The sequence below is a fragment of the Chlorocebus sabaeus genome, chromosome 3 (assembly GCF_047675955.1).
Source record: "Chlorocebus sabaeus isolate Y175 chromosome 3, mChlSab1.0.hap1, whole genome shotgun sequence".
Lineage (NCBI taxonomy): Eukaryota > Metazoa > Chordata > Mammalia > Primates > Cercopithecidae > Chlorocebus > Chlorocebus sabaeus.
Genome location: NC_132906.1, coordinates 73,151,337 through 73,223,425, shown reverse-complemented (window position 1 = coordinate 73,223,425; position 72,089 = coordinate 73,151,337). Strand labels below are relative to the sequence as shown.

At 36.4% G+C, this 72,089-nt stretch overlaps 1 long non-coding RNA gene across 1 annotated transcript; it reads left to right on the top strand.

Annotated features, from left to right (window-relative positions):
• The first annotated feature begins 25,596 nt into the window (after nucleotides 1-25,596).
• On the top strand, nucleotides 25,597-29,755 carry LOC140711467 (uncharacterized). The gene is made up of 3 exons (XR_012092681.1): nucleotides 25,597-25,613; nucleotides 27,411-27,506; nucleotides 29,472-29,755. It is a non-coding gene; the product is annotated as an uncharacterized lncRNA (long non-coding RNA).
• Nucleotides 29,756-72,089: the final 42,334 nt, after the last annotated feature.

The window sequence follows — 72,089 nt, the reverse complement described above, 5'->3', positions numbered from 1 at the left end:
TCAGCTGAATTTGTATTCTCTGCTTCCAAATTGTGTGTGTGTGTGTGTGTGTGTGTGTGTGTGTGTTTAATAGAACATGTTAATGCTACCAACAGTAGCATAAAACCCCTCTTCCCTTCTATATCTTGGTTCATCTTTCCTGAAGGCAATCATCTGAAACTCTACCACTGAAGACTTCAATTTCGACCGTCCTATTTTCAATGATATCATAATTTTCCAAATTTTTTGTTGAAAAGAAAATTCCTCAAGGAAAGGTAATATTTTAAAAGTTACCAGTCATCTTTAACTATGTCAGAATAATTTTGGATCCATTCCTGAGATATGATATTGTTCAAAGAAGGAAAACCATGCTGAGGGGAGGGTGGGAAAGATGTTTGGGGCTCAAAAGACCAACATTTTATTAGAATTGTAACCAGCTACAGCCAGTTATCTTAAGATGTTTACAGGAGAGGGTATGGCATGAATGTTTATTCAGAGAAAAGATTTCCTCCTCCTCTTCCCCTGAGCAAGAGGATATCCAGACTGTGCTTTAGATTTAAGGAAGATAGGGTGATCTTTCTTAACCAGAAGCTATATTGGCAGTTCTAAGACAGAAACATCACATTATTAACAACTATTATTATTTTCTAGCCACATACATCCTCAAGCCAGTCAGCAATGAATCTCCTGTTTCCATGAGAAGACCTCCCCTGTTCCATGTAGATGGAAGTGTAGTTAGAAGTTTCTAAGAAAGTTCTGCTTAGGTCAGAGACAAAACACCTGACAGCAATAGTCATGTCATTTCTGATTGCTGGTGGTACTTGGGTATTTACTTTTGTTTCTCCTCTCTCTGGATGACCTCATTCGCTGTCTTTCCTTTAAATGCTATATTGTGCAGATGATTTCCAAATAAATCCCTTAGCCAAGGCATCTCTGATCTCCAAATTCGTATATAAGACAGACATGTCCACTTAGACATCTTAGGTATCTCTACATGAACATAGCTAAAATTGGACTATTGATTCATACTCCCACTCAAACTTGGTTTTCCCTCCCTTTTGTTACGTTCCCCATATTAGTCAGTGCATTAACTTTGTCTAGTTTCTCAAGCCATGAACCTAAAATTCAGCTGTTTCATTACTTTTCTCATTTCCATCTCCACCATCCAATTCCTCAGCAAATGCTGTATCATCAAAGAGCTCTATGTTCACTGTTCTCACCACCATTGCCCAAATTGAAGCTGTCATCATCTCACATTAGAGATGCTGTATGGCCTGCTAATTGGCCTTCCCTCTTCCATTCTTGTTTCCCTAACACTTAATCTTCATATGATCACCAGGAAGTGTTTTATACGTATATATTCCATCTTTATGTTGAATTAAATACTGACATCTGGTGCACTTGGAAGAGTTGTGAAATTCTTCCATTGCACTTGTAATGAAATCCTTATCTTGGTGTCCAAGGCCCTACAATGCCTTACCACACCTTTTTCTTCAACTTTACTTCTGCCAACCCCCCTCTCAGTCCTCCAGCCTCACTGGCTTTTATTTCCAGTTCCTTGGACATTCCAAGCTTTCTCTCGCCTCAGGAATTTGGCACATGTCCACTCTGCTTGGAATTTATTTTTTTCCACTTTTGGAAATAATAGATCTCAAAATAAGTATCTATTCATGGAAATCCTAGCTGCCTACTCCACTCCTTGTCAACCTCTTGTCCATCCATTACCATCTTCCGAAGCACAATGTTCGTTTCCTTCACTGTGCTTTCCATAAGGAAACACTTGCAGGAGGTTAGGTGTTTGTCTTACTCATTGTCACTCCATATTTGTTATGCTTCCTGTCACTTGACCAATATTTGGGCATTGAGTGAAATAAACTCCTACTTTGTCTGGATCCTCCAATTGCTGCAACCATCCTGAAGCCTGTGTGCCTCTTTTTATTTTTTAGGGCTTCTGTTGTTTCTCACTTATTTTCCCTACTGCATTCTGGATACTATCTTCCTTTCTGCATTCTGGTACTATCTTCCTTTTTGGTTTCTGTGCATTATCTTGATCTTCTGTTCCCTTGCTTGGATTCCATGGGTGTTCATGTGTTCAATTCATTTAAACTTATTTGTGAGTTCTTTAAAAGAAAGGCAATTTGTTGAATACTGCAGGGCACAGAACCATGAAAAAAAAAAATGCCTACTCTTGTGTGATTGCCTCATTTTTGGTATAAGCATGGGGCAGAAAACAGGGAGGAAAGGCAAGTAAACAAACAACTTATATACTAAGATCTAAAAAACTTTCCAAGAATTTTAGCTCATTGGTTTAAGTGGCAGTCACTTTGATAAACCACAAAAGATCCAGAGAAACTGGTTATATAATATCAACTGCAAAGATAATGGAAAAGTCAAGTGGTTGTGGTATGTTATTAATTATGTCACCACCAGCCAGATTCACCATCTCAGAAGGCTGATGTCACCCTGAAGACACACCCTTGACAATCATTCATAGCAGCAGCAGCAATATAATTTTTCATTGAGTTATTTCATTCACTCTCTTAAATTTTGTTAAGGTTTTAGAAACAGTAAGTGAAGTAATTGCTCTTGAAAGAATAGAATAGCATATATAGGAAAAGTTCTACTAAACTTTTCTTTAACACAGTTAATAGCATGCTTTTTCCTTTTTGCTCTTTATAAGGAGAACAGTTTAGTATTATCAAAATTCACCATCGCCTCACACTGGTCTCTCTCTGATTATTCAAATAGAAATGTTATTAGGCAATCAGCCAGAGTGTCTACCAAACCTTGGCTCCAAAATCAGTGGGCCAGTAGTAATTAAAGACTAGTGGAAGCTTAATTGCATAGCCAACTTACTCCAGCAAAAAACAAAAGCGCACAAACAAAAACAAAGCAGAACAAAACCCAAAGAATAAAATTCTAAGCGTTTGAATTCTGCAATATCAAATTAACTTTAATAGTTAAAAGATGAATGTTTTATTTAAGTCTATCCAGGCAGACACAAAACTCTTCCGATCACTAACAAAAAATGTCTAATACCTTGTGTATGGACAATTTAATATTGCTAGGGTGAAAAATGTTTATGTAGCCAGCCGTCAAACACACATTAAATACTGGAAAAGTTTCCAAAGTTGCACAAAACTGCTGTTTGAGATCAATTCTCAAAGCAGTTTATCAGTTCAAATGTGTTATTTCCATGTTTAATTCATGTTTGGTAGAATGAGCATCTAGTTGCCGATGTGAATGTAACTCACATGAGATGGTGTTGACTAGACAGGTGGGAAAGGGAAATTTTGTAATTTACCAAAACAAAATATTATGAACTGAAAAGAAAACTCACTGAATAACCCCAGTGCCATCAACGAATGTACATGTTTTAGGAAGTTAAGAATAAGTGACCAAAATTCATTTTTATTCTTAGACTCTTTAAAAACGAAATAACATTGGGAACCATAAATACAGTCACTTCTCTATTTTGATAAGTTTTTTTTTTTTCTCTGTGATCTATACTGTACAAAGGGGGTTAGTTATGATTTTTCTTTTAGACAAAGTTTCACTCTTGTCTCCCAGACTAGAGTGCAATGGTGCAATCTCTGCTCACCGCAACCTCTGCCTCCTGGGTTCAAGCAGTTCTCCCACCTCAGCCTCCCAAGTAGCTGGGATTACAGGCGCCAGCCACCACGCCTGGCTAATTTTTTTTTTTTTTTGTAATTTTTTTTTTTTAATAGAGATGGGGTTTCACCATGGTAGCCAGGCTGGTCTCAAACTCCTGACCTCAGGTAATTCTCCCACCTCAGCTTCCCAAAGTGTTGGGATTACAGGCATGAGCCACCGTGCCCAGCCATCATTTTGTTTGTAACAAACAAAAAACTGAAAATAATTATAAAACAATCTCTTTTTTTTTTTTCCCTGAATGTCAGCATGAGTCTGACATTGAAACAAACACAATCCAGTCCTTATCCAGAAGGGGCACTCATTGAATTATTGAATTTACAGAATTACCTGAAATACAATTTATTACTCTGCACTGAACAAAATAACATTTTGATTAAGCTAAACTCCCAGAATAAAATGTTGTTTGGCACTGGCAAACCTCAAGGAGAATATACTACTTTCAAAATGTGATCCTAATGTGATATAATGTAATTGTATTATTGTTACCTTACAATTATTATGAGATATGTTATGCATTTAATGAAGAAAATTGAGCAACTTCATAAAGAATAAAGCCAGTTTGTGAAATTTTGAAGACATAAAATTATGGTAAATGGTTTGAGTTGTAGTATTTTATTATGTAAAATATGTGTCAATATCATTATTACTTCACTTTCCAGGGTACTTTATGAGCTTGTTGTAATACAATTTAGTTTAGTGGAGTGCACAGTGAAACAAGTATTCTCTGTTCCTATACAACTAATCTTTGCAACAGCTGTGCTTTTTACCATCTTCAGCTGTTCCAGTTACAACAATCATCCTTTTAACAGCTCGACACCTGTCTCTTATTATATTTGAGCGCAATTATTAATTTCTTTAAATTTCCCATCCCTTTTCGTGCCTTTGCGTTGCTTTATATTCTGATGCACATTTACATGCTCTATTATATTAATTCTCTCATTTGATCCCCAAAACCTAAAAATTATTAGGAAGTTAATTGTGCAGGGATCAGAGGTTTTTCTCACAGTATAACTCTGTTAAATGACACAGTTTGTTCCAGCTTCTTGCTGACACTGCAAAGGATTGTCTAGAACGAAGAGTTCAATTACTTTCACAGTGCTAATCATATATCATTATGTAGAGGCATGAATCCTTAATTCCCAAGCCAGTGCTCCAAGCAGCATGACAGCAATAAAAGACACATTCCAAATTCCTCTGTCCACTGCAGCATGCAGGTAATAACTGAAGAATACAATAATTGTGTCTACTTGGCTATGTTCTTCATTAATTGGAATATTTAATACCCATAATGAATCACATTCCATTAATTTTTATTCACCCACAAAAAAGAATTGATTTCAGATGCATTTTTCAAGGCCGAATATGTATTTACATTTTTTTGAGAACTTCCCCCTACAATTTACTTCTCATCATTTGTCTTTCTAATTTTTCAAGGTACAAATAAAAGTCACAAAAACACTGAACCGAGTTTCCCAGGTGAAAAACACCTCAGCGTTAGTAAAGTCTGACTACTCCTTTCCCCGACACAACCGCAGACACATAGGTTAATATGTAACCAAGACTGTTCTCTTGTTCAGTTTTCCCAAGGTCAACGAAGTAATGAAATAGGAGAAAATAATATTTTGTTTGTTTTATAGGTAGGAAAATGGCTTATAAAATCTCAGAGCAGGGTGTCATCTCATTAATATAAATGTAAAAGTAACTCACCAATCAGTAGTTATGGACACGGGAAATGTGTCATCATCAAAGCTTGTGTTTAATAACAAAGGTGCTGGTACACTTCTGGCATAAAACACTTTCTGTCAACATTTTCTTTCTTGTCCTCCCGTTCTTCTTCTCCTCCTTTTTCTGCTGTATTTGCCTGGGCATGAAGTTTGTTGGCTCCGTCTGGTGCTGTTGCCAGTTTGTTCTATAATCTGTGCAGCTATAAATTCCCCCCCATACCCCTTCATAGCTTCCAAATCTGGGATAGGGTTATAATCAGATTACCCCTTTGAACAGAAACATGGATAGCATAGTCCATACTCTTAAACATTTTTTTTCTTGCTAAAGTGTCTACTTATTTTATACCTGCTGTTTTGTGGGGTATTCTTACCTATAGGAATCTTAAAGATGTTTTACAGTTACAAACACATCAATTTATTAACAAAAAATAACTTCAAATGGAATTTTCTAGTGAAATCACTTCAATCAAATAGTAACACTGGCAAGTAGTAAGTTTCAAATGGTTTCCCTGTTTTTGTCTCTTTAACTTTCTTCAAAATTGAAAAAGAAAATAAATTTTCCCATTTTCCTTTTTTCTTCCTTCTTTTCTTCTTTTTTTCCTTTTTCTGTTTTTTTGGGAAAAAGGTTAGTCTTGTGTCCTTTTGTATTCCATGTACGAAGTTCCTACACCTGGTCTTCAGTAGGTATTCAGCAAAGTTTTCTCTGTGACTGTTTTCTAAATAACCTATAAATACAGCTTCAATATTATCTCATTTTTATTGAAAAGATATACTATTTTTTAAAAGTTCAATCTATGACATAGTGGTTCTTTCTTTTGTCCAGTCTCTTCCATAGCATAATGCTTACACTAAAAAAGTTCTCTACTTCATATTATTGGAAACTAGTACTTTCTGTGTAAGCCGTGATCTCTATAGATATAGCAGATTCTTTTTATGGTTAACTGGTAATCTTTTGCCTCTGTTTGTTATGTAATCCACCTTGACTACTAGGAGGTACAATTTGCAAAGATGCCACTGTGTTACTTTGAACATATTTTATAACATGAGCATGACAGTTCCTATAGATTTTAAACACCAGAATAAGAAATAGATTATTAGAAGGATCAGAATAATTATAAACAGACAATAAGAATTATCAGACTTGATGTGGTTCAATGCAATGAGACTGGGAACAGCCAGGGATCTGGAGAGTTGGTAACTGTTATGAATCATTTTGAAATAATTGACTTATTTATATTTTGAAAAGGACAAAGTAGTGATGATTATTAATCCTAGTCACACTTTGAAATCATATAGAAATCTTCTAAAAGTTACTAATATCTAGGCTGTAACCAAATCAATTAAATGAAAAGCCCAGAGATAGAGTGTGGGCACCTGTATGTTAAAAAGCATCCCAAGTGATTCTGATGCAAGGAAAGGTTGCTGATACCTGGGCTGGAGTCTTGGGTTAAAAGCACAATGCTGCCAAATCAAACCAATATTTGCTCTTATAAAACTAGTGTCTGGCTACCTTTTGGACATTGGTATTCATTTCAAAAGGTATTTCAAATTAGCTTTCTTAAATATCCCATCCCATTTTAAAATTGTCATTCTGAAATTCACCTTAAAACATCTATAGTCATGCATCGCTTAACAGCAGGGATATATTCTGAGTAATGTACCATAAAGAGATTTCATCATTGTGCAAACATCATAGAGTGTACATAGACCTAGACAGTATGGCCTATGCCTAGGCTACACAGTATGGTCTATCGCTCCTAAGCTACAAACTTGTACAGTATGTTACTGTGCTGAATATTGTAAGCCCAGCTTGTGCAATCAGCTGCCTATGGGCCACATGCAGCCCAGGACAGCATTGAATGTGGCCCAACACAAATCTCTTTCTTTTCTTTTCTGTTTCGTTTCTTTTCTTTTTCCTCCCTCCCTTCCTTCCTTCCTTCCTTCCTTCCTTCCTTCCTTCCTTCCTTCCTTCCTTCCTTCCTTCCTTCCTTCCTTCCTTCCTTCCTTCTTTCTTTCTTTCTTTCTCTCTTTCTTTCTCTCTTTCTCTCTCTTTCTTTCTCTCTCTCTCTTTCTTTTTTCTTTTTCTTTCTTTTTCTTTTCTTTCTTTCTTTCTTTTTCTTTTTTTTCTTTTTTTTTTTTCTTTTTTTTTTTTGCACATCAGCTATCATTAGTGCTAGTGTATTTTATGTGTGTGGCCCAAGATAATTCTTCCAATGTGGCCCAGGGAATTCAAAAGATTGGACACCCCTTCTGTAGGCAATCATAACACAGTGGTAAATCGTTGCATACTTAAACATATCTAAATGTAGAAAAGGTACAGTAAAAAGATAGTATTACAATTCCGTCAAACCAGCATTGTTTATTTGGTCTGTCATTGATCAAAATATCATGGGGTACATGATTGCATTTACATTTTAACATTTTATATTAAGTCACTGAGTTCTATGGTTTTACTGTTGGAAATTATGCTTTCTTTTTTTTTTTCCTCCTTCAAGACTGAGACATCTCTTTAATTTTAATACATTAAGATATTTTAGGCCAGGCATGGTGGCTCATGCCTATAATCCCAGCATTTTGGGAGGCCAAGGCAGGCAGATTGCTTGAGCTCAGGAGTTTGATACCAGCCTGGGCAACATGACGAAACCCCATCTCTACAAAACATAGAAAAATAAGCCGTGCATGGTGGCACGTGCCTGTAGTCCCAGCTACTCAGGAGACTGAGGTGGAAGGATAACCTGAGTTCAGGAAGTGAAGGTTGTAGTGAGGCAAGATTGAGCCACTGCACTCCAGTCTAGATGACAGAGCCAGACCTTCTCTCTCTCTCTCTTTGTCTCTCTCTCTCTGTCTCTCTCTCTCTCTATATATATATATATATATTTTAAATAAACATGATGTTTAAATTTGTAATTTTATAGAATAATTATTAATAGTCATTCATGTATATTGTCAGGTACTATTTTCATTTCATTTAATTTTTTCTTTTAAAATAAAATCAGTTTTTAAATATATATATTTTAAAGTACAATTTTGTATCTTTAAATTTTTTCCAGGTAAATAGAGACTGAAACTAGAAAAGACACTGTTAGTTCATATATCTATATTTAGAAAATAGTCACATTAAATGTATCTATTCTTCTTTTTCTTTCCGAATTTTCAAGAATGCCTATCTTTTTAATTTTCTTCGTGTGACAGTCTGCCATCTCTTTTCTTTTCTAGATTGTGAGTTTTTTTTTTCCAACCATTGTAATTTATGTGTGGTCAGTGTCTGGCACACCAACATGTATTGATTAGCTCTTGCTGCATAACAAATTGCCCCAAAGTTCCATGGCTTAAAACAGCAAACATTTGTAACTGTTCTTGCTTCTCTGAAGGTTGTCTGAAGTTCAGCTGATGTAGGCTGAACTCAGCATGTGACTTTGATGATCACCCTTCATAAGCCTACGGAATGCCTGGAGTGACTCCATTTCAGGCCCTGGGAACAGGGGGTTTATGTTTCATATATCTCACATTCGTCTCCTGGTACCAGAGTGCCACCTGGGGTACGCTTTTTTCATGAGAATGACAGAGGCACATGAGAGCAAGTGGAAACACAGGAGGACACTGAAGTCTTGGCTCAGAAATTGTACACTTCTACCCATGTGCTATGAGGCAAAACAAGTTACAGGGTCAAGCCTGATTGAAGGATGGAGAAGCATACTCTGCCCTCCCTCCATGAAGCCCTGCAACAGTGTGGAAGCAGGAGAAAGTTGGAATTGGGGCGAGTAAGACCGTTTGTTATATAGAACTACCCCTCATTCTTGTGCTCCTAGCTGATATCACTGACCTTTTAAATGACTCTTTTCCACTGAGCTAACACAGGCCTCAGAATTCTTCTCAAGTCAGTGTTTAATGAAGCTATGTGATATTGAATCATTGGATAGACCCTGTTTTCTCTTTCTTATCTAGTATCCACTTTTTTCAAGTCTAATATTTCTTTCTCCTTTAAAGTTCAGACTTGACATAGCTTGGACAATTGGTTTAAAACATTAGTTACCCAATATACTTTTTATTTGATCAATGGTTCCTTTTTGCCTTCTGTTGGGATAAGATTGCAAGGGAAGGATGACACTCCTATCTCTTGTTGAGGTTTTATGCATAGCCATTGACTTACGGTCTTAATGAAATTTGACCAGAAGTAACTCGTATTCTTCTGAAGAATCCTTGTGAGACACTTCAGCACTTTCACCCTTGCTATGTGGTTATAAAAGCAAATATTGAAAAGAAGGTATAATGCTAAGCCATTAGAAGACAGAACCCCTGAAGCATCACCCAGACCCTTTGCCAACTTCCTTGAGCAAGAAATAAAACTTAAGCCACTGAGATTTGGGGATTTTTCTGTTACCCCCTAACTTAACCTGTCATGAATAAACTAGATTTCTCTAAAACTGGAACTGAATGTAAAGAAATATATAAATAAATTCAATTCACTGGGGCTGATTCAATATCCCAGACGAACAAGAACAGTATATTCTCACAGATTTAGGAAAGAAAAACCTAGTAGAAAAAATGTGAGTGATTTATAAAAACTGTCTTAGTTCTTTTTTTTTGACCACTGGTTGTGGTTGAAACTGATGCTCTCTAGAAATATTACCGTGCTGGACAAGAGCTGGTAAAGTAGGAGAAAATAAAAATAAGTGAGAAAAGGAGTGGCTTAAAAATGTCAGGCAAAGGGTATATCCTTAGTAAATTTTCCTTTTATGCTGTCACTCATACCTGAGAGCTGAAGTTTAAATATGGAAGTGTTGATTGAGAAGGTATCTTTGGAAGAGTTGTCTATTCTGCCTTTGCTTTATATCTGACTAACTTTGGACTGAAATTTAAGATACTACCCTTTCAGTTCTCTGCGTTGATTGAATTCCTTGCCTACCTTGCAAAATTGATTTTTTTCCTTCTTTTGCTGTCTTGGAAAGAGCATTTTTATTTTTACAAACAATATATAATCGGGTCTAAGCAACATATGGTTTTTTTTTTTAATTTGGAATGTTTTGTCCAAGTACATTGAATACAATATTGATGCAGTTGAGTTTATAGCTACCATATTACAATTTGTTTTCTTTTAGACCCACTTGTATTATGTAATGTTTTCTTACCTTCTTTGCCTTCAATTGGATGAATGAAATATAATTTTTTTTAATTTTTTCCTGATAACTTGTTGGCCACCTAAGTTTTTATTGTTCTTTTACGCTACTCTAGAATTATGCTTCTCAGTGTGGTGGCCACTAGCCACAGCTGGCTATTTAAATTTAAATAAAATTTAAATTTCAGTTTAATTTAAATTTAAGTAAATTTAAATTTCAGTTTTGTAGTCCCACTAGCTACGTTTGGAATGGTCAGTGGCTATGGTATTGTTAGTACATATACAGGAAATTTCTATAATTACAGAAAATTTTATTATACAGTATTCCTCTGGAGAGTGCAGCCTATATGTGTATTGGGGTCTATCTGAAATTATTATTCTTACCACTTGCCTGATCATGCTAGAATCCAAGAATAGTCTGGCCCTATATACCCTTTCCATACTTTGTGTCATTGCCATGTGTTTTAATTCTATGTATTTTAAATATTTTAAACATTTAATTTTACTTTTTTGATTTAGATTTACAGAAAAATGATGATGCTACACAGAGTTTCCAAATAACCATATTCACTTTTCCATATTATAAACATCTTACTTTATTAAGTATATTTGTCTAAATTAACAAACTAATATTGATACATTATGATTAATGAAAGTCCATACTTTTCTCAGATTTCCTTAGTTTTTTACCTAATTGGTTTTTTTCTGTTCAAGGATTCCATTTATGATACCATATTATATTTAGTTGATAAGTAGATAAACTTTTTAATGTCTCAAGATTTAATATTATTTTGTACTGTTAGTATTTGTTTCTATTTGCCCACTTTTTAAGCACCTATCTTACTCTTCTTACTGCTTTTGTTTTTGTGAGACCATTATTCTTTTTCATAATTTCCTTTTTTATTTATTTCAGTGAAAGTCTTCTTCAATACATTTTTAAAAACTTGCATTTGCCTAAAAATGACTTTATTTAATATTTATATTTAAAGAGAATTTTTACTTGGCATAGATTTTTAGGATGGCAGCTATTTTCTTTCTGCATTATGAAGACACCATTCCTTTGTCTTTTGGTTCCCATGGTTTTGGTAGACAAACCTGCTGTCATCCTTAAGGTTGCTTCTTTGAAAGTAATGTATCATTTTCCTATGGCTGTTTTAAGAATTTTCCCATTCCCTTTGATTTTCAACAGTTTTATCACAATGTGCCTATTTATGACTTTCTATGTAATTATCTTGTTTCATATTGCAGAGCTCCCTGTAGATTCTTATTAATCACTTTCATTAATTTTGTTAAGTTCTCAGCCATTGTTTCCTTAGATTTATTTTCTATTTCAATCTTCTCTTTCTCTTTATATGAACTCCAATTTTACATATTTTAGACCTTTTCACTATGCTGTTCATGCTTCTCATGCTTTCTTTATTTCACAATCATTTTTCTTTCTGTATTTCGCTTATTATATTTTATTTTGACCCGTCTTCCAGTTTATCTTTCCAACAATCTTATTTTTTACTGTGTTCAACCTGCCAGTGTACCCAACCAATAGTTTCTTAATTTTAGATATATTTTTCAGTTCTAAAAGTAAAAAGGTGTTTCAGTTATATGATCAAATTCTTTCTCTTTTTGTCGCTCATCTATTTATTCCTCTCTTCCTCTGTTGCAATTAACATATCATTATTATTTGAAGGTACTTATCTGTTTCTCTGTCTGCTATATGGAGGAAGATAACCTTATCTTGTGTCTCTTGTTTTTTATTTACAGTGTGTAGCATTAAATCAAAATTATTAGGCAACAACTAATTGATTACCCAAGAATTCAATTTCGAAGGTGATCCATTTATTCAAGTAAGCGGACAAAGCTCTTAAAGGGGAAACTGAAGTCTTTAATTTAGTCATGTTAATCCTGTGTGACCACAGATGTCTCTGCTGGTTTCTTTGTAATCCAGTTCTTCTCCAGGGACAAGAGTGGAATCCCTTTCTCTGCCCACTGAAAAAATTGAAAGGACATCTGTGGATCACCAGTACATTTCTCCTTCCAAGACTTTCCACTGAAAATATGATAGTCACTCGGACCGGTTCATCTGAATAGTCTTTTCTCTTTAGCATCACATTACTGTGAAACAGTCCGCTTTACTATTTTTTCCACTGTTTTAGTGGCTCTTTTTTTTTTAAACCAAATAGATTCTTTTAGAGAAGTTTTAGGTTCCCAGTAATATTGAGTGGAAGGTACAGAGATTTCCCGTATGCCACCCTGCTGCCACTCCACCCCACACATGGCTTTCCCCATTTCAACACTCCCTGCCAGCAGGGCATATTACCACTCTGAACCTACACTGACACATCATTATCACCTTAAGTCTATAGTTTACATTACAATTCACTCTTGGTGTTATGTGTTTTATAGCTTTGGACAAATCGATAATGACAAGCATCCGCCATTATAGTATCATACAGAGTATTTTCACTGCCCTCTGGTCTTCACTGACTCCACTCTATAGTTCAAGTTGTACCATATTTCGCTTCCACCTCCCACTAACCCTAGGCATCCACTGATCTTTGCAGTATCTCCACAATTTTGACTTTTCTAGAAAGCCATATAGTTGGAATCCTACAGTATGTAGCCGTTTCAGGTTGTTCTTTTTTCACTTAGGAGTATACATTAAGTTTCCTCCATGTCTTTTCATGGCTTGATAGCTCATTTCTTTTAAGTGCTAAATAATATTCCATTGTCCAGATATAATACAGTTTATCCATTCACTTACTGAAGGAGATCTTGCTTGCTCCCAAGTTTTGATTATCATGAATGAAGTTGCAATAAACATCCATAAACAGGTTTCCGTGTAGACATGTTTTCAACTCCTTTGGGTAAATACCAAGGAGCATGATTCCTGAACTTCATTGTAAGAGTATGTTTAGTTTCATAAGAAACTGCCAAACTGTCTTTCAAAGCAGTTGTACCATTTTATATCCCCCCAGGCAATGAATGCGATGAATGAGGTTTCTGTTGTTCTACAGCTTCTCCTGCATTTGGTGGTATGACTCTTCTGGGTTTTGGCCATCCTAATAGGTGTAGTGGTATCTCATGGTTTTAATTTGCATTTTCCTGATGACATTTGATGGAGCGCGTCTTTTTTTTTTTTTTTTTTTTTAAGATGGAGTCTCGCTGTGTTGCCCAGGCTGGAGTGCAGCGGTGCAATCTCGGCTCACTGCAAGCTCCACCTCCCGGGTTCAGACGATTCTTCTGCCTCAGCCTCCTGAGCAGCTGGGACCACAGGCGCCCACCACCACGTCCAGCTAATTTTTTGTATTTTTTTTTAGTCGATATGGGGTTTCACCATGTTAGCCAGGATGGTCTCAATCTCCTAACCTCGTGATCCGCCCGCCTCAGCCTCCCAAAGTGCTGGGATTACAGGCGTGAGCCACCACGCCCGGCCTGCAGCGCATCTTTTTATAGGTTTATTTCTCCTGTATTTATCTTTGGCTGCTTTACTTTATCAAGGTTTTTGGATTACCTCTTCTGTCTCTTCCCTATCCAGTTTTGGGGATAACATGTATGTTTGAGGCCACTTAACTTTCCAGTCTTGTTTTTCCAGCTCTGTACAACCACTGAACACTCTGCTGATTCTGCTCTCCACCTAGCAGCTTTCTGCCTAGACCAAACCACATTCCTTCCCTCTTCCTGGTGCTCTAGTCGGACAAATGCCCTAGCGGCTGCAGATCACCAGCTCATTTCTCCAAAGTCTCCCCATGTCTAACATACTCGTTTTTAGTTTTTGTTGCTTCCATAGAAATCCGATGTTTTAAATAAGCGATTATTATATTTTATCTATCTTTCCTACTTGCTTTTTGCGGAGGCATTAGTATGGCATGAACTACTCAATCCTCTCTCAGTTTAGTCTTTCTAGATTTCATTTCTGTCTAAACATTGTGTTTTCTTGAGTTTTAGTGTAAATATGGCACACCTTGAATTATTATTTATAAAATTACTTTCAGAAATAAAATTAACACTAAGAAATTCTCCATATTACCCTAAAATGTGTAAATCTTTTAACTTTTTGTTTTTTGTTATTTAGGGTAAAACTCTATAACCTACATAGCTTAGCATCTTAATCTTCCTTCAGCACATTGATGCTATGGTAAGTATTATTTGGAGCACAAATTAACCGTAGTATGTTGAAATAGCCAATGCGTTCATTAAGGCTACAGGTGCAGAAGAACAATTATTTTTGTGCGTTTCTTAATGTCTTTTTGAAAACTTTCTTAGGCATTTTGAACTTGCACGGTTTCTGTCAATGACAACCTGTTCTCAAGCTTTGAAATGTTGTTTTTATTATCCTCAATTTTCTCCCCAGTAACAAAGTTTATTAGTGAAGCTAATAGCCATGAATGGTGGTTCATTAACTGAAACTTCAGATTCACTGGTTTTAATAAGAAAGCCTAGAGTCACTTTTTAAATCACTTTCACATGTACTTAATTTCTTCTAATCATGTTTTTTGTTGCTTTGTTTTCTTTGTTTAAAAATAACATAAGGATTGATTCATTAATACCAACAAAATGGTTGAGTTTGTAACATTAATAAACTAGAAAAGATAAAATCCTAATATCTTTTCAATGATATAATTTAAATGCTCTTCTGATAACAAGGATTTAAAATTTTTTTTAAATATTTGTTTTTGAGATTAAAATGTAAACATGTAAGGAGGAACCAATTATTTAATTTTATGCAGACCGTAATTGTCAATATTTCCTATTTTGATTTACTTTCTTCGTGTTGTTATAGTGTTTTGTTTCAAGACAGTGTCATTTGGTCCTGAAATGTTATTTTATTTCTTGTTGCCATAACAATAATTTAAATAAATATCCCAAACATATGTGAAAACTATTTTCAATGTATTACAAATAATTTAACATGTATGTCCATACACAAATACATATACATATATACATGTTACAAATAAATATATAAATATTATTCCATTATACTCCCTAATAGTAGAAAATACAACTTTTAATTGCCTGCTATCTTGTCGCCTCTTTGTAACAAAGAATGGTCTTCATTATGTGGTCAGTTTTCAAAGCTGAGTGAAAGTTTACTTGATAGTTACAGTGCTTGAAATCTTGTATCATGAATTAGGTTCCACAAAACTCCCATGTATTTATTGGAGTTTAACAAAATTGCAGGATTCTGTACTACTTGGGTACCATCAGGAAGTAACCTCTGGGAGAAGGAATCACAGCCGGGAACAATTAAGAATGATTAGTTTGTGGCTGAGAAAATCAAAATGGAAAGAAACTTCTCTTCAGGGGGAATTAGGAGCTGCATTCCCAAGCATTTCTGAGCTGAGTACAATTCTCAGAGGAACTTAGGGCTGAGGAAATATGTGAATTTCAAATATTTGGAGGTTTTCTCAGCTTGTTTAGTATCTGCATAACCACCGTGTGTTGATGCCATTGGATATTTGCAAGAAAAAGAAGTTCAAGTAAATTCACCAACTTTTCTTCCTACACAGTTCGCAACTTGTCTATACATCCCAGGGTTTCCATAATATTTTCATTTGACCTTATAGATAAAATGTGGATGGTTTCATAAATTTTCCCTATTTAATTCATAGAGATTCAGATAGTTGTGGTTTCTGAGAAATTGGCAAAGCACATAAATATCAGTTCTTTTGAAAAAAGTGCACAGTATTGTGCATAAGATTGGTCTGAATTATCCTTTAGAAACTGTAAGTGTCCAGTTGGAATTTTAAGCAAGAGATACGCAGAAACTTTATATATCATTTCCTGAAACTGCCATCCTGGATAAAGAATCGGTTCCTAAAAAGCCAGATAAGGGTGTGCTTAATAAAGCAAAAGAAGTGAAATAAAATTCCAGTGAATTATGGTGATGCACAGAAACACATAATAGTGCCTTTACATGGCTGCATTTGATCAAATTATAAATATAAACTAAATAGAAAGTTGTTTTCTAGACCTTATCAGAGATTTATTTAAACATTATCAGTTTTATTTGTCAGTGGTGCTGCTAACTTTGTTGTTTTATGTGGATAAACTTGTTAGTATAGCAAGCTTTCTTAAAAGAAATATGATAATGTGGCTGGGTGCAGTGACTCACGCCTGTAATCCCAGCACTTTGGGAGGCTGAGGTGGGTGAATCGCTTGAGGTTGGGAGTTCGAGAGCAGCCTGACCAACATGGAGAAACCCCGTCTCTACTAAAAATACAAAATTAGCTGGGTATGATGGCACATGCCTGTAATCCCAGCTACTCGGGAGGTTGAAGCAGGAGAATCACTTGAACCCAGGAGGCGGAGGTTGTGGTGAGCCGAATTTGTGCCATTGTACTCCAACCTGGGCAACAAGAGCAAAACTCCATCTCAAAAAAAAAAAAAAAAAATATATATATATATATATATATATATGTGTATATATATACACACACACACATATATAAAATAATGTAATATTAGGATGTTGTAAGCAATAATGAGTCTATTTCTTTCTTTTAGTAGGGTTATTTTTATATGTAATAATCTACCTAACATGACAGTCTTGTGTGTCCAGATTTTTCACAATAACAGTTTTTTCTCTTTCTCTTTTCTTTTCTTTTCTTTCATTTTCTTTTCTTTTCTTTCTCTGCCATTACTAGTCATGCTCAAAATATCACATATGAGGAACAAAGTGAAAGTCAGTTTCTGAAATCTATTTCAAATACATCACTTTGAAGGACTGGTGGTTCAAAGAGCCTAAATAATATAGAAGAGGGAATTGTGGTTTGGTGGGATGATAAATGACTGAACCAAAATTGGTTTTGGGTTTTATTTCTAGATACGTACGTACATCTCTGTGTAAACTCACTTAGGTTACTTCATTTATTTCACTGCATCAACCACTTTAGAGACGGATCATGCTAATTCTGGATGCCAGATGATTGTCTCTCCTTGTTATTGCACATTATTAGAAATATATTAATAATAATACACTTCATTTCTAGCCTGGAATAATTATTGATTAAAGTACAGAAAAATTGTGATTTAAAATTTAGCGATCACTGGCCAAGGGAAGAAAGTAGAATGACTGGTTATTGCCAAACTGGCTTTCTATTTCCTAAACCAGTAGCTCTCAATTTTTTTCTTTTATCTAAGTTCCATGAGTTCTTCTATGAAAGAATCTAAGTTTCAACATAATAAACACAAAATCTCACTTTTTTCCCAAGTTGCACATGCATATATTTATGTGGATTTTATAATGTTATTTATAATAAGATTTAGAAATACAAATTACTGCAATACTATTCGGGTGTATATTTTTACTGTTAAAGATCCTATATCTAAATATGCTGTTATCTCTTGAACAAGGCGAATCACACGGTCATCAGTGGATTAATAGAGCTGCTACCTAGACTGACAAGACACACTAAAAATGGCTGGCAAGTTGGAGCTGGGGTGGTATGAAATCCTACAAAGAAGAACCACAGAAAGCATCGTTAGAAAGCAAGCCTAGCATGTGAGTTAAGTGAACGCCTTCATTTCCAAGTTTATCCTATATTACCCATAACATTTTTCTACTTGCAAGTGGACCTGGGAATTAAGTCAGAAAGAAATCTTAGGGATATTCAGGAAAAATTTTTGTCACTAGTGATCTTCAAACTGGGATTGACATGTTAATCCTGGGAGTGTAAGAAAACTTTCTAAGGGGTAAGGGAACCCAGATGTTTTAAGGAATATTTTTCAGATTCTCCACCTTTATATGACCTCTTTTCTAAAATTAGTCTGTGACAGTTTTTGCGAAAATTCTTCCATTTCATCAAAGAAAGGCACCCTACCATACCCCAAATTTTATCATGGTGCTTTAGGCACCCTCAATACTAAAACGAAAAGTTAGAGGAATGACCCCTTTAACTTTTGACAACTGGTCAATGCACAAGAAACCATCAGAGATTTTCATTGTTCTTTCTTCATACGTGTTCTATTAAGCATACAGCATGGCATCAGACAGCAGGTTAGTTTGATTTGTGTGGGATCTTCTGGATTCAGGTATTTGGTAGAATTGCACTGTGGGATTAATGGCCACGTTTATTCAAAAGTTTTGTTTTGTTTTATTTCATTCCTCTTTTGTCCTATTGTACAAAATGCATTACTCTTGAAGGAGATTAAAACACAGCTAAGTAAATATCAGTAAGATGTACTGAGCAATAAAAATATTTTTCTCGCATATGTAATCATAAACTATTCTTTTTCACTGTTCTCAAAATTCACCCTTGGAAAACTTTCAAAAGTACACTCAAAAAGTCAAAGCAAAACAGATTATTCATATTGACTTTTTAACTCTAACTGGAATATTTTCAAGGACTATTAAATTTTTCATGATACATTGGCTAAAAGTCCAAGATAAAACTTTATTATGATTTCTTTCAAGTTCAAAATAAGTCATACTATGAAATATTTATTGCAATTGTAGCCTCATCTTATTTCATTTTATTATATATTTAATATTTTTTGCCACCTATAGACAAAGTCTAAAATTATATGCTAGCTCATGGATGGATTCATTTTAACATTATATTCTTTTCTCTTTCATTGGTATATTAGAAAAGTTTGATCATGATGTATAAAGTTAATTATTTCTTATTTGATAGTTGGTTCTTATTCAGTTATTCTATAAAATTGAATCCAGGATGTCAATCTCTCCATATAAACATTTTTCAAAGAATACCATAACTTATATTTTCCATTTTATTAATACCTTTAATTTTAGCTATATCTCATGTATTAATTTTATATTTTATCTCATTACAAAGTAAAGAGAAGCTGTATGTTTTTCTTCTTATTTTCTAATATTATACATTTGGATAAAATAAATATATTGGATCTCGTTTGGTTTAATTTTGATGAGATAACCTCTAGTAATTAATATTGCAAGATGATTTATTCCTTAGTCAGCTTTGGCTAATTGTTTGGTAATAAGAATGATTTTGCCATTTAGGCTATATTGTGAAAATGTTCCGTAAATGAAGTAACCAAAATATGCAAGTTCAAGGTTTCAAAATATGAAAGCATATTTTACAAAAATTAAGATGAAAAATAATAAAAATATTGCGTTGGAAAATGTGTGTTGAAATAACTATATTTTAATTTTTTCCAACTTTTTCTGACTATACTATGTATGTTGGGGGTACAGGACCACCCTCAGATTTGATGATTTAGTAGGATGACTCATAGGACTCAGCATATAGTTGTACTCAGTGCTTTAATATTTTACAATGAAAGTACAAGCACAAACAGCAAAGGGAAAGCGTGCATGAGGCGAAGTCCTGAGAAAACCAGGCACACGCTTCCAAAGTGGAGACAGGGCACACTTAATTCCCCCAGCGACAAGTGACACTAACACTTGGGAATTGTTGTTTGCCACAAAAACCTTCTTTGAGACTCACTGCCCAGGGTTTTACTGGGGGCTGATCACCTAGGTACCTGCTGCCTGTCATGTACCCAAATCCCAGACTACCAGAAAGAAAGCAGGTGTTCAGCCTAAGCCATATTATTTGCATAAACAGTTTAGAAATCATAAGCCATTATTATCATCTAATGGTGGTGGGAATTCACTCAAAATCTAAGTTCCCAGGTGCCAGTTATGAGCCATTTTGCAGGCAGACCTTTCAAAGGGATAGCTTTTTTGTTTGTTTGAGACAGTCTTGCTTTGTCACCCAGGTTGGAGTGCAGTGGCACGATCTTGGCTCTCTGCAGTCTCTGCCTCCCGGGTCCCAGTTATTCACCTGCCTCAGGCTCCTGGATAGTTGAGATTGCAGGTGCATGCCACCATATCCCACTAATTTTTGTATTTTTAGTAGAGACTGGGTTTCATCATGTTGGCCAGGCTGGTCTCGAACTCCTGACCTCAGGTTATCCACCTGCCTTCACCTCCCAAAGTGTTGGGATCACAAGCGTGAGCCACCGCGCCTGGCCAAGGATAGCTTTTTTTCAAGTTCTCTGTCAACTCCTTTCTGCACACTTGCTTTAAAAAAAGGTGTCCCCAAGTAAAAGAGCTACCATTATAATTAAGAGCCACTTGCTAAGTCTTGGTAAAGCTTTTCTGGGATACTTTTCAGATACTGAGAAAGTAAATTCTGGGCAAAATATCTTTTGCAGATCAGGTGGTTTCAAAATTTGCTTTCAACATGATTAAAAACAAAATATTTGAGTTATTAATTGATATACTATTAAAATCATTCTTGATAATATATCACAATTTTGGTATAACATTCAGAAGAAATTTACAAAGTAAGTGATATTGTTATCAAGATCTCTTCTATTATCCGCTACTTATTACGAGCTCATGTAGTTCTTTTTGGTTGACATTAAAAAATTTGAAAAGGAGTTTAAGTAAACAACACAAATACATTCCAAAATCTATAAATAGGTATTAAACATGAAAGTAAAATTTTATTGCAAATATATCTCTTAGAAAATTAGACTTTTTTATTTTTTATTTTTTTTTACAGTTAATGTATAGACTCATTCTAGTTATTAGTCATATTCATTCAGTGAGACGTGAACTAACTTAAAATAAAGCTCACGATTTTCTTTAGGAGATACATTTGCAATAGTTACTTTCATGTCTTATAGATTTAGCAATATGTTTATGTTATTTACTTAAACTCATTTGAAAAATTGTAGATATAAACCAAACGAACTACATGAAATTTCAAAATATTTTAAAGTGATAGGTGAGCGAAGATGAAGGCAGTAGCTTAAACTACTTATATCTCACTTTACTGAGTTAGAAAAATTTCTGTAACCCGTGGTTATAAAATCAGGAACTGAGATGATGAGTAGAAGGGCAAAATAAAAAGTTTCTGTAATTAAGAGGATATAAGAGAGAAATACAAAATTTAAAATTAGAATCATTAAAAGTTAAAATATTTCTGACCTGTAAAGGATAATGTAGATTTTCAAATCTTCTCTCATTTTTACTTTTCAGATAAAATAACTGCAGCCTAGAAATGTTGATAATGGGAAGAATACAAGCTTAATATCAAGTGGACCAAGATTTGAATCCCAAAGCTACCACTTATAATTTGTTTCCTGGCCAAAGTTTTTACCCACTGTAAGTTTTATTTTTTTACCCTATAAAATGTGGCTAATACTTATTTTTCTACACTGTTTTAAATGAAATTTATGTGTTCCTGTATAATGCCTGGAAAAAAACATAAGTGGCTGAGAAAGATTCCTTTTGGTTATCATAGAACCAGTTGGTAACAGAACTAAGGCAAGGTTTCATCAAGGTTTTCTGATTTCAGTCCCAGGCATAGTCTATCCTTGAATCTCTGATATTTCTAAGTACTATCCCAAGTGAGTTGTTTGATAGCAGCACTCTAAACATGATAATATCATACATATTTCAAAGTACTTTTAATATACTGTTTCATTGAAATAATGCATTGATGGGGTAAGCATGGAATATGGCACTTTTCCTTAATGAAGTTCAGGAAGGTTAAATGACTTGCTCAAGATTGTTTCATTACTAATAATTAGTGATGGAAGGAGATCAAGAATTTAGCTTTTCTGACTTCTAAAGAAGTTTTCTGACCACAGGCTGTTGTCCTCTACAAAATGAGATTGTTAGACTAGATTGTTGACCCCTAACTGGCACTCGAGATTCCCTTTTGCTTCTTTCTCTCTGTCTCCTTCTCAGCCCTTTATCAGGGTTAAGTGCAAGGGTCTGTTTTCCGGCCACAATTCTCAGGGGTCCAGTTTTCATGTGGTGAAGAGAGAGGTAAATGTTTTGGGTGTCCCTTTGACTTTTTCCACTCTCTCTTCAGAGCTGTAGGGAGGCAAGAGCCTCCCAGAGGCGGTTTCTGCGTGGGACCTGGCCCCTGCTCGAGGCGTACCCCCATGTTCTTTCTAGCTTTTCTGTCTTTTCCTGCCATCTCAGTACTATGATTCAGGGAGCTGAGATTTGGACGTGGGCTTAGAGGGGAGGAGCAGAGGAGACAGCTTGACTTATTTAATTAAGGGCCATCGAGCCCAGGATGGAGTTCCCTGGTTGTGCCAACATTTCTTGCCTATAATGACGTTATTATAAGACACCCACACCTACCTGGCTTGGTCTCTGTTTAAATCTTTTCTTGGTAAATCTTAGAGGGTAAGGTGGCTGCAAAAGAAACAATCACGTACTTAGGAGTCTACATTTCTACTTGGGTGTGAGTGTGTGTAGGTGTGTGTGTGTGTGTGCACGTGTGTAGGGTGTAGAGAGAAAAGCAGAGGGGAACTCTGAGTTCCTCTTAGATACCAACTGTCAAGTATAGACTTCTGCACAGATACATATATTGTTGGTTCAAAAATACATAAATAAGACACAGATAAGAGTGTTTTCATTCACTTGCCATTGATTTGCTCAAGCATTTATTCAATAAATATTAACACCCTATATGCTCCAAACCTTGTACTTGTGCCCTGGATAAAAAATATTAAATGAGACACTACACCTACCTCAGTGAATTCAAGCCTGTTGGGAGAAATTGACAATTACAGCGTAGTAAATGACATGATGGCAGCATGTACAGGAAACCTGTGTTCAATGAGTTACATCACCTGAATCAGAATGGTTTCCCAAAGGTGTCAAGAGAGAATATGGAGAGAGATTCAGCAAGTTCAGTTTTGGACATGGCTTCTTGAAAGATATGTATCTTACCTGCAATCAAAATCTCTAAAGGTTAGAAGTTTACATGAATAGCCTCTCAACTAGGGAATGAATAAGCAAATTGGGGTACCTTCACACAATGGGGTATTAGCAATAAAAAGAAATGAATTTTTGATACATGCAACAGCATGAATGAATCTCGGATGTGCTGTGCTGAGTGAAAGAAGCCAGATTCAAAGGTATGATTCCATTTATATGGTCTTCTGGGAAAGACACAATTATGAGGACATAAAGCAGATCAATAGTGGCTAGGGGTTAGGGGTAGGAGTTTTCTTCAAAAGTCATGGGCGAATTTTGGAGGAGATAGAATTGTTCTATATCTTGGTGGTAGTAAAGTCTCAGAATTGTTTCAGAATTGTTTACTAAAAACAGTGACTATTATTGAATATAAATTACACCTTAAATTTTTAAAAAAGAGAGTAAGAATTTGGCCGGGCACAGTGGCTCACACCCGTAATTCCATCACTTTAGGAGGCCGTGGCGGGGGAATCACCTGACGTCAGGAGTTCAAGACCAGCCTGGCCAACATGGTGAAACCCCATCTCTACTAAAAATACAAAAATTAGCTGGGCGTGGTGGCAGTCACCTGTAATCCCAGCTACTCGGAAGGCTGAGGCAGGAGAATCGCTTGAACCTGGGAGGTGGAGGTTGCAGTGAGCTGAGATTGTGCCGCTGAACTCCAGTGTGGGCAACAAGAGCAAGACTCCATCTCAAAGAAAAAAAAAAAAAGAGAGAGAGAGAGACAGAGCAAGCATTCACTTAGCTGTGTCCCCAAAGGTGCAGACTTGCATGTGCACACACACATGCCCACCTACAATACTGCTAGGGTGATGCATTCCTTTTTCCTCATGTTTTCCTGTGGAAATCTCCCCAGAAGTGCTCTCAACAGGAATGTTATTGTCTTTTAGGCAGTAGAGTTCTCCATTGGCTGGGACTGTAGTGTGCTTTGCAGGATGTTTGGTAACTCTGGCACGTACCTACTAAATGCCAGGAGCATCTCCTTGCATTTCTTCAAGTCTCCCGTGGAGTCTGTCTGCAGCCCAGCTGAAAACCACAGGCTAGAGCAAAATCCCTGAACTCTCTTCATATGAGGAGGGATGCGTTTTCTAATTCATTAGTGAAAGAAGGAACTGGTGTGTTTGACTTATTTTTTTCCCTTTTGTTCTTGAGGGCAGAGGGAGGTGGAAACTGCCTACTTGTAGTGAAAATTAATTGTGGTCTGCTTTCTTCCATAACTGGTGGAGTTGACTTTGCTTCTTGCCATATCCTGGGGTTAGAGGTGTGTGTGAAAGTTCAGTTCGCATGAGTGTCAGCAAGCCATCTGTCAGCACACCTGCCATGTGTCGTCCAAGCTAGCTTCTTCCAGTAAGAGAGGTGGCACATTCGTTTCCATCAATCTGACTCCTGTGTCTATCGTATCTGATCTTGGGAAGGAAAGAGAAGAATGCTAATTATGGATCCACCACTCCAAATATATGTAATGTTAATCCATAGAAGTATCAGATGGGATACTACTTATATTCCAACCTTCATTCCCTGCTATAACGCATGCCCTGAGTATATTAACCCAGATCCTGGAACTCAAAGTAATACTGAGGGATTGTGAATTTTTGGAATTAGTTCAGTAGGTGTGTACTGAAAATCAGTGCCATTTGCTTCTTATAGCACAACAGTAGTTTCTAAGTTCTTCCTCCACCTTTGAATGTAGCAGGTTAAATTTACATAGCAGCAGTCTGTGTCCTGGTGACCCTATGTCAGGTTTCCTAATTGTGTCACTGACAGATCCAGGCTGACTTTTGCACTGCAGTTTGTACTGAGCACACAGTATAAATGAAACCTTCAGTGTTAGGTGGAGACAAGCTTTTGCTTTGAAGTCTGGAACCACTTTTTTTTTTTTTTTTTTGAAGCAAGAAAGTCTTTATTTTGTGAGATAATGGAAGTGTCATAACATGGAACATTATCAGATCTTTTTGTCAGTGACTTCAAAAGCTAGACACACTACCACATACATGCTGAGGTTGAAAATTCTTGTTTAAACTAGTATTGATGGCATTTTAAGATGACAGAGGTGTACTAGCCTCTGAAAAAATGTTAAACAGGCAATTTATTCCTCCCACCTTATAACAGAGTCCTTCCAGAACTCTCCCATTAGTATCCTTGTTCTTTCACTGATATCATCCCACGGAATGTGTCTAAAACTAGTTGACTAATCTAATAAACTGTACGAGTAAAGTATCAGTAGGTGTTCAAATACACCTCACCTTGTTCTAAATGGCATTTTTTTTTTTTTTTTTTTTTTTGAGACAGAGACTCGCTCTGTCGCCCAGCCTGGAGTGCAGTGGCGCCATCTCAGCTCACTACAAGCTCCGCCTCCCGGGTTTACGCCATTCTCCTGCCTCAGCCTCCTGAGTAGCTGGGACTACAGGCGCCCACCACCACGCCTGGCTAGTTTTTTTTTGTATTTAAGTAGAGACAGGGTTTTCACCGTGTTAGCCAGGATGGTCTCGATCTCCTGACCTCATGATCCGCCCATCTCGGCCTCCCAAAGTGCTGGGATTACAGGCATGAGCCACCGCGCCCGGCCCTAAATGGTTATGTTTTAATATGTAACACCACCTCTTCTGCTTTTTAAAAATTGCCTTTTAAAAGGACTTCCAAAGATTTAGCAAACGGAGTACTGTTTGGGCTTCAGGCCCTAAAACAGTTTGTGGGAGGGATATGGTGTTCTCAGAGACCTACAGATAACACTGCACAAACAGTTCCTGGCCTTGTAAATACCAGTTTCTGGAACAGAGTTTCTGAATTTCTGTCTCAGAAATTATGTATTTAATAAATGTGAGAATATTTTGTGTCATTTTATCTGATCGAGGCTGCTATGTATTGTTTTATTTGGCAGAGGCATTTAATTTAACAGATATTTACTGAGTGCCTCCTGTGGACTGGGAATAACAATAATAGTAAAAACATATATAATGTCACTCTGTGCTAGGCATGCTTCTAAATATTTCTTTGTATTGATTCGTTTTAACCCTCACAGCAATGCTATGATGTAGTTACTCTCATTAACGTATCCATTCTACAGATGAGAAAACTGAGGGGTGATGTAACTTGCCCAAGGTCACACAGCTGGTAAGAGGTGAATTTGGTTTGAATTCTCACATTAGGCTCAAGTCTGCTGGTTGGGTTAATGTCGGAAGAGATGGTAAGTGGTCCATTTCAAAGATAATTTTGTGTATACGAGTAACAAAAACAACAAACATGAATTAGACTTGTGCAGAATGGCTCTAATTATGAAGCAGTTGCTTTTTAAGTAGCATTATTTTGTTCACACTAATAGTTTTTTCTCAAAATTATTTCTTCCATAATCTCTTCTGACAAATAGTGTTAGTTTGGTGTATAGGTAGAAGCAAATTTTACAGAAATAGAATGTGTAGGTTTTTACGGGACAGTGTAACATTTCTGCTTTTTAATTTATAAATGATTAAAAATCTTCCATTAATAGGCGCCTCTCTTCTCTTAGAAAAGAAGCTTTACAAAAGACTTAAAAACCTAGATTTAAGATATGTATGCTATTTAAACTGATCAAAAGTACAAACATAATTTGACACCTTTTAAATGCATTTGTGAAATATCTTTAAACTGTATTATTGACATTTCTCTGTGAAGAGACCATCATGTGCTATGTATTCCTACTTTTAACTAATAGCCACTAGCATGCATGTAAACTTTTTAGAATGAATTTTATAAATATGTCACAATTATCTCAGCCAAAACCCAAACCACACACAATATTCATTGTAATAGATGCAAGTACGCAGGGAGGACTCATTTTCAGATCTTATGTTTGCTTATTAGATGTTGAAAAATATAGTAATGATGTACCAGTGGAAATAATTTAGGTACGTGGATTTATCAAGGTATCTTGTTGAAAAAGTTATTTATATCTGTACTATCTTCTGTGTTTGTAGAAAGAAGCAACTATTCTTCCAGTTAATTCATTCTAAATTGAGAAATTGCTTAGAAATTAAGGTAGAGAAAATAATCATTACTACTCTGTAAATGAACAAAAAGAAATGATTAGAGAAGACATTAACTGGTTCAATATTTTGTTCCTTTTATTGACAAAAAATGTTCTACATTTTTGTTATAAAACATGACTTTTTATGTTAAACATTCTCCTTAATACTGTTGGTTTGTTGGTGACACGTGGCTCCCTTTCTAGAAGTGGGATGGTGACACCTCAGTCCTTCTGGGAGAAAAAGGAGGGTGACCCACATCCCCCATCCCTCATCTTGAAGTCAGGTTCATAATTGATAAGGTAAGCTTTCTAATGACTTCACAAAGAACCAACCTCAATCAACTTTGGTAATTGATAAAATCAGCACTTAGCTTTCTGATATAATGGCAATAATTACGTAAGAAAAAAAGTTGTGAAAGATTAAATGTGCATTTCTCTCAGAGTCTTGAAGGATATTTGAATAATTTCAAAAGTGGAATCAGTAGTATCAGCTGAAGAAACTCGCTTAGCTAGAATGTTGGACACGTGGATCTAAGTCCCTGCCCTTCCACTAACCAGCTGAATGGTTTTGTGTAAACCTCCTACACGTTTGTGCTTGGTCACCTCATTTGTCAAAGTAAAGACTGAAATGGGAAGATAATGAACCGTATCTTTTTGGTCTCTTTTCCATTCATTACTCTGATTTTACAAAGAGGACTGTATTCCCCTGGTGAGGTTGAAGATGAATCAGGTTTGAGAGGTCCCTGGAAGTGGACAAATGGTTATCAGCAGACCTCTCAAAGTGTAACTAGTTCACTGAGCAGCTACTACTTTCTTTCCAGGTCTCTGAAAGGCCAGCAGAATGCTATCTCTTTATGCTTGTCAGTGCCACACCCACTAGCAATGGGTAATGTGATCTCATTAGAGTCCATAGAGTCTGTGTTTTAGAATCTAATATCTCAACATTAAAAATACGTCAGAGAAAGGGATATGCTTTCACTTTTCCCCAGAGCAGTGCTTTTAAGAAAATTGATACCAGGCCAAAAATTAATTGTATTAAATCACAATTGATCAAAAAACTAAATTTATCTGACATGCATTTCTTTTAGACATGTCTATTTTTTTTGCAATGGTTATACGAGATTTTTTATTTTTGCTATCATTTTATGTTTAAAAAAACTATTTTCTAATGTATATGATATGATTCCTGACTTAGATTGCGGTTGCTCTGAAGCAGACCATGAGATGAGGATTTGGGTGAACATGGTTTATTAGGAAATATATCCAGGAAAAACATGTAGATGGACGGGGACCTGAAACAGAGATGGGAAAGGAAGTGAAGGAAAGGGAAGAAAGCTTGTATTATATAGTTAGACTCCATGGAAAACATCTGTGGCTCAATCCAGCAAAGAGGATCTGGAGATAAGGCCAGTCACTTCTTAGAATCATCCCCATCAGAGACAAGGGTGCTGAAGTATTTTACAACGGCACCATCAGTCATGATGGGGGTATGTACATTTCTAGGCATGTTTGCTTTTTCCTGTGTGTTGTCAGAAGGGTTCTGGCAGATGGAGGTAGGCCTCCAACAAAGAGAGCAAGTGCTGCCTCAGAGAATAAAAATGAAAGACATGAGCAAAGAGATGTGAGAGTTACAGGCAGAATACTGACAAGGTCCGCTGCAGGTCCATTTGTAATTACATTCCACGAGCAACCATGAAGCTGATGAATATTAGTTAATGAAGTCATTTTGTATAAAGAACAGGGCGGTAGGTCCTGCTCATCTGTTTTACAGATTAATGTCTGTATTGATGAGTGCATTGCAGGAAGCAGATGGTCCACCACACTGGGTAACTTTATATTATTTAAAAAATCTTTTAATTTTGAATTTCTGTGGGTACATAGTAGGTGTATATGTTTATGGGGTACATGAGATGTTCTGATACAGGTGTGATCACATCATAGAGAATGAGGTATCCATCCCCTCAAGCATTAATCCTTTGTGTTACAAACAATCCAGTTAAACTCTTTTAGTTACACACTGGGTAATTTGAGAAGAGTTTCATCAAAGGGCTATTTAGTAAGGTGAGGGCAGAGGGTTAGGAAGCCGTGGGGGATCAGTGCAGAGCTGGTTGTGGGGTGAATGTCACGCTTAGATTGGAAGGGGTAAGGAGAAGCAGCATAAAAATGCTGTGTGAAGAGAAGCAGGGTCTTCCTCAGTTGGCGGGAAGCCTGCCTGGGGAGTGGACACTGTGTCTCATGTTCTGTCTTCCTTCCCTTTCCGGCCAGGCCTCTGATCAGCCAAATAACAAGCTAGAGGACTCAGGAGGCCCTTGCTTTGGTTCCTATTGGAACAATACAACAAAGAACAGGGCTGAGAAAAGGGCAAAGGAAATATAAAAGGACGCCTGGAATATTTGCACAGGGCAAAGGATGACTTGCTGAGTTAATTTAAAGTGATGTAAATTGCTAAGACAGCACAGCAAAGCATTCCTATCATTTTTTTTTTTTTCCAGGAAGAAAATCTAAACATTTTCTTCAGGATCTTCAATAATAAAAATCTATGTATCAAACATGAACTTCTTTTTCTACCCTTTAGCAGACTGCCCTACTTACTTGTCTAGAGCAGTTACTAAGAGAGAAATAACCTGATCCTTAGTAGTTCTTTCTCATTACCTGGCAATGAGGTCTTTCCCAGTGCCTCAAGATTTGACCTTTGACTCCATTTCCTATTTATCTCATAATGCCTGAGTTTTTATGGCTTTCTTCTCAGCATAAAATATTTTCTTTGGTCACATACATTCCTTTCTTTTGTCTTAAGATGAAATAGGTTATCTCTTATAATTACATAGTATATGTTTACTATAAATAATACCAATTTTTAAAAATGCTAGTAAAATTACCTTTAGTCCACCAAGCAGGGAATAATAACTCATAACCTATTGCTGTATATCCATCCAATATTTTTCAGTTCACATACACAAATGTGTGCACACACATCCTTTCTTGTAAAAATGGGAATGTTTACAAAATGATTTGCATTATTTCCTTTGATTACTCACAGAAATTCTTCTGTATTTAGGTAGGTAGATCTGCATAAAACTTTTATCACTGCAACTTTTTAAAATTATAGGAATGTCAAGTAATTTATAATATGTGATGAATTCCATAATATTGAACATGTAGATGATTTCCAATTTTGGGACATTCTTTACAATGATAAATAATGTGACTATAATTGTATATATGTTTTTTACTTATCCTTGATTTTCTTTGGCTGATTTTCTAGATTTAAATGTCTTGCTGGAAAGTTTTGATTCACAGAATTTCTTACAACCCTTAAAATTCTTTTTTGAATGCCAGTTCTACATGATATCTTCAGTTTGGCCCAGGCTTTATTTGATATGCTGGACTGTTAATTGTTATAACAACAGAAACATTTCCACTGTATATTTATTGGTCTTTTCAGGTTGAAATTAAGAGAAATCTCCTGAGGCCAGTGTAAGTAAAATGGGGGCTGTGTTTATGGTGCTACAGAGGTGTTTCATGAAATCCAAAGTCAGAGTTTCAGTTGGGTTCCAAGAACAGCCTAAGCTGGAGACTAGAGGGCTAAAAGTAACCAGTAGATATTTTCCATGCATATATTTGTTCTCTCCTTCTGTGTATAAGTTCAGTCAATGGAGTGTTTCCTATTCCTTAAGTCATTCTTTGTTTCATTGAAAAATTCCCTAGTCTAGTTCCTCATTTCCTCAAGAAAGGAACAAATTAATTGGACCAGTTTGGGCTTGAAGGTTCACTCCTGGTCTCTCCCAAACCATGGGTATAATTTTAGCTAAAAATAATAATAAATATGAGCAACAAAAGTTAAAAAAATACTACTATGCCAAAGGAAAATTTAACAACTCTTTTAAAGAAATTTTGGGTCATAAGGAATCAAATTTATGACGATCTGCAAAATACAATTAATGAAGAACTTACGGTTACAACTGAATCAGTGCTCACAGGAAAAATCTATCATAAATAAATCCATTGGTATAATAAACAAAAATAATCAAAATCTTTAATCACTCAATGCAAGAAATTACAACATTTAAAAAAGGGCATTAGAAGGAATAAATTAAGGTTAAAAACAATAGAAATAGAAATCATGAAAACTGTAAAACTATTACATAGTTTCAAGAGTGCATTGCAGAATTACAGAAAGCTTTTGCTTTAAAATCAGGAATAAGTCCCTGTTATATATTACACAGTGTAAGTTAATTTGATGTGGAGTCACGATTTAATGCAATTAGATAAACAAAAATAATTTTTTAGAAAAGATACTCTATTGTTGAAGGCAAAATTGCTATGTGAGGCTCAACAATTGAGCCTAACTAATTATCTGTCCCTATGTTAAACAATGCTGGGACCGAGCAATAATAACTTATCTGCATGCTCCAGAATTACCGGCAACTGAAAGATAAGACCAGGAAAGACCTAAACAACTTATTATCAAGACTAACAGTTTGCTCCTTAAGACTCCCTTCAAGATCGTCTCACTGCTAAGTTTAGCAATCAAAGTAAACACTGCCCATTTCTGACATTTCTCTGCCTTAAAGTTACCCAGCCCAGACCCTGGACTTTCATAAATGTATTTTCCTGTTTTTCCAACTTTGGGAGACTGCTAACAATTGTACTGCAGTATGTCTCATACACAGGTTAGCTCCATTAATAGATGTCTTCTGGTGGTCATATGTGGTATAATGGGCAGGCTTAACAAAAGAGGAAAATGCTAACTTGTGTTCTCTGTTTGCCACGAGGTCACTTTGGTTTTGCAGAGATTAAGAAACTGAAACTGTGAGAGATTAAATAATCTATCAATAATCTATCAAAGTCATTGCCCGCAAGCAGGGTAGGAGGATTTAAAAAGGTCTGACACACACCTGAAATTCTCCTTGTTCCATTACTATATCCTGCCTGCAGTCGGCCATCTCTATTTCTGCATTTTGCTGGGAGAATCCCACCTTGAGTTCTTTTAGCCTGCACTTTTCCTTCAAATTATCTCAATGGCAGAACATGAGAAAAGCCCTTGAATTGCTCTTTCTATTACTTCAGTTGCTGTAGAAATTCTGTGTCCTACCTCTCATCTTACCAGAATGATCATCAAAGGATCTGAATGATTGAATTTGAGAAATAAAAGCAATGATGATTTCTCATGTATTATTTTGTCTATTTATATGTGCCTGCTTGAACCTGAACAAGATTGAAGACAATTTAATGCATGTTTGCAAAGGCTGTAGAGCACATCCAGTGGTTTTACATGCATTGTCTTATTTGAATTTGATTTGATTCTAGTCTGAACTTATTCTCAACATGTTACCATCCACACTTATAATAAACCTTATTACTTTCTTGTGCTTTATTTTCCACTTTTGGATCGTATAAATTTTATATTGTCACTGCATTGGTCAAAGTTTAGCCCTTCTATTTGACTTATAACTATATATATATGAAAACAAAACGTATTTGTTTGCTTTACATGTTTTTAGATAATTGGTGTTCCGCTGAAAAATGCCACATGTGATTATGTGCTATTGGTGAATTGCTCGATGGATGACCATATCAATACATTCTTTCAATCTATTTTATAAATTCCAGGACTTTTACTGGTTTATGGTGACTGGCCCACTTTGAAAGCACAATGAAATTGCTTTGCCTACATGAGCTAGTATTAAAAACTGTAGGGTTAAAATGGAGATTTAAGTGAAGCAAAGTGATAACACTGATTAAAAGCAGAGATATCCCTTTTCAGTTTTTTATTTCCAATAGCAAGTTAAAAACTGTTAGATTTTGCAATCTTTCTTCTCTCCTTTCTGTCTCTTTTGACCCGAGATACATTTCAATTACATAAATCCTATTTCCTGTTGCTAATCACCTACTCCAGTCAGTATTCTTTAAATAGTCATTAAGGCTGGGATGAGATCTCAGTCAGTTCTGAAACTAAGAAAATTTGGAACAGTCCATTAACAGAACAGGAAATTCCCTAATATCCTCAGGATATGTATAGAAACCCATCATGATTAAATACAAGAGGAACTAACATCTCCTGGGGATATTTATTAAATAAACTCGTCTAAATAAGTCTGACAAATACATTATCTTTCCAAAAAAGTCTTATTACCAAGATCCATTTATTTAATTAAGTGACCCTCAAATACCCTATTTTTTTCTTTTGAAACTCCTCTATGATAATGAATTTACTAATAATGAGCTTCCTAAAATGGGTACCAAGACAGTCAACTCATTTGTGCTTCTTTTATGTTTCCTATGTTAGACAAAGGCGTTCAGAGGAAAAACAAGCCATTATTCTACCCTCTGAGATTGAATAGAATAACTTTTCCTAAAGAATTTTCAAAGAAAATGAAAAACATTGTTTACTTCAATGTTATTTGTAGCAGTAGCAATAAAATGAATAAAGGAAATAAATGGCAAACTGTGAATTATATTTTAATAAGACAAATTTTTAAGTTTTTCTTTTAATGTGGCAAGAACAATAGCATACCATTTTTCCAGATAATCAAACAATAATTATCTCATAGAAGGGAGAGGGCAAGCATTAAAATATGTATTCATAAAATGAACACTTGCTATTACACCACTGACTCTGTATTGAAATTCAGCAAAATGAAGGCATATTCAAGGAGCATTGCTTATCAAAATACTTAAAATACCTTTTGAAGTCAAGGTTTTTTCAATTTAACTTCTCATTAGTTTCTTCTTTTTTATACAACACCCCCCCGCCCCATCCAAGCTGACCTAAATACATAATTCTCTTCTTATCCAGAAAGAAGAAAGAAACATTCTTCTTTCTTCCTTCTGCATAATTTGACCATGGCTTCTCCCTGTGTTTAGAATATTCTCCCCATTTCCCTTTGGCCTGTTAATCACAAGTGGCAGTTATAGAAAATGAGAGGAGCGAAGATTTTGAAATTTGGAAGAAGTGGATCTGAATCTAAGTTATCTATCTTACTGACTGAGCAGCAGTAGGGAGAAAGCTTTGATCTTCAGTTTTGTCATTTGTAAACTGGCAATGTATCATCTCGTGGGGTTGATCTGAAGGTTAAATAATACAACTAACTTTTTTTGAAAAGTTCTGTGACATGGAAAGTTCTGCATAAATCCAACCCCCTCTGTAGGATTTTCCTAGCAGTTACTGCCACAGAGATCTCTCCAAACATCCTGCACCAAGTCTGCAACTCGTTTGGTTCTTTTCAAATACTTTGTGGAGGTAATTAATGTTTAAAGTTCACTGAAAATCAGTTACTGAACACTTGCTAAGATTCACACTGGGTGTTAGATGCTGGTGAAGACAGAAAAAAGTAGCCACAAGAATCTCATGTTCTATGTTGAATGAAGGTCCAGTAATCTGGGCTTTGCAGAGCTGAAAAAGACAACTATTACCAACTATGTATCTCCCCCAGTCGAAGCAGTGATGACGGCTGGCTCCGAGCAGGTAGTTTTAATAGGAGATAAGATTGTGACCCTGAGGTTCTCTCCTGTTGTGTATTTTTGACAGTCAGTAACAGAGATCAGATTGTACAGGTTGGGTTCCTCCTGAAGCTTTTAGGTTCTAAAGAGAGTCAGAATTCAATTGAGAGAGGAGGGAAATTTTAACAGCAGAGTGGCTAGTAAGTAAAACTCTTCAGGCTTAAAACTTCTAGAAATTTGGTAAGAGATACTAACACAAGATATTTATTATCAGCAAAGAAACCAGAAGCCTGACCTAGAAAAGCCTGTGATGATTTCAGCTCTAAATTAACCCTCAAAGACCCAAACCTACTTAGTAGAAAACAGACTGCAAAAGGTTTGCCCATAAGAAAAGCATACACCCCTTTCTTTCCTACTTTTGATAGGATCACAGAGAATAAGGACAAAAAAGAAGCTCCTGAATATAAAATTAGGAGTACAGGAATTCGGGGCTGCCAGATGGGCTTATCCAGCCCAGAACCACACATCTGTCAGGGCAGCAGTCTTCCCAGCAAAATTTGATTGTTGCTATGCGCCAGAGATTATCTTGTTCCTAACATCTGCTATTGAGTTTGTGAGTGATGGGGGACATATAACTTTCTTTTTCATTCATAGTTTCCTAATCAGGAAAAACAACATATGGAATTTATGGAGAAGACTATCTCTCAGAGATCCTGTACTTTGATCTGGGTGCAGTACCTGTCTGGGACTTTTTTTTTTTCTTCTTCTTCTTTTTCCTTTGGACAAGAGGTGAATGTACTTTTCTTATGACAAGAAAGATGCACACCAGATATTTTGGTGGTCAAAAGGTCAGGATGTGGCAAAAACTGTTGTTCCCTGATATACATTTTACTGATTCATTTATTTGTTTTTATTAATATCATATTTTTTGCAATGAAAATTTGATTTTTATATTTCCCAGGCTCCTTTGCAGCTAGAAGTGATGTGTGGATTCAGGGTTGTGCTCTGTAAAAGAGAGGACATATTCATCTCACTTCTCTTGGTTTTTATCTTCTTGTTGGACAGAATATGGACACAGTGGTGGGAAACCATCTTAGAACATGTAGATGAGGGGAAAACTCTTAATTTTTAATTTGATGAAGCCAAATAAAGCACTTGGGTTCTTGACAATCTTGGCGCTATGATACCACCGCTGGACTACTTATTGCTGGACTGAGGGGACAGAGAGAGAGAGAGAGAGAAAGAGAGAGAGAGAGGAGAGAGAGAGAAGGATCTTTTAGTACCCTTGCTTATAATATTTGGCATATAAAATCATGGGTTGGGCTAGTTCACTTAGGGCGGTGGTTCTCAATGGGAAATAGCACTGCCTCTGTCCAGAGGACATTCAGAAAAATCTAGAGACATTTTCTGCTGTCACAACTGGAGACTGAGTGCTACTGTCATCAAGTGGGTGGAGGCCAGAGATGCTGCTAAACATCCTACGATGCTGTGGAGAGCTCCCCACATCAAATAATTACTCAAAACAAAATATTAGTAGTGTCAAGGTTGAGTAACCCTGACTTAGGTTAAGCATTGATAAGAGTCCAAAGATTGAAATAGATTATCTATCCATTTGCCTAGAGCATATAGCAGTGGCAGAAAAGGACATTGGAAAATTAGGTAAGTCCAAGTTGTTAAGGTTCTTTTAAGCCATGTGAAGAAGTTTAGATTCTATACCAAGGGTATTTAGAAATTGTTGAGGGATTGAAACAGGATAATATGATAATATTTGCTTTTTAATGAAATAAATTTGGGTGTAGTGAGCAAAATGAACTGGAATGAGCCAGTCTGTAGGTTATTTTAGAAACACAAGTTGAGAGATAGTGTTCCTGATTATGGTTTTGCAGTAGAAAAGGAAAAAGAAGTAAATTGATTTGGAAGACTTTAAGAGGTAGAAGCAATATATTTGATTACTTTGCCACATTGGTGAGGGAGAGGGGGTGTTCAGGACTTAACCACATTTGTGGCTTGGACTGGAGGTATGGAGGTGGCGCTCACTGAGAACAGGAACATTTCTCTGCCTTGCATATATTCTCAGGCATAAAGAAGACATGAGTTATGAGGCAAGAGATTCAACAAATATTGAAATAATCTCCGGAGATTCCTATAGGTATTTGGAATAGAAAAGGAAAGCATTATTATTCACATTTACTGGGATAAGCTAGTAGAAATCATCTCTCAACAACAACAGCAACAACAACAAAGCCAGGATATGGGGGTCCTGGCAAACCTTCTTACTGAATATGATGATATTGTGTTATACCAAATACATTCTGTCATGTTGAGGGATGGTCTCAGACTGGAGACGTTTGTAGCTAACATAGAACTAAGAAGTACGGTAAGAATACTACAGTGTTCAAGGCTGTTTGCAGAGTTGCTGTGGTTAAATACATCTTAGCAACCGTAGGCAACTTTCTTAAGGTCTCCAAGTATCAGTGCCAGAACCTAAGTTAAATTTTAGAGTTATTTTAAATACTTAAAACAAGATTTGTTATTATATAATAATTTGTTTTATATACATTAAATATGTATATATATGGAACAGTTAACTTAAGAAATTCAACATGTCAGTCCTAGTTCCGGGATACATATTAAGAATCCGTAAATGCTAAATGCATCAGGTACACATTTAATAAAGCTCTCCTTAAGAATGGAAATTTATCCTTAAAGCCTATAAGCTTTCTGGCTTTACTAGGGTCTCTCAGAATAAGTAGTCATTAGTTCTTAAGACTATTAATTCATTATTCCCAAAATTCTGAAAAAAAAAAACTAGATAAGAAAGGATTAAAAAACTCACTAAAGAGTTTTTATTTTATTAACTTCAAAATTTAAAGCCATTTACAAATTATTGAAATGATTTTGGAACTAAATCTAAGAGAAATTACTCCCTAAAAATTATGATTTTGAAGTCTAAGTAATTACATCATTGTAATCCAATGTGAGTTTAATATTACACATTTAACTCACACACATAGCATTTCCCAAGATATGTAACAATCTTTTTCCAACATTTATTTGGCATGTTTCTACTACTATTAGATTTCTAAGAGGGAGTTAAGAAAAAATTTTAAAAACTCTAGAATAGATCATTGTTTAAAATGTGCCATATGTAGTTTAGTATTTCTAGAGTTTAAAAATAATTTTTTCTTTGTTTGGCTAATATTTAGAATTAAATTTTCATGGATGTAGTGCCTTTAGCAAAATGAAAAGCGTAAGACCTACACCTAGGAATATTTTATGAACATTTAGTATGCGCTATTGAGTTGACTTAAATACATTCTTATTACAAATTTATTCTTTAATATAGCATTCAAAATGTTTTCTACAAAAGCACATAGTAAGGCAAAGAAGTTCTTCTGGTAGAAATGAAAATACAACACTTATTTGCTCCCTCTGCTGGAGAGATGGGTGTTAATGGAAAGAGATAATTTTAAGCTCTAGAAAGCAGTGTGTATGTTTTATTTCTTTAACTCAAGAAGTGGCCTCGTAAGCAAATGTAATGGCATCTAGAAAGGCAGAAATGAGGCACGTTTTAAATTTACTTGGTACTATTCTATTTCAGAAGACTAAAATAAAACGATGTGCTTTTGGAAAATGTTAAACTGAGAATGAAGATTTCAATGTTTGTTTCTAAAGCTTACTTTAGTGTTTATTGCGTGGTTTCTCTTCCTAGAGCTACCTGTCTATTTATAAAGATGGAATAAGTGTTTTCTGTTTTTGTTTTTTTTTTTTTTAACAGACGATGTGGGCTCTTGAGTACTGTATTTTTATACCATCGATACTCAAGCAATAAAACAACAGATCTTGCATGATTTTTAGTATCTAGAAGTTTATTTATTTTGATTTTTTTCTTCTAATTTCTCAAGTATGCTTTCTGGTACAGTTACAGTGAAAGTGTACTAACTAGCAAGGCTAACCATATACCAGCCTGCAGATATAATAACAACAATATTTAATCTTTATTTTGCCCTAACTAAACAAAACTCTTTTAAATTCTTTACTTGCAGTATCTTACTTAGTCATCTCTCAAATGTATGTGATTGGTATTAAAAGTAGACCATTTTTTAAAGATGAAGAACACTGAGGCCTAATAAATAAGAAACTTGTCTTAGTTCAAATACCTAGTAATTGGCCAAGCCACGATTTTCAACTTGGTTACCTGCAGCCTGAAGCCTCAGCATTGAACCATTGTAAGAATGTTTAAATGATGTCTGTAATTAAATGTCACATGCAAATTTCATGACTGTTTTTAAACAAATAGAAACTTATATATATTACTACAAAGCTTCCATTTCCTCTTGCCAGGCATCATATTAGTGTAAGTTACTCATGAAATGTAAGCTTGTACAAGACTTATTGTTCTTTCAGACTGCTTCTCTGAGGACAACATGAACATTTTTTTTATGGGGAAATGCATGACACAGTGGACTTTCTGCTTAAGAAACCTGCCTTTAGATACTGATTCTCTGGGTGAAAAGGTCAAAATTTCTCAGGTTTTCTTACTATAAAAGAAGATGTGCCTTTTGTAGGGAAGTCATAATAATAAATTTGAAAAAAATCTGCATGATGCGCTATGCCTTACAACATAGAATAATATGCTCAATAAATACTCAGTAAAAACCTATCAGCCCAAAAGCTGACTTGATGTGTAGCTATGCTATTGTGCATCACATATGGTAATGGAATAGAAAATTACCTGGAAAAAAATCTTTTACACTGTTAGAAGATACAATTCAATGCCCTTAAGCTGAAGAGTTTTGAATTAGAGCGTTAACATCTAATTTAATGGTTTGAATACAGACTTCTTACCAATTTAAAGGAAATGTAACAATGCATCTGCTGCATTTTGATGATATAGTCAAACTGTAATACAAGGCCATTGAATCTATTGCTCCTTGAATGAGTTGGTATTTTCTAATTATTTTGCAAATGATTGCTGATTAATTGGTTTGACCAATATGTATCTGATTATGAATGACTCATAGGCCCGCTGTACTGAGGAAAAAATGATATGGGAATTTTGATTGGGGCCATGAAACTCATAGTTTAAGATACAGGAACTATGATAGTTAAATTGATGAATTATTTAATCATAAACCATTTGAGGACTATATGTATAAATCGATTCAGTTAGCTGGGTAACAAAAACTGCCCACTGAATTGCTTCACATATACACATTCTTAAAGAATAAAACAATTCCTCCACTAGAAAATGGTAATTATATTTTTAATACCAAAAGATCTCCAACATAGTTTGACCACATTGCACAGAAAAATCTTTTCAGGAGAAATTGCACCAGCAGTATTAAAGATCCTTCAAATGGCTCAAAGGGCATCAGATGGATCTGCCACATCACCTCAGGAAACGACAGCTAGAAATGAGGAGAAAAATAGTTCCTTCCACATTTCACAGAGAAGGCTGTATTAATTGACACAAGCGGCATGCCCAGGGCCACTGAGAAAAATATGTGTGGGGGTATTTCAAAATTCCATAATAGAGGCTGCTGTCAGAGGTAAAGCAATTCTGTATTTCTTTTAATGTGATTTTATTTTTATTTCGCAGGTAGCATGGTCTGAGAAAATACAGGTTTATTTGTGTGGGTAACATGGCACATGAGAAAATTGAGACCCAAGGACGTTGTGACATTTTTCTAGAATATTACTACTTTTCACTGGGAAAAATCAACTGTAAATATTATTTTAGACAAGAAAACCCTTAATGTAGTGATTATTGTAATGGAAAAAGGTCTGAAATCAGAGTGTCAGATAAAGTCTGTTAGGCTATGTTTGTGAAGAAGGAGCGAAATGGGGCTAATTAAATAAAATCTGTTGTATCTACATAGTGGAATTCTATGCAGTTGTTAAAAAGAATGTTGCAGGTGTATTAAAAATCACTAAAGAGAAATCACTGTAGCTGAATCTTCTGTAAGTCTCAATCAAGGTGTTATCTAAGACTGGATTCTCATCTAGAAGCTCAACTAGGGAAGTGCCTGCTTCCAAGCATACTCAGGTTATGAAAAATTCATACGGAATTACAAAATATATTTAAGTAACCTATACGAAGGAAAGACAAGGAAAACAAATAAATAAAAGTAAGAGATCTTAAACAAAACAAACAAAATAAAATGGCTGACAAACCCTAATATATTGATAATTTTCTGACTGCAAATAATCTAAATATGCCCATTAAAAGAGTTTGAGAGAATGAATAAAAAATATCAAACTATGCATCCATCCCTCAGTATCTTTGGATTTGTTCAAGGGTGCCTCTGGATACCAAAATCTGAGGATTGTGCATGTAATGTATGCACATCCTGCTGTATGATTTAAATAATCTCTGTATTACTTTTTATACCTGATATAATGCAAATGCTATGTGATTAGTTGTTATACTGTATTATTTTTTAATTGTTATTATTTCTTATTGCTGTACTGTTGCTTTTATTTTTATTTTTTGAGGGTTCTTCAATAGTTGGTTAAATCTGCTGATGCAGAACCTGTGAATCCAGAGGACCAGCTGTATTCTGGCTGTAAGAAATTCACTCCAAATATAATAATATGGGTAGACTGAAAGTAAAATGATGAAAAATATATACACCATGCAAATATTAATCAAGAGAAAGCAGGAGTGGCTGTATTAATATCAGATAAATTGGACTTCAGAACAAAGTAAATTACCAGAGACAGAAAGCAATATGACATAATGACAAAGGATTAATCCACCAGGAAGATATAGCCATGATAAATGTATATGCAGTAAACAACCTTCATATCCTAAAACCTCTTGTTTGATAGGAATGCTTTTGCATAACTAAAGATATCAGCTATTTAGAATACCATAATGATCTTAGTTCTCTTTATTTACACTATCAATTTAATGTTGTCCTTGGTCTTTTAAAAATTTCAAGGTTTACACTTTTCCAGTAGAAAACAATTTTACCAGTCCTTCTCTGTTATAGGGTCACTAGTTAGGCAGATGGACACTTTCAGTGGTAAAGTTGTTAAGTTTAAATTATTAGCACGTGTAAGGGATGCAACATAGTGCATTTTGAGAAGCTAGATATGAGATAGAGAATATGCATAAGATTCTTTCCTAACACCATTGCTCAGTGTATAGGTTAGCTACATTCCAATACTACATAACAACTACTCTAGTACTTGATGACTTAAAGCAGTAATCAGTTATTCTGAAAGACCCATGGGTTAGTAGACTTGGCTGATCTAGGCGGACTTGATTTAGCAGCCCTTCCTCAGGCTAACCAGCTTGGTTACCTTTGTTTCTATCTGAAGGCGCATAGTTGCCTGGGGTGGCTTTACCTGTGTGTCTTTTAATCTCCTTGGACAAAGTGGCTACTAGCAGTGTGGCCTATCGTATGGAAGTAGCAGAGGCACAACAGATAAGATGTGAAGTATTTCAAAATGTAGTCTTGGAACTGTCATATTGTTCCTTCTGCCTTCATGCCATTAGCCAAAGTTGGTTACATGGCTAAGCCCAAATTAGAAGGATAGAGGAATATAACATTAAACTTTAATGGAACTGTGAACTCTCTTAGCAAAGGGCATAGATGTAGTTGGGGGCAATGGTAAAATTTAATAAGCCTGTTACTACCTACGCTATCAATCCCTCTCCCCAAATCACACACACAGACACACACATACACACGCACGCACACACAGCTGACTAATACCTTTCACCGAGTTTGAGTAAATTTCTGGCTGCTTTACATTTAACAGTATATGTTACTTCACAGGACCTTGAAATACAATTTATTTGTAAGTCAAAGCCATGAGCAGTAATAGCATTTGATATGATTTGACTGTGTCCCCATCCAAATCTCAACTTGAATTGTATCTCCCAGAATTCTTACATGTCATGGGAGGGACCCAGGTGGAGGTAATTGAATCAAGGGGGCTGGTCTTTCCCATGCTATTCTCATGATAGTGGTTAAGTCTCATGAGATCTGATGGGTTTATCAGGGGTTTCCGCTTTTGCTTCTTCCTCATTTTTCTCTTGCCACTACCACATAAGAAATGCTTTTCACCTCCCACCGTGATTAGGAGGCCTCTCCAGCCATGTGGCACTGTAAGTCCAATTAAACGTCTTTTTCTTCCCAGTTTCGGGTATGTCTTTATCAGCATCGTGAAAACTAATACAGCAGTGAACTTCCATTCTATTTTGGTCTGCCACATAGTTCAGAAAGACATGCATAAAGGGGAAAAGGGAAATGGTGGGCAGTGGTGGGGGCCATGCCATTGGTGGTAAGAACAATTTTATGCTATATGTTTGAAATTTCTCTTGTCCACCTGGTGAGTGCTCATGATCTTTCCCCTTTTTTTTTTCTCTTTTAAGTCTGTCATAAAATCATGGCCTGATTAGGCTAGAAGAATCTAGACACTTTAAAAGTAATCCAGTCTAAAAATATTCAATCTGTGCTTCTCATAACTACTGGGTTATAAAATGGGAGGGTAGATATTTGAGGATCTTTCTCCCTATTTAATAAGAAGAGATCTATTTTAGCCTCTTTGTCTATTGACCTCACGTGTAACATTTCATGACATAAAATGATTGGATTATTCTCGATCGTATTAAAACCACCATCTTGTGAAACAGATGAGGACACTGAGGCTAAGATGTGAGGTGACTTATTTCTTCAAGGTACTATGGCTTAAAACATTTAAAAAACAGGTCAAACTTGGCTTCCCTAACTTCAGTACTGTATTAGTTTCTTATGGAGCATAACAAATCACAACAGATTTGATAGTTTAAAGCAACACACATTCACTATCTGGAAATGGTCTAGCTGAATCTTCTGCAAGGCTGCAATCAAGGTGTCATCTGAGATTGGATTCTCACCTGGAAGCCCAACTGGGGAAGCACCTGCTTCCAAGCACACTCAGATTATGAAATAATTCATTTCCTCATTCCAGGGAGAACTCATGGTGGTGGGAGTCATGTCAGTTTGCTTCTTCAAAGCCAGCAACAGGAAGAGAAGGACCTAGCAAGACAGGCACTGCAATCTTCATGTACATTTCATGGCCTTTCCCACATTCCATTGGTTAGAAGCAGGTCACAGTTTCTGCCCACACTCAGGAGAGAGAATGACACAAAAGCATGAAGACGAGAAGGAAAATTCATGGAGCTCATCTTAAAATCTGTCCACCATAATATTGTTTCAGCTGTCGAAGTATTACTAAGTGAAAAGCACATTCATTAACTGTAGGTGAGTAGGTGCAAAATTTATTATATTCTTCCCTTCAATTCCTTTCCCTCAGCTAGATTTAGAGACTCATTTAAAACAAATAGAAAATGGCAGAAATGATGGTGTGTGACTTCTGAGACAGAAGACATTGTGACCTTCTCTTTATGCTCTTTCTTGGATTTCTTACCCTGTGGGAACCAGCTGCCATGTCATGAGGGCATTAAAGTAGTTCTATGAAGCAGTCCATGTGGCAGGAAACAGAGGGCTCCTGTCAAAAGCCAGCAAGGGATTTCTGCCAACAAAACCCTATGTGAGTGTTGGCTTTCTGCTAACAGCCACAGGAGTCACCCATTTTGGAAGAGGATTCCTGAGCCCCAGTCAAGCCTCTGGATGAATACAGACCTAGCCAGTGTCACCTCATGAGAACCTGAGCCAAAACCAGTCAGCTAAACCACCCCCAAATGTCTAACCCATGCAAACTGTAAGAGCCATAAATTTTATCAATGCAAGTAACCAAGTTTTGGCATTGTTACTCAGCAATAGATAACTGATATGGACACAAAATGCTTTACTACCTGGTTTCACATCCATCAAGGAACCTCCTGTATTAGGCTATGCTCACACTACTAATAAAGACATTCCCAAGACTGGATAATTCATAAAACAAAGAGGTTTAATTGACTTATAGTTCCGCATGACTGGGAAGGCCTCACAATCATGGCAGAAGATAAAGGAAGAGCAAAGGGACATCTTACATGGAGGCAGGCAAGAGAGAGCTCATGCAGGGGAACTCCCATTTATAAAACCATCAGGTCTCATGAGACTTACTCACTACTACGAGAACAGTTAGGGAAAGACTTGCCCCATGATTTGACCTCCCAGTGGGTCCCTCCCATGACACGTGGGAATTATGGGAGCTACAACTCAAGATGAGATTTGAGTGGGGTCACAACCAAACCATATCATCTCCTAACTGTAGGCTACAGAGGACTGTTTCTGATAGACTGTATTTTATATTTTCAAAAATACTCCCGAAATGTTCTGTTTTATTTTTCCACCTAAATTGACACCAACCCAAAATAGAAATGTCCACTTGTGTTAGCACTTAAGAGTTCTTTGTAGAATAAACAACATTTCCATACTGTGTCCCAAAGCTTTGTTGGAGGGGAACTTTGCCCTGGAAAAAGCTGTGCTTTAGTTAATATTCAAATCTCAGAGCAGACTTTTCTACTTGCTCTTCTAAGAAGTGTGTGCTACAGAGAGATCAGCACATTATCTGCAGAGAAATGCTCCAAAGATAAACAAGAAAGATGACAACACTTGTTCTTGGACGGTTCCAGGTGAGTGAAGCCTCTGCCGATGCAAATGAATGTGCTCAATGGCTTTACTGGAGAGAAAACAGTCAAAAGATAAAATCTTTAGAAGAAACTATAACCCTAACAAACTTCAAAGAAGAGAGGTGCTACTGACAAGAGCCTGTGGATTGTCCCTCCCTCCAGCTGTGAGCACAGGAGCAAAGCAACCAAAAGTTCATCAAATTGGATTGGTTTTCTTAATAAGACTGAAATAATATGGTCTAAGTGAAAAAAATCAACTCTGTTAGGGCTTAGTTAAGAAGGCAATTCTTTGTGATTATCAAAATAACTGGCTTTACAATGGGTGTTAGTACAGGGTAGCAATTTTTCTTGCTTTCTTTACTATTTTTATCTTCTTGTTTTCCTGTTTATCGTCAATGCATTACCCTATTTTGGTTAAGAGCTGATTAAGCAATGATAGAATATAATCACTTTTCCATCTCAAAAATTATCCTAGAATACTCTTTTCCCAAACTCATCTATTTCACAAATAGGCTTATTACTTTTTCTTTGCTATTGGTGTTTCTGTGGCCAAATTGAAGACAACTAATGTATATTCCACTGTGGAAGAAGTAAAATGCATATTATTAATAGTTTAATCATACCCGTACTAAATTTTGATATTTGTGCCATAAAGGAGTACATTGAAAGGTCTGGATTTAATTTATCAAGTATACTGAAGTAGGTAAATAACAGCATGGTGCTTGATGCATCAGAGCTGGAAGTATAATGAGATCAGTAGGTAAGCCCTCCGTTAAATTACTCTGGGCGTAGGGGAATCCAGACATAGCAATTATACTTAGCAAGAAGAAGCAGTTCTAGAGAGTGGGAAGCAATTAGTCAGATTTACAATCTCAAAGTAAAAAAGAGAAAATTACTTAAGTTAAACTAAGAAGCACTCTAAATCATCATTATACTGTATCGATTTCAGTTGAATGTGACTGGATAGACATGCTTGGTTTATCTTTACCATTAAATATTTCTATAGTGTTTGACTAGAACCAAGAATATATGGCCCAATATTTGAACTGTAATAAATTATAAACACATTGGCTTTTGCAACGTGTGCATGTCTTTTGGAGGAAAACTCTGAGAACATTTAGGAGAGTCAATATTGATCTACATGCTAGTTGTATTTTTAACATTCACCAAAGTAAAGGGTGGGAATATAGAGAGAATGAAGAAATATATATGGCAGTGCTTTTAAGTGAGAAATAGGCTGCACTATTTTAGCTGTTTGGTTTTATATGGAAACATGTCATTGTCCATTTATTTGTTGAATGGTCCTGAATATTTCTTACCAAGTTTATTTCCAAGGAAAATTTAATGTTCCTAAAATATCATAAAAAGATTTTGAAATATACATCCTACATTGAAATATCTGTTATATAGTCAGTAGTGGACACGCTGAGCAATATTTTCCACTGATTTGTACAAATACAGTTGAAGATGTCAAACTATTCATTGTAGAGGCATCTGATGCCTTCAATTACAACTTTAGATTGATGAGAGGCACATAATATCACCCCTGCTTGCCAGTAAAATTTATCCTTGAATTTGTCTTAGTACTACTTGGAAAAATAAGTACTCAAATGTCATCTACGTATTTTTAGCAATGAGCTAAAGATTAGAGATACTCATTTTCTGTACAGAGAAGCCAATTATCATTTCTACCAATGATCTGTTAAGTATGTGGCTTGAAGAGAAGAGAGAAAAAAATGGAGGGATGTGGTCTAATAGTATCAGTAGGCAGGTGAGGTGGTGTGTATGTGTGTTTTCTCACATACACTTTTGTTCCTTAAGATGCTGTAGTTAACATAATTGGTCAAATACAGCCCCACCCCCCACCCTACCCCCCCCAACCCTACCCCCCCCCACCCCCACCCCCCCACACACACACAGGTCAAATTGACCAAAGCTACGGACTACCTGAATTTCCCTTTCTGGAAGCAACCTTTAAAGTTCTTCTGTAAAAGCAGATGAGAAGTAACAAATACTACCAGAAATTGTATGGCAGCTTTTTACAGATTAATTTAATATTAAGCAATTTCAAAATAATGTTATTGAGCTGCCTGTTTATTAGGATAATCAATTAGTCTCAATTTTGGGGGTCCAGCTAGGTTCAGCCAATAGAGATTCCTGTCCCCCATGAGGAGATCAAGGGTAAGATGTCAGAATATTTAGTTCTTGTTTTCCTCTCTGAAGTATTGCTTCTGGCTGACTGTGTCTCTCAAGGAAATGACACTGTTCCCCTTGAGTGGCCTTTCTAAATGACTCTCTTCCTCTAAGACCTGGTAAAGGCTTCAACCCCTTATCCCTTCTAGCCTTTAAGTAATACCAAGTTTACTGAAATATCTTTTGAGGTTCATTCATTGATACCCACCCTCACCTTAATAAGTCATACCTTTGTTAAAACCAAATTACCCTAATTTCAGTATGTTACCTGTTTTCCTCCTGAGACTTTGCTTGGTTCAGGAGAGACATTTCCTTGACATGATCAGGCATTGTACATATCAATAAAGTATATAATTATGTAAAATAAATAAAATATTATTTATTTTACCTAGGTTTCAGGCACAGAGCTTCAAAAAACCCTTGGAATTTACTGAGCAATAGGAATGTCTTTGTTAGGCTAACTGTGACTCAAGGAGGGTCATCAGATAGCCTCAGAATGAGGTATCTTCACCAAAAACCAATTTCGTGACCAGAGGGTTAGGAATTTTGAGCTAGCCTGACCTCCAGGGAGCTGATGGGGGCTAGAAATTGAGTTCATTAATCACATGGCCCATGACTGTGATACAGGAGATAGAAAGAAATTATTTAGGCAGATAGTGACGGTAAAAGAGTCCTCAGCAAAATTTCCCTTTTAACAAAAAAAGCAGCCCCCAAATCATTTCTTTTCTGACAAAGAGCAGCCTGAAAAATTGAGCTGCAAACATAGATAGGCAAGCTTGAAGCTTTCATGGGGGAATGCCAGCAGCTGTGCCAGTAGAAAAGGGCTAACTGACGGCCAGGAATGTTCAACATGGAGGCTCCATCCTCCCTTTTCTTTGTTACCATGTGTACAGTAAAGAAACAGGCAGCATGGCACTGGCCAGGTAGAGAACACATCTGCATAATAAAAGATTAGGGTGGGAATGAACACCTTTTTGGTTGCTATGTAAATGGCACACCTAGCCCTAACCAGTTTTTCATGCCCATATGCAGATGACACACCTGGTCCAACCAATCTTTCATACTCTATGTAAATCAGATACCACTTCCTCATGCTCATCTATAAAACCCTTGCATTTCACCATGGAACCGGAAAACCCAGTTGGGACCCCTCTCGCAGCAGGAAAGAGCTCTTTTCTTTCTTTCACATATTAAACTTCCACTCTTAACCTCACTCCTTTTGTGTCCATGTCCTTGATGATGTCATGAGACATCAATCAATATTATTCATGTGAGACAATGAACCTTGGGTATTACCCCAGATAAACAACACCTCTTCAGTTGCCTACATAATGAAACTCCAAAAAGGAGTTCAGTAGAGCTTCCTGGTTGGAAAACACATTGATGTGATGGCCCTGTCTCCATGTAGCGATTACGTAAAACTCTTCACTCCCACCCAAGCCTCACCCTATATGTATCTTTTATAAGGCCTCTAATAATAAGTCTATCACTGTGAACACAAATCTCAGTTAATTTAGAATACTTATGTTGCCAAGTGTCAGATCTCGGGGTCTGGGTCCAGCCAATGCCGAAGTCTGAGGGGAGTGGGTAGATGAGCAGAAAGAACACTCACAGGGTTGTAGGCAGGTGAAAGGTAATTTTACTTAGCAACAACTCTCATCAACAGCTTTCTCACACTGTTCACCTGTATCTTAGCTGTCTGCTCTGACCCTGTGGCTCCTGCTGTCCCCAAGCCTGCAGCTGGATGGCCCAGTGGCTCTCCCTTGCCTTCAGGGTCAGCAACTTAACCCTTTCTCTCTCTGGGCACGAGTGCAAGCCATGCTGTGACTCTGTCTGTCCATCTACAAGACGGACAGCTCTGGTTCTCTCTCTCTCTTTCTCTGGGTGCCAGCATGCCTGCCATGGTAAGCCGTGTTGAATTGAGCCAAGTCCCAAGAGCTCCTGTACAGCGTTAGCAGGACAATTATACCTTTTACAGACAGTAGTGGCTCAGAGCCAAGAATGAACTTACACAAATAGGTTATATGACAAGTGGAGGTGTGCGCCTGTGCACCAAACTCACTGAGTCACGCAGGCCTGGATATCTGCCTTGGCCTATTTGACCAAGCACATCCATGTACCTTACACCAAGGTTGAGGACGTGCACCCATGGCACAGCCTCAGGAGGTCCTGAAAAACAGGTGCCCAAGGTGGTTAGAGCACAGTTTGTTTTTCTACATTCTTGGGAGTCATGAGACATCAGTCAATATAGGTAAGATAAACATTGGTTTGATATGGAAAGGTGGGACAACTCAAGGCAAAGGCTGGATGACTCAAGTCAGGAGGGGACTTCCAGGTCATGGGTAGATAAGAGACAAATGGTTGCATTCTTTTGAGTTTCTGATTAGCCTTTCCAAAGGAGGCAATCAGATATGCATTTATCTCAGTGAGCAGAGGGGTGACGTTGAATGGAATGGGAGGCAGGTTTGACCTAAGCAGTTCCCAGCTTGACTTTTCCTTCTAACTTAGTGGTTTGGGGGCTCCCAAATTTATTTTCCTTTCACACCACTTTCCTGAGTTGTTCTAGCAAATTATCGAACATGAAGGGGTCATGAGAATGCTTGAATTTATAGTCACTTGGAAGGCCAGGTGGCCTAGGAGCTGCCCAAATGCAGGTGGAGTCTGAAGAACAGTCTTGAGGAAGACCGAAACTTTAAGCCTGTGGAGTCTGATGTTAACTTTTGGTAGTTTCAGAATTGTATTGCAGTACATCCATCCAGTTGCGGGTGAAACAGAACAAACATACATATTACATCCGGAGGTGGCATTGTGTTTACTGGTAAAACATAAGAAATATTTCCATTAAAACTGGAACATCTATTATATCAGTATTTTCTTTTTAATTAATACAGTTGATAAAAATCTATGAATTTTCATATAGTAGAACACTGGTTTTGCTGAATTTTACAAGTTTTGATTTGTTTCCCACTTGATATTTTTACATATTCTTCAGTTTGGATGTTGAGTTCTTCTTTGATTCAAGAGTTAATACTTTTGTTTTAATTTCAGAAGCTTTGTTTTTGTTTTCAAATTAGTTTTGAAAAAATGCTGTGACTGCAGTGCATTGTAAACAGAGTGCATTGACTCCTTTTACCTAACTGAGATCTCAAAGTTAAAACAGAAGAGGTAATATGGCTGGGTGAGGGAATGGTCACATGCTCTGTATTCTCAGAGATATGTTGTAAAAGTGTTGCAGGCCCTCCCTTTCAACAATCAAGCCAAATCAGTTTCTATTAGTGTTGAGATAGATGACAACTGAAAATTCCCCAGCTGTCCATTAACGGATCACCTGGAATGAGCCAATTAAGAAAAACTGATGACTTTGGCTTAAATATCCTTTAATCGAGACACTGTTTCTCTCCTGACTCCTCACTCTTGCCCTGAGGTTTTTGCCTTTATAATCTTTTTTCCCTGAATCCTCAGACCACACTTGTATTTTACACCAAGGGCTGTGTCTCCCCAATCTATAGATAATTCTTTTTTTTTTTTTTTTTTTTTTTAATGAAACTCTCCCTTTTTTCTTTCACAAATCTTGTGGTCTTTTGTTAAGATTTCTTTCTTTTTTTCTGAGACAGAGTCTTGCTCTCAGGTTGTCCAGGCTGGAGTGCAGTGATGAAATCATAGCCCTGCAGCCTCAAATTCCTGGCCTCAAGTGATCTTCCTGCCTCAGCTCACCAAGCTGCTGAGACTACAGGCATGAGCCACAATACCTGGCTAATTTCTAACCTTTTTTTTTTTTTTTTTTTTTGGAGAGAAGGGGTCTTGCTATGTTGCCCAGGCTGGTTTCAAATTCCTCAAGCGACCCTCCTTCAGTGCTGGGATTACAGATGTGAGCCACTGCATCTGGCTCTATGTTATGAACATTTTTTGCTGATGAGGATGGGATCTGAGGGGACCCCAAGCTCCTTTTCTGTGCCACCTGGAACAATGGATTGGCACCTGTGAGAGTTCTTTGAACTTGGCTGCCTTCAAAGCTGCATTGGGTAGGAATCAGGTAAGCCCTCTTGGATCCCCGATCTCCCATTTTTAGGATGAGGACTTGGATACTTCATTTTCTTTAGGGAGCCTGAATTACAACATACAATGGTAGACAGTGGAGCCAATCAAGTAACTATTGCAGTGATCGAGGTAGAAATAAAAGTGAGTTGGACTAGGATAGTGGCAATGGAGATGGAGTCAAGTAGATGGATTCGAGATATACATTAGTTGGAACAGGCAGGATTTGGGAAATGGTTTAGCTGTAAAGAGTAAGAGGGTGGTCAGGTTTGAGAAAATGTTCTAGGTGTACTGCTTTGGAAACTATACATGGAAAGATTTGAGTAGCAGGAATAGGCTTTCGGGGAGATTACAAGTTAAGTTTTAGGAATATTGAATTTGAAGTGCTTTGAAAGCTATATTGACATGTCCAGTGGAAGGTGGATTGTATGAGTCAGGAGCTAATCAGAGGTGAAGTGTACATTGTGAACCATCAGCACATGGGTGGTGCCTGTAGGCATGGATTGGATCAGAAGAGGGTATCAATAAAATGGAAAGCAGATTCCCGAATTATATTACTTAAAGATAAAATAGAATTTCGTGAAGCAGAAAAGAAAATTGGGCTGGGACATGGATTTTGACTTTTCTTACACTTTAAACTCTTTCAGGTAGTCCACAGGGTACCCATTTGTGGGGTATGCTTGCACATTGAGGGGTCCAGTCAGTCTTGGCGAAGTGTGTTCACGTTCAGTTTTGCAGGTACTCACACTTCGATTGCACTCGACGGATGCCTTCATAACGTGAGTGCTGTGGGTAATCTGGGTTCCACGAGAATGGCTTCTGACAGCTTTCATCAGTGTAGCTCAGTGGCTCAGTCTCTGATCAAACACCATCAGGTACTTTGATGTTTTTAAAACGTAACATTTAAAGATCAAGGCTGGATAAAAATTGACCCAAGAGGCACATCTAAATTAAACTATGTGCACTATGAAACAAAGAGGGGTCCAGACCTCTCAAAGATAGTAATAGACTTTCCTTTAATCAAAACTTTTGAAAACTCCAAATGCAAATGAGAATCCCTACATTTTTTAAGGAGACTAATCTGAAGACTTAACTGTTGTCTCCAAAAACTTCAAAAGCTCTCAAGGTTGGACATGGTGACTCACACCTGTAATCCCAGCATTTTGGGAGGCCGAGGTAGGTGGATCACCTGAGTTCAGGAGTTCGAGACCAGCCATCTCTACTAAAAATACACAAATTAGGTGGGCATGGTGGCACATGCCTGTAATCCCAGCTACTCAGGAGGCTGAGGCAAGAGAATTGCTTGAACCGGGGAGGTGGAGGTTACAGTGAGCCAGGATGCTGCACTCTAGCCTGGACAACAGAGTGATAACTCTGTCTCAAAATAAATAAATAAATAAATAAATAAATAAATAAATAAAGGCTTTCAGATCGTAAAACAGGGATCCCTGTAATCCCTGTATCTCCCTGCCCCCTACTCACATTCTGCCTCCACTTTTCCCTTCTCACCACAACCTTCTCTGTCTGGAACATTGCAGGGACCTGGCCCCTTGGTACCAACACCAGCCCTTGAGACCTTCCAGCTCCTCCACAGTTATGCCTGGGCGAGTCTTTCTGGATTCTTGAGCCTTCCATGTGGTTGACGGTCCTGTTTTATTCAGCTTCCGCGTGGTTGACGGTCCTGTTTTATTCAGCTAGTTGTTCTCACTCCTTGATGAAGGACTAAGATATTCTCCATGAGACTTTTCATTTTTCAAGAAGCGAGTAATAACTCTGTGGTTCTCTCTCAAGAGCACATTAATACATTCCTATACCATTTCTCCTGTTCACCTGCTTTGTGACTTGATTTGTCAACAAACCTTCAGAGGGCAAAAGGAAAGCCTTCCTTTGGCCCCTGCAGCTTTAACACAGTAAGCAAGACACCAAAGACACTCTGCTTTTCTAGAAGCTAGGACTTGGGAAGTCAACAGAAAGGTAAAGATTATTTATGATTAAAAAAAAAAATCACTGTTTGCTGTTTGTCTCCTCTGCAAAACTTTTTTTTTTTTTTTTTTTTTTGACCAAGTCTCACTCTGTTGCCTAGCCTGGAGTGCAGTGACCCGATCTCGGCTCATTGCAATCTCTGCCTCCTGGATTTAAGCAATTCTCCTGCCTCAGCCTCCCGAGTATCTGGAATTGCAGGCACGTGCCACCCACCTGGCTAATTTTTTTTGTATTTTTAGTAGAGATGGGGTTTCACTATGTTTGCTAGACTGGTCTCGAACTCCTTACTTCAGGTGATCTCCCCTTCTCGGTCTCTCAGAGTGCTGGGATTACAGACATGAGCCACCGTGCCTGCAAAATCTTGATTCATGAGAAAGAAAGGATTTTTGTCGCTGGTCTTGGGTGTAACAACTCTGGTGTGCTTTTAGTACTTTGGGTATAAATATTCATATTGCTTGATTCCTTTTCCTTCTCAAAATAGTCTTTTCCTTTGTCTTTGTCTTTCTGTGTTGTTCTGTCATAAGGAGGGGTACCAGAGGGTACATGGACCTAAAACCCCTGTAAGTTAATTGCTTGAGCTGGCTCTGCAGCCTGGTTGGTTTACAGTTCTAATTGACAATTTTTTGCTCTCAAGGGAGTTTGTCTAAAGACGTCCCATTCTTAGGGAATTTTTGTCACCTCAACCCTTGCTATCTGGTAAGTCATGGGAAAGTCCAATCTCAGGAGGGCCTTCTTGGCATCACAGATGAACAGGTCTTTAACTGGTGACCTCCTACAAATGTGTGGGTCGCCAGAGCCAGCATATTCACAAACATGATCCTTAACTGTTGTCTGTGGTGACAAGAGTCTTTAGCCATTTTGACCTACTTCTGAGAGTACATTTTTGTGTGTGCGTGTGCATGTGTGGATCCTTGGAATTGCCTCTTTTATGACCTCTCAAGGAAACATCTCTTTCTCAAATTTCCTGCTTTGGATCCCCTACCAGATTTATTTAAAAAACACCATAGCTGGTCCCGGTGGCTCACGCCTGTAAGCCCAGCACTTTGGGAGGCCAAGGCAGGTGGATCACGAGGTCAGGAGATCGAGATCATCCTTGCTAACAAGGTGAAATCCCATCTCTACTAAAAATACAAAAGAAGTAGCCGGGTGGGGTGGCATGCACCTGTAGTCCCAGCTAACTGGGAGGCTGAGACAGGAGAATTTCTTGAACCCGGAAAGTGGAGGTTGCAGTGAGCTGAGATCACACCACTGCACTCCAGCCTAGGCAACAGAGTGACACTGTCTCAAAAAAAAAAAAAAAAAAAAAAAAAAAATCCTGTGTTCTAGTGACTAAGATTCTGTGCTTACATGACTGTGGTACAGGTTTAATTCCAGGTCAGGGAACTGATCCCATTGTTTTCAATTATTTATGTGACTCTTAACCTTCTGGAGTACCTTTTTATTATTTACCCTATTCCCTTTACAGACAGCTTTTAGTTTCTTGTCTTTTTTTTTTTTTTCTCTCTCTGCAGGGTACACAGAGCTTTTGGGCCTTCATGCATAGGTGCTCAGCTGAAGAACTGAGATCCTAAAATATAAGGCCAGACAGAAATGTGAGTTGTAGTCCATTTGCGGCTAGGGAATCTTTACTTTCTTTGATTTGTCTTTGAGGTGGTTCTGAATCTTGTGAGAACTTATTTCCACCTCTTTAGAGATACTTTACGTGTCCTTGGTTAAGCCATAACCCTGGCTTATTGTTTTTAGTAAGTCACTTGGAAAGGTACCTCTGGTTAAAAAAAATTTCAAAAGTCAGGAATATCAGTTGTTTGTTCCAGCTAAAATCCAATGATAAAAAATTTTAAAAGTTTTTTTTTTAAAGAACCTTATGGTTAGAGGTCAGCTTAATTAGAAGCTGATAATCAAGATCCTCTTTCCTATTTACTGTCTTTGGCACCACATCAAGACATCTAGAGGAGACTTCTAGTAGCTCAGACTATTTAAGAAACATAAAAATGGTACCACTCATCCCCTTTTTGGGGCCTTCTGTCTTCTTGTGTAGCCTAAGGAGTACTGGAGAGGTGCTTTACAAGTCTAAAACTCTGCTTTCTTTTACATTATGTTGCCTCATCTCTTTAGATTTTAGGGGTACCAGAGATTACTTTCTAATATGAAAACAACCACTGGTGGGTCATTGGCAAGGGCTACAGATTTAGAGGTAGTTGACAGGGGTTACAATATATGGTTGTTACTACAATTCCTTTGCATGTTTGGATGAAAAGACAGGTTTAAACACTCAGAGGCTATGAGGGTGGTCACCACCGAGGAATAAGACTCCCAGGGAGGATGGGCTGATTAGAGAGTGGGCTGACTGTTGTTGGGCCACTAGCAGCCTTGGGGGAATGTCTTTACCGTGAGGTACACTGTGAAACTGTGTACAATCCATTCTCATGGCATTTTTCTCTTCTCAGGTACTGGAATTCAGTCTAAAAATGAGATGCTTGATTTTTAAAGATCTAGATACATTGCCTTCCTTAAATATTAGGACCTGAACACTAAAAATACTTTCTTTGCCCTATTTAAGAACTCTACCCTGAAGCCAGTAATCTAGTAAAAAAAAAACCACCAAAGCTAAATTAAAAAGACCACTTGTCTAATTAGATTACTCTCAAAGACATTTTCCAAAATTTAGCTGACAATTTTAAAACTCATTGTAAAAACATTTACATCTATTAAAAAGCTTCATTTATACACAAAAGCTTCTACAAACTTTTATGATAAAAAAGACACTGGCTTCAAATCTACATAAGAACCTTACCTTAGTCTGAGATACTTTTCCTGACAATCTTGTTTTGACTGGGCCTTATTATTAAGCCTTTCCCTTGTCTAAGCAAATAATGGTGTTTATATCTAAGTTCTATGTCTCTGAAATGTAAATTTTAACCTAGAAGTCATGTCTTTTTTTTTTTTTTTTTTGGTGTCAGTGGTGCAAGTTTAATTTTCAAGCTATTATTTTATTCAATGAGAGGCAGACCGACTAGAATCCAATCTCATTTTTTTCTGAGACAAGATACTAGCACTGTGTTATATACAGTTGCCCAACAATCAAATGAAAGCAGTAGGGGAAACTGCCCCGCAGAGTTTCAGTGAAGAGGAAACAAGTATAAATATGGAAGGCAGTTAGAGCAACGGGTGCACACTAGTCAGTATCACATAAGCATTTGGTATTATTTAATCTTCATAACCTTGTAATGAGTTATAGAAAATTTAAATTAGAACTGAGTGGAATGCTGGTTTTTTGTTTTTTGTGGTTTTTTTTTAGATTTTTTAAATTGATCTCATTTAAAAACAAGAAAAACCTTTTATTTTAGGTTTGGGGGTACACGTGAAGTTTTGTTACATAGGTAAACTAGTATCATGGGGGTTTGTCGTACAGATTATTTCATCACCAAGTATTAAGGCAAGTACCTTATCTTTTCTGCTCCTCTCTCCTCTAACACTTCAAACTTAAGTGGACTCCAGTGTCTGTTGTTTCTTTCCTTGTGTTCTAAATTTCTTATAATTTAGCTCCCACTTGTAAGTGAGGACATGTAGTATTTGGTTTTCTGTTCCTGCATTAGTTTGTTAAGGTTAATAGCCTCCAGCTCCATCCATGTTCCCACAAAAGATATGATCTTATTATTTTTTATGGCTGTGTAGTATTCCATAGTGTACATGTACCACATTTTCTTTATCCAGTCTGTCATTGATGAGCATTCCATGTCTTTGCTCTTGTGAATAGTGCTGCAATGAACATTTGTGTATGTGTTTAAGTAAAAATTTCAGATTGCCTAGCTAACAATTGTCTGGGGCTTGACAGTCTAGTAGAAAAAAAGTTAAGACATGATAAGAAAATTATATAAAGCTATAACATCTATTTCTATGTGTATGTCTCGATGTCTATATATTTTTATGTGTTATGTATGTGTAATATTTCTGTACCAAAATACATTTTTAAAACCTCTAATTAACTGGCTTAAAATAAGCACATAAATAAAATATTTTATCAAAAAATTTAAAAACTAACTCAATGCATTTTAGCTCAGTGACTTTAGTAATCTTTGGTAAACAAAAGTAGTTTAAAATTGTTGCCAAAATAAAATGTCTTCTGAATTGTCATATTAAATATAATTCAGACATTTTTGCCTGGGCCTACTGGTCCGAAAGGTTAGGCTGTTTCTCATAGATGTCTTAGAATCATAACTGTCACTTCTGTAGTATTTTTCTAATTGCTTGATTTGTCTGTGAGTTAAAGCCATAAGGACTGGCTGCTGGACTTCCTAAAGTCCATATTCTAAGTACATGAAGTCCTAAAACTGGGTCAGTAATGATGAGTGAAAGAATGAGATTGTTTAATCCTTGGGTCTTAGGAATTAGGCACTTTCTTTTCTTCCTTAACTGAAATAAACATTTTAGGTGAAGGAATGTTAAAAGATCTTTTCTAGCTACTGTCCGAGAGTGAAGATTCCTGGTTAACTAGCTTGGCCTTACTTGGAGGGGCTCCTATGCAATTATGACAGTTGGAGGTATAAATTATTTGACCTTTGGAAAACTACTGCAGAGTATTATAAAATCAAAAGGATCAACAGAATTGAAAATAATAGAGTGGTTACATACTTTCGTTGGATATCTCAAACCCTTTTTTAAGTCATGTGACTTTAACAATTGCTAGAGTAATTGTTAATTTGCTAGTTTAGTTTTTATTTATTTTATATTTGTAGAAATATTTTGCATTCTGGGTTGTCTTATTTCTTAGTAGTATAATTGGCTCTGATAAACCTTGAAAAAAAAGCTTTACATTTGTAGTAGAGTATGTCATACAGTTACACCTATTTAGCAGTGAAAGGTTGAAATGAAAACCTAGCCATGAAAAATCAGTAAGTTAAAGACCACAGATGGACTTCTTGATATGTAAATTCTGACACCATAAGTTACCGTCTATGTACAGCATTTGGCAAACTTCTGAAACCTCAGTTTCTTCATCTTTAATAGGGAATTATTACAAATACTATATAAATTTGTAAGCATGTGAGTGTTCAATGAAATGTCTACAAAATCCAACGCACTGGCCAGGTACATACATAGTAAGTGGACAAGAGATGTTAGCTTCTTCCATTCTTCAATTTCCTATATCTACTCTGAGATCTGGGATTTATTCTAGGCATTTAAAGACTAGTCTCTAATCTGGTTTGGTTTATATTTTATTAGATTCTCTTGAACATATGATCTTAATTATGAAATTTTTTTTTACACTTATCCTATATGAGAAACTAGAAAATAACTTTCTGGATGTAAATTTGGGTAGAAATGAATGTCTTTTTAAAATTCCATTACCGTATGTGCAATTTATTCCCAAACAACTATTAGTGTTGTCTTTCAACTTGAGAAATATTTTTTAGGATTTTTACATTTATGGGATGAACAAATTATATGGATTCATTCCTAAGTATAACACTCCTCAAATTGTGAAATTAGGTGTTTGTTTGTTAGGATCAAATCTTTATTTTTTTTTCCTAGCAAGGTAGTCTGGATTATCCTACTTAAAGCCTTGTGGTTAAATCTTAGATATTGCTGGCCAGGAAAACAGTGGTGAGTGTTTTTCAAGAATCAAATCTTCCTAGTCTGATGTACCAATGACCAAGGTCAACTCTCATCAAAGTGGAAAAATTGGTCTCGGTTTGCTCCTTCATGATTCGATTTGCATTTTACTTTTCTTTTGCAGTAAATCTTTTCTTTTTTTTCCAGCATTTTGCTTTACTCTCCCTCGTCGTGAGGTAAACATGTTTAAAGCATATAAGTCTGCTAGGCAATGCACACAAGGCGATATTCATTTCCTCCCAATGCAAATTTGTTTTTTGGCAAAAAGTAGTTCTTGCTGATATATGGCCATGTAGGCCAAATACTGTATTGTTCTTTTTCTTCTGGAATGGGAAGAGATATATACATATTCTCTACAGTGAAGTTTCGTGCTGAGTTAACTGAAATCAAGTATTGCTTTACACTTGTGCTTAGCAGTTTGGAAATCTAAAAGTGCTTTTATATTTTATCTTCTTAATAACCGTGTGAGGTAGACAGGATAGGCAGCTTTGTTATTTGTTGTGTAGATGAAGAAACTGCAAATCCAAGGTTCTAAGTGACATATACAGAATCTAGCAGCTTGAGAGGATGGGCTGAAAACTCATCTTTTGCTTGTTAGCTCCATGATCTTTCTGCTAAGGCACCAGGCTTCTCTATTTTTAGCTCAACTAAGCATAAACTGTTTGTACTAAAGAAGTTGGGGATATGTGATTACTTTTTTAAATTCTGATACACCAAATTATAGAAATGTTTAATTTTTTAATTCCAATATTTATAGTGAATTGTGAGAGAGGTGATCTTGTAATTCTAGCTTTAGCCATCACATAGTAATTGATAAATGTTAATTCACAGCCAAATAAATTTGCTTAAAATTATTTGTCTGGTGAGTAGACATGTCGTGGGCCATGGTGGTCAGTGTCAGGAAATGCAAGGTGACAACTTGAATGCACCAGCATTTTGTAATTACAGTCAGCTCTAGAAAAAAATAAGGAAGTAAATGAAGTTGAAATGTTCCCTGACCTGTTGAAAACTATTTTATTTCCAAGAATGTAAGTCAGAAAACAGAAGAAATATTTCTTTCATATGTAAGTATGTTGATCCAGGTCATTTCATGTCAAACTGCCACCTGGTAGTTATCAGCAAAGAAGAAATTGCTGTTCATTGAACAATTTACTATATATGATTATTCCTTTATTTGACCAGCTCTTTCAATCCTGTCAAGTCTGCAGTGTCTATATTATTGCCCCATTTATAGGTGAGAAAATTGAGGCTCAGAGAGGTCAGTTACCAATAATGACAAAACTCAAATTTGAAGGAAGTGTTGTCAAACAAAACATGTTTTTCTACTCTCCCAACAAAACTTAGTCAAAAACCAAATGTCTACATTTTTTGTAATCTCAAAATATTTGTATTTGTTCAACTCTTATTCTAAACAGATAATTAATTCATAAGTAAATTAGCCAACATTTTTATGTGCCTGAGCAACCATAACACTTCAAATTAAAAAAAGCAGACAAATCAAAATATGTTCATTAAGATGTGTTCGTGTATTGATTTTTGATAATATTAAAATATGTTCATTAATTGATTTTGATCATATAAGTCAGATAATTAAAACTTCATGTTTAATATGTTTGATTTTGGGTGTAAGGCATGCCTCTGATGCACTACAGTATTTGTTTCCATAGTATAAAACATTCTTTTGCATGGGACAGAAATCTCAGCATGGTTAGTGAAGATTAGCCAGCTTAGAAATTTAAAAGGCTTTGACCTGTGTATCTATAGGTGAAATAGTTAGATTTAGTACTCAAAAGATTTGTGTGTTCTACTGACAATTTAAATTTTAGTTACCATGGCACACAATTAAAAAAAAGACTCTTCAATACTATAATTTTAAAAACTGCATAGATTTATTTTCTCAGAAAATATATGCATGATTAATTGCATGCAGAACTCTAAGGAGATCCTTAGTACTTTGCTTCAGCATACAAAGTTTTTATTAAAAAATGGTATTAATGACTCATTAAGGTTTCATCTGAAAATTTTTTGCATTTTAAATATTGTTTGTTACATTCTAGTTTTGACAGTAGTGAAATAATTTAATTTGAAGTGGGTTCTCAGTCATGATGAAGAACTGTAATAAATCAACTTAAAAAAAAAAAAAAAAATCAAGTGTACATCACTGTATTAGCTCCAGGCCATTCAAAAGCAGTGAAGGCTTTGTTCTGCTCCAAAAAGGAATGTTTAATTCATTAGAACAGGTAGAAAATAAGTATGTTTATGCTTTTTCTTGGTATTTTGCTTGAAGATTAATCTTTTGTTCACCACTGGATCTGCACAAAAACAAATTTATTTGAAAGGAATTAACTGTCACACAGTGTGTGGGTCTTAGTTTTCTTAGAGGAAATAGGGCATGGCTGGGGCCTAAACAATATTTCAGTTTGAGGGTAATGTGTTTTCTGGTTTCTACCCTGTCAGATTCTCACCCTGGTCTCCATAAAAGCAAGGAGAGATTGCCTGCTTGACATATTTTGCCTAAAGCAAGTCCTGAAACTAGGAATCATATTCTTCATTTGACTGAGTGCTGATTTCCATAGTTTTGCCAAGAGGCAGAATACAATATATTTTCTTAAAAAACTTAATACCTTCATTACAAATCAAGTTGTATTTTGTACAAAATAGTGAAGTAAAGTCGGGAAGAGGGGATGCTTAACTCTGAAACCGATTTTTTTTTCTTTTTTTTTTTTTTGGTTCATTAAGCTAGATAAAATCAGGCTTTTAAATAGGTTTAAAAATGTTAACTAACTCATTTATTTTTAGAGGTATTTGAAAATTTAGGATTTTCACCCTCCTTTCTGGCCACAGATGAAAAACAAAATAACCAACATTGGAAAAATAAGTTAGAAATCATACGTTCTCTTTCTTCAACATCTGGATTGCAACAAAGCAATATAAGTTTAGTCTGATGAAGTAAATGAAGTATGACTTTTTCTGTCTACCCACAGATGTTAGTTTCCAACAAAAAAAATCTCCTTAAGTTACAGGCTGATCTTTTGGAGATGAATTATCCATGGACCCACTTAATAACTATCAGTGATGCTATTACAACCCACAGAGATTAATAGAAAATCACATTTTGTTAGATGAAGTAGTTTTCTTAAAAATAGGAAATATTTCATAAAATTTTATTCTAAATATCATAAATATAACAACATATACTTTGTTGTTCTTCAAATCCAGGGATAAAAGTATAGAAAATTTTTCACTCTAGAATTAAGTGAAAAAGACAAAGTCAGTACACAGAGCCACATGATTTATCTGTGGCACAGATGAGAATTACTTTTACAAGTAATTACAGAAATTTCAACATAGAGGTTGTGCATTGAAGAATGAATATATGCCCAATCACTATTTTGAAATTTTTCTATAATGACCACTACAATTATAATTGGTCTTTACATTGACAAAAGCCATATCATAATCTTTCTAACCACCCTCCTTCAAACTGGTTTCCTGACTGGAATTCTCCATGTTTGTTAATGCTGCTACCAACGGCCCAGGCTTGATATACTGGAGTGTATTTTAACCAATTCTTACATTTCATCCTGTATATCCTATGAAATGTCAATTGACAAATATTCTACCTTTATAATGCCTTCTTTATCCACCTTGTTCTCCCCTAATCCCATTGCCATTACCCACGAGGAACAGGATAACTTAATTCAGACTTTGTAATAGAGAAAATAAACATCTTCCATCATTGAAAATTTAAGTATCTCACCACCACCATCCCAAACACCCAAATATCATTCACTCAGGAATGAAGGATTATACCCGCCCTGCTGTAGAGCAAAGATAGTTGTTTGTTGACTTGATTCTAATGAACTATCAAAGTCAATTGAGAAAGAGCTAGTAGAAAGGTTTTTTAAATAACAGTTTTCTCATAGGAGAAGGATGAGTGCTAAAAGAGGTAAGAAGGAAGGAAGAACATTAGGGGGAGGCAGGCATATCCTGTTCTAAAGAGGTGATTAGAGAACAAAGGAGGAGAGAAAATACAGGTAGTTCTTTATAGCAGTGTGAAAACAAACTAATACACTGAACTTAATCAACTAGAGGTACCCAGAGCTCAATGGCGTTTAATGATACCACATTAAGACATGTGGGTCTCAGAGATGGCTTTGCTTGGCTCTGATTTATCATATTGTTAGAAGATAAATTTGTAAAAAGGCCAAATCCTGACTCTCATAAAAAATATAAAATGAACACATGTCAGAGCTTTTATCTAGCTCATGAATTAATGAGGTAACCAGTTAGATGTTATACAACTAGTTCAAATGATAATTCAAAAAGCAGAAACATGTAGGTCAGGAAATGATTTTACAGATAGAAGTAAAGCTGACTCTTTTTCTACAAGGGTCGGGGACCTTGAAATAAGGGAAAGAAATAAAATGTCTCTCTATCAGACAGAAATTATTTGCATGCTTATAGGCAGGAACTTTTTGCACTGTTACCAGTTATTGAGAACCTGCAGAATTTCTAAGCAGCTCAAAAGACTATGAAAGGTGCAAAACCCTTAGATTTAGAAACTGGAAAAGCGTTCCTCTAGACTAGAGGTTTGCAAAATTTTCAGTAAAGGATCAGATAATAAATATTTTAGGCCTTATGGACCACTTAGAGTCTCCATCACTTCTTCATCTTTTTTTTGTTTGGTTTTACAATGTTTTAAAAATATGAAAAACATTTGTAGTTCAAAGGCTATATAAAAGCATGCCTCCAGCCAGATTTGCTCCTAGTGTGATGGAGCCCTGCTCTTAGCACATGTGGTTAGCTACTGAAATCACCAGTAGTCTTTTCTGTCCATTTCAAAGTCTTTTACAATTTTTCCCAAGAGTATTGGACTTATCCTTCATTTTGGTATAAAATAATTTTTTTAAGTTACTAATTTCATCAAAGCCTTCTGCCTCTCAAAAAATTTCAGTGGATCCTTGCAGAATTAAATACACACTTCTCAGACCCGATATTCAGTGCTCTCTAATCACCCATGTGACTGTTGCAGATTTATTCCTTAGTATCTCTGCACGTATGAATCCTTTACTCTTAAATATGTCTCATTTTCTCCCTTCTGTAGCTTTTCTCATGTTTTAATAATTATTCAGATTTCTCTCCCCATTTAAAAATCCTGGAAATCTTGTTTCAAAAACTGTCTGTCCAATAAAGTCTTTCCTGATCTTTATTCAGGGAACATATTCTTCTTTGGGCCTTCTGTACATTGAAATTATTATTTATATCCATTGCACTAATCATTGTTATATTGATTCATCTTTATCTGTGTTATTCCCTTACAATATTGAATTGTTTTCTTCCTTATTTGATCTAGGTCTTTAAAAATTAGGTGCTCAGTACTTTTGTTGCATTGCACCACTTGTTTCTTCTCTTATTCCTTCATAATTTTTGATTTGCTAAGATAAGACCTATTACTGACTTATTAAGATACGTGAAAACTGTTCATTCCCTTTATGTAAGTAGCCAGGATGGTATCTATGGGAAATCACTTAATATACTTGCCATAGTTATTTACTGTTACATGCCAGATTACTCTAAAACTTATTAGCTTAAAATGAAAAACATATTTATGAGATACTGGTTTCTATGAGTGAGATGTCGGGATGTGACCTAGCTGGTTTCTTTGGCTCATGGTCCATCACAATGCAATCAAGATGATGCCAGGGCCTCAGTGACCTCAACAGTTATCTGAGGAGGGATCCATTTCTAATAAGCTCACTCCCATGATTTTTGGCAGGATTCAGTTTCCTGAGGGTTGTTGGACAGAGGGCCTTATTTTTCACTGGCTGTTGGTCAGAGGCCTCCTGTTCCTTGCCAACTCCATGGCACTCAAAGCAGCTCATAACATGGAGGTGTGGCTTCATCAGAGTGAGCAAGTGAGAACAGCCAGAGGGAGCCTGTAGGCCACAAAGCAGGAGAAAGAGAGAAAGAGAAAGACAGAGAGAGAGAGAGAGAGAGAGAGAGAGAGAGAGAGAGAGAGAGAAATAAAAGACTGAGCAACAAGAGAGGAGTTGTCTTTTATAACTAATCTCGGAAGTGACAATTCTGTTCATTACCTTTGCTATATATGTTTTTATTTGTTAGAGGTGTTTAAAGAAGGAAAATTACTCGAGATGTTTGTAAAAACGACAAGGCCAACTTTATTCAGGACTCTTGCCATAGGTATAGAGACTACTGCAATGGGGTTTTGCAGTAAAGGAACGAGTTTAGTCTCAGCTCCAAAATCCAACAAGGGAAAGTGGGAATTTATAGCCAAGCACCAGGGTGGGCAGGTGGGTTGGTGGATGGAAAATTACTAACAGGAAGCATCAGGAGTAAGGGGGCATTGGGGGCTGAACCAACCTAACAAGTCCTTGCTAATGGCAGGCCAGGGTGATCAGGCATCACCAGTGGGGTTGTGGGGGATGAGGAATCTGATCAGTTATTGAGGGTGATCAGATAACAAGAGTGAAGGATTCTGGCTAAAAGAACTTGACAGAATTCTTGCTAAAATCAGGCAAAGCAAGGGACCCAAATCTAGGCCTATTTGGGAGGAGGATTCAGAGGAGCCTGACCGTAGTTTGGCTGAGGAGAGACTGTCAGAGGCAAGTATCCAGCTCCAGTCTACAGCTATAAGGAGGGGATTACCCCAGGATGTGGATATTAGGAGGTGGTATTCGGAGGAGGGCATTTTTTGAGTCTGCCTGCTCCAAATTCTCTACACTTCTGTTCTTTACCTCTCAGATGATGGTAAGAAGGTTGGATATACTGAACTTAGAGAATTAGGTCAAAATACGATTATAAATTCAAAATAATGTGAAAATTTTAAAGTATTCTCTAAATATAAGACCACCATGGGAAACCTTCTCCTATCAAATAAAGGAGAAATTGCCAGATTGATCTTATTTATGAAAAAAGTCAGAACGAATCCTTAACCAAAATTAATTTACTGAAAATGTTAATGATTACATTGGACTATGCATTTTCCCCTCTGTTATCTAGGCCTCCAGCCTTTGGAAATCCAGACAGTTTTCTTTTGTCTCCCTATGGTGTTGCATATTTGAAACAGGCATCCTTGCATCTCAAAAGAGCCTTTGGAAAGAGACTCTTACCACAAAGAAGAGGTTCTCAAGCATCTGTGAAGGTCTCTAGTGCTTGAAGGTATCTGTCCTAGAAATCTTCAAAGAGGTGGTTTTCTCTGCTTCTCTATGTATTAGATCCCTGGGAAATTATCTTTAAAGGGTCTGGTTAATCTGGTTTAATCGCTACTGTTTTGATTCTTACTGCTGCAAAGATGATTGCAACTATACTATCTCATTGCTCCAGTAGATGGCAGAAGTATACTGTGCACAAAATTGAAGTAAGTTAGAAAACTTGTATATAAAAGGCATGAACAAATGGTCTCAACTTGTTTTAAAAATCTGCCTTTGTTGTGTTTGGGACACCGTGGATGTAAAGGGAATTGTAGCATTCCATCACAGACACCTCTGATTCCAACAGATTTTGCTGATACTCTGCAGAATAAAAAAAGTTCATAGGAATGTGTGATATCATGTAGAATTAAGTCCTGCCTATATGCTCATCTTGTAGTCTATTCAACAAGGCTTTCTTCCTTGTTTTCATCTTTATAAAACAAACTGAATATAATATGGAAATCATTTTAATGAAAAGAAAGGCATATGGCATTTTGTAATTATAAACCATCAGGATCAGGTATTGAAATAGTGGTGTTCTGCAGTGGGAGTTAAAAAAAGTGGAAAGACAAAAGACATTCACATTCGATAGCTGTTTTTCAGTTATGTGATACCAGTGTATTCAAAGTACGTACATATTATTGCATATATTGTAGCTTTGAAAATACATATCTTAACAATTCTATCGCTGTTCTTGTCTGTTTATGTTCTTGCTAATTTGATGATAGTGTAATTTAAACCAAGGACATTATACAGCGATGTAATTGTATCCACAGAGAAATGGACATAGTGAAGTTTATATGCATGTGAAATGAACATAAATTAGGCAAAATTCAGATAATTTTCCTGGCATTTATGCTACATGGAAAGTATGCATACAACTAAAATTCAGCAATGTAAACCTTGATTTTCTTTATGTTTGCATGATAGAAATGAGATGCATTCTCACTTAAAAAGAGAGAGAGAGAAAATCCCCACAATGTTTGTTGATAATGATGCCCATTGCTTTATTTCTGCTTTTGACCTAGCAGAATTTCATGGCCTGTCCTCCTTGTGAGGGCCTCTACCCTTGGTAGGAAACTACTCAGGGCAAAGGGCCACATGTAGGCAGAATAGGTATTAATATTGGGAAGTTTACTGGTGATGCTTTACAGTGGGCAGATGGGCGGGATTTTACCTGGAGATTGCATAGGTTATCAAATCTGAGAGCTAAAGTAATATCTTAAAGGAAAATAAATACTGAGGTTCATAGCTGGGAAATTAGAGCAAGACTAGATGAGCTGTGAGATTGATTTGGGCAGTTCAGGAATTAGTTTTTGATTCGGGTCTGCATGCCTGGGTACTTTTTTCAATGTGGAGTTTTGGAAGACTTTCTTTTAAAGGTGCCAGCTAAAAGGTGCACATTACATCAATGTCTTTAGGGATTGTCAATCTACAAAGTCCTCTCTGTTTCCTGAGTTTTGCTGATAGCTCAGACCCAATTAGATTGTAAATGAGATTTGGATTACTTTTTGCTTAATATACTATCTTACATATGTTTATAACAAAGCTTAGCTGGCATTTTTCCATCCACTGTAGACATCTTTTGATATTAACTTATTCGACTAGGCATTTTATTATCTCAAAGTGCTTGGTTTTGAAGGGCAGCCTTAAACAACTTATCGTGCCTTTTCTTCTACATCAGTACCTTACTATTACCGTCTTCTTGTCCAGAAGAAATGTTGATTTTCTTTTACAGATTTCTGGTGAATCTGTGATGTTTACTTATCCATTTTTTAATCCCATAGAGATTCTTAAAGAGTCATGTAAGTGACTTTATTCAAGGTTTTCTTAATAACATAAAGTTATGAGCTTAAAATAAGGCTATCTTGAGAATTAGAATCTTGAAAAATTCAACAAAAGAAAAAATCAGGTGTGAAGAACTTAGTCCTTGTTGGGAGAATGGCATTAGAGAACTTACCTATATGATTTTTACATCTGACATTAGAACAAATCTATGTTATTAATTTTGATGTACCATATTGATATGAAAGAAAGTGGTAGGGACTCTATCCGCTTCAATTTCAATGAAATATATGTAATTGTTTTCTTTGTTGAAGACAGTATTCAGTCAGAAAAGCTCTTTGGTGTTTGTTTCTGTGCCTTGGTCTCGATCTAATTGTGAATCCTTTTTTGGATTTTGTTACTTGGAGTTAATGACAACAGCGTTCTGATACTGGTTTTGACTTTCTACATTCTTTTGTACCTTTTCTCATTTCTTTACTTACTTGAATATTTGACTTTCCCAAACCTTTGGGTGACTTATATTATTTTTTATTTTATTTTTTTACTTTCTAAGGTGTTTTTCATCTCTTCTTCAATTTCCTTGGCTTTAGGGTCTTGGCTCTGCTTTATGCCAAAATACATGCTGTTAACCCATCTTACTTGTGCCTCGGCTTCCTCCCATCTCACAAATACAAATACCACTGAAATGCAATTCCAAAGCACAGCAGTAGAGTCTCATATCTTTGTTTCTAAAAGATTTATTGAAAAGCCACTCTATTTCTTTGCTACTCATTTTAGCCTCTCTTTCAATTTCTGAATGCCCAGCTCTTCTTTCTTACCTGTAACAGAGAGTTTCCTTCACTAATTTAACACAAATTTACAGAATATCTACATGTGAATATAGTAGTGAACAATACTGATGGAATCTATGTCCTCATCAAACTTCCAAACCACAGGCACCTGCCACCATGCCCAGCTAAATTTTTGTATTTTAGTAGAAATGGAGTTTCACCATATTGGCCAGGATGGTCTTGGTCTCCTGACCTTGTGATCCGCCCACCTTGGCCTTCCAATGTGCTGGGATTACAGGCGTGAGCCACCATGCCCAGTCATATGTGTTGTTTTCTGATTCTTGGCCGATTACTTCTAAGAAGCTGCTCATCTTGAAGAGAATGGGCACAATTAGGAATAATAATCCTGTTTAGTAAAATATTTCTAGTCTCCGGAGTCCCAGAATGTTTTATTTTTTCAGCAAAGAGTGACTGAATACTTTGGTTATAGTATTAGCTAATGTGAATTGGCTTATTATCTTCCAACCTGCATCTGTACTGGGGGACTTCTGATGATTGAGTTTATTACAAAAGTATTTATAAACTTCCATACTAAATAATCAAAAAGTGAAAAAGTCGATTTTATAGGGTTCATTCACTCATTCATGTAATATATATTAAATACCTTCTACCTGCTACGTACAGTTTTAGGCTCTGAGGTATAAGAGATGAGCACATTGCCATCCAGGAGCACCCAGTGGAGAAAGGAAGAAAATCTAGAAAATGCCCTACTGCAATTCAGGGTGTTATGAGACCACAAAGAACTGTTATCTAAATCAGAAGCTTTCTCTAATGCCTCTAATCTAAAATGGAGTTGATTTGAATTAATTCCTGCACAAGGCAATAGGTATTACTATCTCTAGCATTTTAAAAAATATTGCAGATATCCTAGAAAGGGGCAGCATAGGTCCATAGTGTGAATAGGACAGTGTTTCCCTTTTCTATATGATAGATGGAATGTAGCACAATGGGAGATTGTATCTCAATCTCTTTGCTGACTGCAGCAAAAGATCGGTTTCCCCATAGGCCTAATTTACATTGTGCCAGGTATTGTGCTTGGTATCTGAATGTGATTCGTTGCCAGTGATTCTCAACACCATTAATGCATACTTGAATCACCAAGAGGACTTCTTAAAGCAAAGTGCTAGGCTGCAACCCTAGAATTTTTGATTCAACAGAACTGGAGTAGAACCCAAGAATTTGGATTTCTGATAATTTCCCAGACAATGCTGTTGCTGCTGGTGCCAGAACCACATTCTTGGAATCACTGCATTAGATACATTCCTGGTACTCAATGAATTTACAGACAGGTGGAGGGGACAGGTAAGTGAGCATGTATTAACAATACAGTGTCATAAAAGCAAAGGGAAGTGAAGATTTGAGCTGAGATTGCTTAGACTAATCAACCATCTGATTCGTGTCAAATGGTGACTTAGCGACTTGTGGCCAGGCAAAGTGAATCAAACATTTGATGTAATTATTAAGATAACTCTGTCCCCAAAGCCCAACAGTATAAAGCTTTTACTGAGAAAGTAAAATGACAATGCTGCCTTGTTTACTTGTCTGTGTTGATTGGTTTCACCTGCTAAATGCTTTCCCCTCACAATTCACCTCACCTTTGTAGATTTAACCTCACATCATTTGGGAGCTACTTTTCTCTCCAGTGTCATTGGATACAGTGTGGCAGTATTTGTGTTTCTTGACAGCTATATAAAAGTGCAACTGTAAGTTTGGGTTTCATCTTCCTTCCTTTTATGTATAGTTGCAAATATAGTAAATTTTGTCAGAGCCTGAATAAAAGTCCTTTCTTTTCCTTCCTTTTTTTTTTTTTTTTTTGGCAAGGTTTATCTTCTGACCCAATTTGAACAATATCAACTGAGAGATTATCTTATTCAATGAAAAGAATGGAGAAATCTAAACTTTTGAAGACAGATTTTATTAGTACAAAGTAGCAATGTGAATACCCTGTAATCATTTTACTTGAATCATCAGAGGGTGAAAAAAGTTATTTCTTTTAAATTTCACTTTAGAGAGAGATTGAAGAGCAATGTCAAACAGTGTAGTTATTTTCCTCAGATGTCAGGTATTTAGAATTGTCGCAGAGTAGAGAACAATGATTTCTAAAAGCATATTTGGAAACTAATGAAGGCTGTTGCCTCATATTTCTGTCTTCTGAATTGCTGTCAGATAATTCTGTGTCCTCATGACTTTCTTCCTCCTACCCCCTGTCTCTTTGCTTTCTCATGCACTCTTACAAGAAAAAGAGAAGTTTCCCGCCAGCTGATGTCTCAGGACTATTCATAAGGTTTAATCCTATGTCTGTCTCATCTTATTTTCCTCTTATGTAACACCAAAGTTTGACCTACTTTTCCAATTTATATCACTTAATCTTCCCTATGATTTTGTCATCTTCTCCAAAATACCATGGAATAGAACCCAGGCTTCCTAATCCTGATTTGTTTTTAACAGGCACCTAATTACCTTTTTTATTTTGAAAGAATTTACTCTTAATAATTAGAAGAGGATATATATAGATAAACGAAATTAAAATTTGATCAGGAGATTATATATAGAGTCATGAGACGTCTCATGGCGGCCTCTTTGTAACTCTACCTGCTTTTAAAATGCCTTTTCTCTGACTCCCTGATCCATTTGAAGCCCTCACTCCCCGTGTCTATGATTGTTCTGGGAATCTCTGAAAGGTAGTTTTCACACAAGACATAATACTATACCTTCCCCCATTATCTAGCTGTCCTTACCCTTGACCCCTTTTTCTTTCTGCTGATGACAATCCTATATGCCTTTATACTAGTGTAGACATCTTGCTTTTCATTGCCTGCATTCAGCATGGCCACCATGGACCACAGCAAAACTTTCCCTACTAAAACTTTATTTGATGCCATATGGAATATCTGCATTTACCTTATATTCTGCTACCAAGTACTCAAAAGTATTTTTTCAGTGGTCTGATCTAGATCCCACCAGTTTACAATAAATAAATCAGCGAGTTTCACTGTATCCTACAGATAGTTTCCTAGTTCTTCCTGCCTTTTCCCTCCTTGCTTTCTCAAAACAAGGGGCAAATTCAAACCTTTGAGACTCTTTCTTGGTACTGTGTCTTTGGTACCAATATCTATTCTAGACAGGGATCATTGATTGTAAGGAACTGAAACCTGCTCAAAGTTTCATAAACAAAAAAGGAGGTTTATTATAAAGTTTGGCTGAGTATAGT